The 71,157-nt window shown below is 39.2% G+C and overlaps 5 protein-coding genes and 1 long non-coding RNA gene across 19 annotated transcripts in view; 5 read left to right on the forward strand and 1 right to left on the reverse strand.

The window, feature by feature from the left end:
- LOC133727846 (uncharacterized) overlaps positions 1-2,063 on the forward strand; it is a 5,040-nt gene extending 2,977 nt beyond the window's left edge. For 3 of the 10 annotated variants that reach the window (XM_062155240.1, XM_062155242.1, XM_062155244.1), the window contains one exon: positions 1-534. This exon is cut by the window's left edge. The gene's annotated coding sequence lies outside the window, so the exon portion shown is untranslated. Of the gene's footprint in view, positions 535-1,488; positions 1,581-1,704 lie in introns of those variants that run through there. The other 7 variants (XM_062155243.1, XM_062155241.1, XR_009855396.1 and 4 more) reach the window with 6 other exon arrangements.
- A 20,326-nt stretch (positions 2,064-22,389) lies between these two features.
- On the forward strand, positions 22,390-23,721 carry LOC133732713 (uncharacterized). The gene is made up of 2 exons (XR_009857289.1): positions 22,390-23,402; positions 23,524-23,721. It is a non-coding gene; the product is annotated as an uncharacterized LOC133732713 (long non-coding RNA).
- A 9,709-nt stretch (positions 23,722-33,430) lies between these two features.
- LOC133728173 (uncharacterized) lies at positions 33,431-38,183 on the forward strand. Of its 3 annotated transcripts, XM_062155584.1 has the most exons (6): positions 33,447-33,655; positions 34,286-34,797; positions 34,901-35,126; positions 35,216-36,550; positions 36,969-37,319; positions 37,409-38,183. In XM_062155584.1, exons 4-6 carry the CDS (start codon positions 36,089-36,091, stop codon positions 37,922-37,924), a joined length of 1,329 nt encoding a protein of 442 aa, XP_062011568.1. In that variant the 5' UTR covers positions 33,447-33,655; positions 34,286-34,797; positions 34,901-35,126; positions 35,216-36,088; the 3' UTR covers positions 37,925-38,183. The 3 variants fall into 3 exon arrangements, with proteins under 3 accessions (XP_062011569.1, XP_062011568.1, XP_062011570.1); XM_062155585.1 differs by lacking the exons at positions 34,286-34,797; positions 34,901-35,126; positions 35,216-36,550 and having other exon boundaries at positions 33,431-33,655; XM_062155586.1 differs by lacking the exons at positions 33,447-33,655; positions 34,286-34,797; positions 34,901-35,126; positions 35,216-36,550 and adding an exon at positions 36,688-36,819.
- A 343-nt stretch (positions 38,184-38,526) lies between these two features.
- Positions 38,527-43,353, forward strand: LOC133727860 (uncharacterized). 3 transcript variants are annotated; one of them, XM_062155268.1, is made up of 5 exons: positions 38,527-39,904; positions 41,063-41,587; positions 41,671-41,979; positions 42,310-42,642; positions 42,808-43,353. In XM_062155268.1, the coding sequence occupies exons 1-5, from the start codon at positions 39,336-39,338 to the stop codon at positions 43,286-43,288; spliced, it is 2,217 nt and encodes a 738-aa protein (XP_062011252.1). In that variant the 5' UTR covers positions 38,527-39,335; the 3' UTR covers positions 43,289-43,353. The 3 variants fall into 3 exon arrangements, with proteins under 3 accessions (XP_062011252.1, XP_062011251.1, XP_062011250.1); XM_062155267.1 differs by having other exon boundaries at positions 38,533-39,904; positions 42,313-42,642; positions 42,772-43,353; XM_062155266.1 differs by having other exon boundaries at positions 38,535-39,904; positions 42,772-43,353.
- Positions 43,354-46,621: 3,268 nt separating this feature from the next.
- On the forward strand, positions 46,622-49,870 carry LOC133727862 (ribosome biogenesis protein BRX1 homolog 2-like). The gene is made up of 9 exons (XM_062155270.1): positions 46,622-46,750; positions 46,829-47,042; positions 47,226-47,367; positions 47,620-47,698; positions 47,798-47,922; positions 48,046-48,147; positions 49,243-49,311; positions 49,396-49,494; positions 49,583-49,870. The coding sequence occupies exons 2-9, from the start codon at positions 46,843-46,845 to the stop codon at positions 49,712-49,714; spliced, it is 948 nt and encodes a 315-aa protein (XP_062011254.1). The 5' UTR covers positions 46,622-46,750; positions 46,829-46,842; the 3' UTR covers positions 49,715-49,870.
- Positions 49,871-50,093: 223 nt separating this feature from the next.
- Positions 50,094-51,938, reverse strand: LOC133727863 (stem-specific protein TSJT1-like). Its single transcript, XM_062155271.1, has 4 exons — positions 51,585-51,938; positions 51,245-51,485; positions 50,537-50,657; positions 50,094-50,446 (listed from the first exon to the last, which is right to left on the reverse strand). Exons 1-4 carry the CDS (start codon positions 51,794-51,796, stop codon positions 50,253-50,255), a joined length of 768 nt encoding a protein of 255 aa, XP_062011255.1. The 5' UTR covers positions 51,797-51,938; the 3' UTR covers positions 50,094-50,252.
- Between the last annotated feature and the right edge of the window lie 19,219 nt (positions 51,939-71,157).

The following is a 71,157-nucleotide window of genomic DNA, read 5'->3' on the forward strand; positions in this document are numbered from 1 at the left end:
TTGGTCTGGCTCTGATTTGTGAACTGTAATATCTCTGAGAAATGATAGACAGAATTGTGATTGGGAAAAAGTCTTATATTTTTCTCAAACTCTTAATATACTGGGAAATGTGTGGTATGAGTATATTAATTAAGCTGTTCAGAGGTTGTTTGGTCTAAAAGTTGTTGTCATCTATTTGGAATTTTTTGTTTACTGTGCTGTTTCTTCATATGTTTCCATATAATCAGCATTCTGTGATGACAAGTTTTCTTTTAATCTTTTATTGTTTTTTTTTTCTATTGCATTTTGTGATCCCTCAGAGTGATGTTAGATATTGTGCTTCAGGTGCTTCTTGGGGATGTTGGAGCTATGATGTCTTCTCGAGGGTTTCTCTTTGTATTAGGATAGTTTCTTGAATTTCAGGTTCGTTCGGTTTAAAGTTTTGGGGCAATTCATTGTATAGAGAGGAGCTACTACAGCTATAGTTGAGTATGACGTAACAGTTGAAGAAAGATTTCTACGAACCAATTTTTATCTACTCTTCAATTTAGATTTTGTTTCCTGAAATTTATCTTATTGCTGATGGTGAAGTAAAGAGGCATGGGATCTTCTTAAGAAGTGGTTGTGGACAAAGAGGTCTGAGGCTTACAAAATGCATCATCTTATACTCGTAGGTAGCACATAATCCATATAGTGTTGTTACATGAGAAATGCACTTCGAGGATTAAGATAATGAAATTTCACTACGATTTGCAGTAAAGATGGTTCTGGTAATATATTTCGAATAGTTGATCTTAGGTCTTACGTCCTGCATATGCCTTCTAAATGATTAAGTTTTTCAGCCTTCCCGAGCTGAAAAGTGCTTTGTCCCTGACATTTAAAATGTTTTTGGGTTTCATATGTTTAATATTTTAGCATATGTACTAAGTAATCACCATTAACAGTCAACCTAGGCAAAGTGGAAATGTTTGAGTTTGGTACATATTTCACCAGATATCTGAAACGGAAAACCAACTTTATCTGTTCTCTAGGCCTCATTTGAGAGAGGAGAAAATTGGGTGCTGGAACTGAAATCATAAGTTAGTCAGTTAGTGTTTGCAGTTTCTTGCTATTTGTAGACATCCTTTTAATCATATCTATTATGTTTGTAAATGACTCGTTATTGGCTATTTTAGACAATATTCATCTTTGCTTATATTCTGTTAGTAGTGACAGGGCACACTAACTTCTATATGCTAATTGACATGGCCATCCAAATATGGTTATGGTACTTGCTGCCTTGCCGGCAATAAAGCAGATTTGGCTTAGGCAAGGAATGTAACGAAAGTGGCAGTTGCGGGAATTTTATCATTTTCTGCATTGATTCATTCTACTACTTACCAGCTGAATTTCATATCACCAAAGCAACTTTTAGAATTATCTGGTTGCAATAGTCTGAAATATCAAATGGAGATCTTTTGAGTGATCTTCCCTTTGTGTATAACTTTCAAAATTTCATGCTGCATATAGGTAATATATAAATCCTTCTATTGATATTGGTCAGTATTTTTCTGAAGTTGTGAATGGCGACATGCCGACAAACCTGAAGAAAAGCACTTGAGGTGAGTTTCGTTTTTCATATTACTCGAAATCATTACTTTTAACAACTCAACATGACAGTCTAGCTCTTATTAAGCTTATTTTCTTCTTTAATGGGTTTGTGTTTCCGTTATGGTTTGCAAGTAGGAAATAACACTTGAAGAATATGAGAGAGTTTCCGAAGAGAAGAGGAAGGTTCAGTTGGAGGTGTACAATGAGGAAAAAGGTGGTGGCGTTTTTTTTTTTTTTTTGGTGGCAACTGCTTGAAGCTTTGTATATTTGGTCCATGGAGCTGCATTGTGTTTCATCAGATAATTAGGTGTACCGTGTGAGAATGCTAGTCTTTCCATCAATGACTACTATTTATCAATGTCCGTGAGCTTCTTGTACATTTTGGATAGTGGTAGAACCTCCGTTAAAATTGCATCAATAACAGAATTCACTATAAAAACTCATGTCCTTGATATTATTCATATTGTAATCTCATAAAGAAGGTGAAGTCCATTACACTTTCTATACCTTGTTTACGAGTTAGTTCAGCAATTTAGATCAGTAAATTATAGTTTTTATGTCAAACATTGTGATAGGATGCATAAAATCACACTTGGGATCGATATCACCAAGCAAGACATCAGCAAAAGATGATGGACATCGGTGGTAGACTGGCGGTGTTTATCAACATATTGTAATACTGTGAACTGAACATGGTTTCTCCACAAATGAAGAACAAACTGGGGCTGATGACAGGAAAGTGACGGGGAGGAGAAAAGTGTGCGGGTCTGTCGGAGAAGATGAAGCTAACAGAGGATAATGATGAGACTAGGGCGGTGAAACACAAACGGAGCAAGAACATCAAATTGCTTTTGATGACACCAAGAGAAAGAAAAGAGTGACGTGTGACTGGTATCAAATTTGATACATGATTTTGCCATTAAATTTGTTTCAGCTATCAGGCCCAATTCATTTCTCGAGCCCAATAAGCAAATTATACTGACAATCATCATGGCACTCATGTGGACCCCAGTCACATTCACGCATTTGGGGCTTGTATGAACAGGTGTGGCGACCTTTCAAAAAAAAAAAAAGAACAGGTGTGGCGTAGAAGGTAACGGAAATACATGAGGCCCATTATTAGTTTTAGGCTTGTTGGTAATTTCAGACTTGGGGATCGAAATTCAAGTCCAACAGCCCAATTCTGATTATGGGTAAGTGAAGAAGAAAGAACCCAAAAATCCTTAATTACGACAACACTTCTTTTACCCAACACCAAACCATTTTACTTAAAAACCATACATCTCAAATACTATACCACATCATTTTACACAAATACCAATTTTCTACCTTTGACTTTCCTTTTTCCAGCAGCAAATCTTGGAACCACGATTCTTGGGATCACAGCAGCGGGAATCCTGGGGTCACAACAGCAGGATTCCTGGGATTACAGCAGCAAGATTCCTGGGAACAGCAGCAGACCTAAGCCTCCACCACTCTCTAAATCGATGGTTATAGCTGCTGTGAAAGTGGAGGCACAAGCTAACTACTAAACAGCCCAAGCAACTCTCCCACTAGAATGACAGAAACCATTCCCAAACCCAGAAACTCCTTTACCTCCATGTAGATTCAAACTTATCATGCTTGATTGTATAAAGATCTTCTCGGCTATGCTTCTTCTCTCCCAAAATCCATCCTTAGTCCTCTACCATTCCAAACCCATATCCTTTATACCGAATACTTTAACCAATCTACCAATCACCGCCGGAATCTCTTCTTCCGAAACTCATGCTTTTCTAGCTCCCATGCCACGCACATCTTGCCAAGTCTTTACTAGAGTTGCACACTAATTCACTGTCGTGAACATGGAGAAGAGCTGCCGGGAGTAACACAACAGTAAGCTTCCTAGGATTTTCTGGTCCTTCGAAGTTTACTGGGCCTAGTCTTCGCTAACTCGGATAAAGGGGACAAGATTTTGGGCTCGGCCATGGTAATTTCACTGCCGTACAACCCTGATCAAAAGTGCCTCTACAAAATTTAGGGTGGTTCTATTCATACACCCATTTTTTCTATTCACACACCCATTTTATTTTTTTATTACTTTAATTCAATTTATTTTTATAAATTACCCTAACTACCCTTCTTTGCAATTTTGATTTTTTTTTTCTATTTGACTAGTCAATCATGAATCAATAATCATCTAAATTGCAAAAGTTTCGTATGAGGGGTAAGACGCATGCTTTATGTTTGGGGTTCCAATATTGTACCTAGCTTATTAAAGTTTCTCGTCTCTTATAGATTGGCAATAAGCCATTTTCAGACGCAGTCTGCAAATTTGGAAAATTTCTCTGGTAGAACCATCCTAGTGTCTCGATACTTACCACCTCTATCACAGCCTATGTACACACACTTATCAGGTTTTGATCTTCTTATAACAGTTACATACCCTTCCATGAATTCAATTTTATGAACAGCAGCAAGAAGGTCTTCCGGACTATTAAAATTTACTTCCAGCAAAGAAAGCATTTTGTCAACTTCATTTATCTCTACTTTGACTTCCTAGATCACCAAAACAATAATCATTCATATATAATGCCAACTAGTATACTAATTTCTAGACAGCCAAACAAGAAAGCATAAGACTCATAAGTTAATTACATCAGTACACACAAAAAGAGCAATCAGCAATGTATCCAATGTATAAGCAATATGATCCTACATTGATCAGCCAAACAAGAAAGCATAAGACTCATAAGTTAATTACATCAGTACACACAAAAAGAGCAATCAGCAATGTATCCAATGTATAAGCAATATGATCCTACATTGATCAGTTCATCTCTGATCCAATGTTTCAAAGCCTTTTTAAATCATGCTAGTGCAATACAATAAAAGTTTCAATGTGTCCAGCAGCTCTGCCTTTAGCCTTGTTAAATCATCTTTTCGCTTTTATTGCCAGGGGGAAACAATTGTTTCTTGTTCTTATACATCAATACATGTAAAACTAGCACAGTAGTATAAGCATGTTATATATGTGATTGTAAAACCATATATCCATGCTCACAATCATATGCACATTAACTCGACAACAATCACAAAAAGAATCAAAACTTACCTTCAGCAATCACAAGCATGGATTCCATCTTCTGTAGCTGCAAAACTCGATCACTAGAATATAGCCTTCTGTTGCTTACCAACCTTGCTTCTCAATGGACAGAACTAATGCAATAAAAATCGTGGTGGCAACAGGGACCAATTCATCCATATATATAGGAGACTTAAACCTCAAGAAGCTTCCCATTAAAGCAGTCCATATCAGATTAGGTTTCCTAGTTAGATCCTTAATGTAACACTTCATTGTAGTCTTTCTTGCAGACCAAGAATTGGATTATTTAACCTTAATGAATTGATACACTCTTTCATTAAGCTACAATTATTGGTTTATAGTTTGTGTCCATGTTGAACTAGTTTTGACATTAAGCTTGTTTGGACCCAAAATGAACATTTTGGCCTGACAAGGCGTGTCTTGAAGAAATTGAGCCAATGTCAGTGGCTCAAGCTATATATTGTCGACAAGCTCGAAATATATATTTAGAGGCTAAATAAAGCCTACTATGGAAGTATGACAAGTCAACTTTAGCATATTTTCCTACTTCGGCTAGGAAAAACCGAACTAGACAAGGAAGGAGGGGTGGCAGACTAACCAAATGAAATCGAAATGTGCTGAAACTTTCCAGATCCATTCTAGACAGCCCAAGGATCATTTCTTATGAAGAGTGCAAGAGCTTTTTTTGAGTGGAAGGCCTTCAAACAATCAGCCCAATTTTCTACAGAAGCAAAACTGGACCTGTAAGAGGTCCAGCAGCATTTTCGGCCCAACCACATGAAAGAAAGCTCTGAAATTTGGTCAGCATGATCTAGATTCATAGTGGAACATTTTTTATGAAGACATCATGGCCAGAATCTAAATTTCTGATGGAGATATACATAAAGGAATAAAGGCGCCGAAAGTGCTTCCTTATCTCCCAAATTCATCATTCCTATTAGTGCTCCACCTCCATCTCCACCTCCCTTATCTCCCAAATTCATCATTCCTATTAGTGCTCCACCTACACCTCCACCTCCCTTATCTCCAATTAGTGCTCCACTTTCATTTGTTTAATGCCAAAGTAGTTGCCATGGTAGCCTATAAATAGAGGTTACATTGAAACACAATTCACACATTCACATTCAACAACAACATCTCTAAGATGATCTAAGTTCTCTCTAGAGCAAACCTCTCTAAGAGCAACTCCTCTCCTTCTCTTTCTCTTACCGGTGATCTCACTCCTAGTCCTAGTCTTCTCAGAAGCCGACTTTCAGTGCCACCAAACCCTCTGTCAACGTGCTTCGGTCCTAGTCTCCTCGGGAGCCGACGGTAGTGCCGCGACCACAACGGTTACAGAACCAGCCAAGCAAGGGTAACGCCCTAGCAACCCAGCCAAGCTAAAGTCACGCTTTAGCAAGTTCTCTCTACTTCCCGGTGGTTCTCGCTCTGCTCGATCTACAACATCGAGTATCGATTTGGTGACGCAAGAAGATTAGCAAAAGTCCTCACCACGAGGCACAAAGAATCCCACGACGAGGTTGGTGCTCTCCTCGTCCACAATTGCTTGAAAGAAGTCAGGTCAAGGGACACCCCCGACGACCGCACCCGAACGGTGCTGGCACGCCCGCGCAGAAAAGAGACTGTTGACCAGCTGCAGCAAAATTGGAGCCAAACATTTTGGCACACCCGGTGGGACCAGGTTAGAATTTTTTTTTTTCTTGAAGCACATTCAACCACCGGGCTTCAAAACAAACATTTTGGCACGCCCAGTGGGACTATACTAGAGTCTTTTTTTTCGTCATCATTGAGATGCCAGGGGAAAATCTTTACCAAAAGAAATTCCTAAAGTGAATTGATGGACAATGTTGCCACCATTGGCGATACCGCCATTAATGATGAGTTTATGCCTATTCCCATCCCAGAGGGGGCATGCATTGATGAACAGCTCGCGATCATCATGGCCAACATCGAGAGGAATAAAGAAAAGCAAGCCAGGGACATGGCCATTTTGATCGCAAAAACAAAGCAGAGGTTTCGCGATTGGGACCTAGAAATTGAGCAGAACGCTCGAGAAGAGGTCGTTTATGAGACTAACTTGCCTATAGGTGGCAATCAACCTAAGGGTCTCACTGGTGAGTCACAGCCTTACACAGAGGCTGTGCATGGAAAAGGTCATCAACAAGATTGTTCTTCTGACAATACAATTGTCGCTGAACAAATATCTGATTTCTCCACTGATCAAGCCAAATACGTGGCTACTGATCAGATGCATGGGGGGCAAGATGGAGCCCATGTTCATTCTGTTGATCACCAAAAGGAATTTCTTAAAAATTCTAATAGCCAAGCGGTGATTAAATATGATCTAGGTGACCTAATTGTTGTTTTTGAGGCTCTTGATCATGAGAATTCAAACCAACAAGTGGTCGTCTATAGTGGCCAATCTGTGGCTAATTCTATGCCAACAAAGATACTTGGGGGGCAAGATTACTCCTCCTACGAGCCAAATTGCTTCCAATTCTTCGACGAGAAGTATCTTTGTTCTTTTCCTACAAGCTCTCACAGGAGGGATTTTTACCCTACAAATTTTGATACATCAGAGCTTGGAATGAAGCATAGATGGCCTCCCCCGTGGTCTTCTAGAGGTTAGCCAAACATGGTGATGCTAGCTTCTTTCTTTCTTTGCTTTTAATTTTCTGTTAATTTTTTCGTTTCTAGTTTTCTTTTAATAAATAAAAATAATAAATAAAAAATAATAATAAAATATAACGGAATTTGGTAAAATAGTTGAATTTGGTAAGGGTTTGTGAATCATAACGGAATAATAGTTAAATTTGGTAAGGGTTTGTGAATCATAACGGAATAGGTGAAGTCTCTTTTGTTAATATTGGCCTAAACTCCTTATTGGTGCCTAGTTCAGGTCCCTTAAGGTTAAGGGCGGCTTTTATTAACACTTGTTGAACTGTCTTCACACTTATGACCTTTCTCATCTTAGTAAGTATAGCCTATGTGAAATGGTGTCTAGAAATGGGACAACGTTCATGACAGGTTCTTTAATCCAGAAGTGCGTGCAAATGGGCCTAAATCACTATGTGGGAGTAGCTCATGCCAAAATGGATTCTGCCTCTCTTGTTCGCCCTCCCCCACCTGGCCATTTCAGTAAGGTTGCCCAAAGGATTTGAAAGAAAATTTGTGTCTAGGCGACTATACTTGGGCCGCATGTCTAAACCTTGATTCACATTGTCTTATTGAATTCAACTACTAAAAAAAAAAAAAAAAAATAAAAAAAAAATAATAATAATAAAAAAATTAAAAAAGTCATAAATACAACTCTTAGGGGGCAATTCTAAGTGTTCCTACACTCGCAAAGCTACTAAGCCGAGTCAGCGGCTCCAGAAACTTTTTCCAGCTTTGCCCTCGCAGGAAAGGCTAAGCTCAAGGGAAATGTAAGAGCCACCACCGTGACCGCCACCTCCATCGGAAGTAGTCTTCATGTTGCCAAAGATGTCCTCACCATGCATGGGAAACAGAGGAAGGGTTTCAATCTCCATGTTCATAGATCCATAATCGTCATAGTTCCCCATCTGCCCGTTAAAAGCAATCATCACACCAGCGGAAGAAGAAGCAGGTGCAGAAGATCCAAAGTTAATATACTGATCCTCATGTTTCCAATTGGTAACTTTGTCATCACCAACAAGCCCTGATCTTTGCATGGGCACATGAACATCCGAAGTGGACCTTTTCTTCTGCTTCTCTCGAGACCTTTGGTTCACGAACCAATAATAGACGTTCTTGAACTCGATCTTGCCGTACCATTTTAGCTGGAGACATATCCTCTGAACCTGCTCTATAGTTGGGGACCTAACTCCCTTGTTGTAGAAAAGCTCATTGAGGATTCTTATATGATCTGTAGTGGGAGTCCACCTGCTCCGCCTACAAAGCATGTTAGCACTACTCCCGGCTGCTTTGTTGCTTCCTCCATCCTCGGTTGGTTGCTGGGTTTGTGGTTCCATTGGTGATGGATTGAGAGAATGCGAGAATTGAAGAGTGATGATGATGAGTAATTGCTGTTAGAAATATTCGAGTTGATGATATGGTTTTGGGATTGGAAATTTGGGTTTATAAGGTGGAGAAAGATATAGGCATGCAAATATCCACCCTTGGATGGACGGTCAAAGAGAAGAGACAAACTAAGTGTCAGTAAAGCGTGATTAAACTTGCCTTAAATCTCGGAAAATAATGGATTATTGGCGCGTGGGGAAACCGAACGGTTTCCGAGGAGGTAACTGTTCTTTTCACGAGATTATTTTTCATGACTGTTGTTTTTCAACGAGTGATTAGTGCCTTAAATCTCGGAAAAGAAGGAGTTATTGTCGCTAAGAGTTTTGAGTTGGGAGCCAGCAAGTGGATCCAAAAGATACATATGTCCTCAAAAACCTCGCCGCGAGGCTCTTTTTGACGCGGAGCATATTTTAAAAGTTCGTATTATTTTCAATATACAACTATGGGGGCCTATATTTGGGGCCTTGCGAGACACGTTGACACAGCTTCTCACGGATATTTGAATATCAGGATAAGAAAATATTATTGTATTCATAAAGTGGCTTTGCGGCCAAAAGCAGTACATTCATTACAAAGCCAAAAGTGGCTAGAATACAAAACATGAATCTTCCGATATCTTCTGAATCTTTTCTCAAGTGGAAACAGCTATGGAATCCAACGCCGGGTTGAGCCGCGCCATTATCTTCTGGAGGGGCAGAGAGTGAAGGAACCGAATATCAGCTTGAGTCTTTGCACCCCCTCTAGCCTTGGTAACCACCATTAGCTGGACGTGAAGTACAGGAACAGCCATTCTGTAGCGTGAACCCATTCCTTCAAAGAGTCCATCCCTTCTCATCCCTCCAAGATTCTATCAAGAAGAGAAAGGGGGAGAAGGAGGTGAGAACCAAAGCCTCTTCCATCTGGAGGGCACAACACAGGCCGGGTCCAGAAGGAAGGAAACAGAGGAGGAAAGACGAACCTCAATTTGGCTTCCCTCCCTTCCCCGATTTGCTCCAAGTGGGGGATCCTAACAAAAAATGATCTTACATGAGGGGAAAATTTGTGAAGAAGGAGAAAAAGAATCAAGGACTGAAAGGCCATTTCTTGAATATTTCAGAAAAATTGTTGTGAGTATTCCCTTCCCGAAATACAACTATTTATAGGGAATTCAGGCAAATCCCCACCCTTGAATGAAGCTCTATTTCAAAACCGATGTCAATAAATCGAGATTAGTGATTCCAAATCTCGAGAAAAAAGGGATTAGCAGCATGTGAGGAGCGGTTTTTGAGGAGTTAGCTATTATTAGAGGATTAATAGCATGTGGGGAAACCGAACGGTTTTCGAGGAGGTAACTGTTCTTTTCACAAGATTATTTTTTGACGACTGTTGTTTTTCAACGAGTGATTAATGCCTTAAATCTCGGAAAAGAAGGGATTAACAGTATGTGAGGAGACCGAACGGTTTTCGAGGGGGCCTATAGAGATTGGCCTGCAAAGCTCAATTTCAAGCAAAATTCCTCCACGCGGAGATTCGCCGCAATAGCACTAGCTTCGGCCTGAGTGGCCCGTTCTCTGAGATGGGCCAGGTTGCGGCCCATTTCTTCAGAAGCAGCCAGAGGTTCATCGAGTTGGGCTTCTTCTGTAGCAATCGCGTTTTCAACAAAGGCTAAACCGGTATGGAGGTCCTCGATCCGAAGTTTGAAGTCGGACCTTTGGATTTGTAGTTCCCGCAGGCGGTTGGTTCGCTCATTTAAAATACCGCGAGAGATGTCCATTTCTCAAGAGAGGCTATTCAAAGCCTCTCGAGTGTCGTGAGCCTGGGCGTTCGCGGCCGGTTGACGTTGGCGGGCCTTACCAAGTTCATTCAGCAGATCGTCAATGGCACTAAATTGCTGCAGGGTCAATGCCTTCTCCTGGCAAAGATACCTTAGGGCTTCCAAGACTCGCGAGAGGATGTCAGTCTCCAATACCTGAGGACCCAGATGTTCGTGAAGCACCATCTTAGCCTCATCCACAGCAGAAGGAGGAGTTACCTCTAACACCCTCATCAATCTCTCGAATCTGGTAGGAGGCGGCGGAGGCGCCACAGGATCACGAAGCACCAATGCAAAAGGGTGGACAACTTCCTCAGTTTCTTCATCTTCAATAGGTTGGTCTGTCCCTTCAGCCGCGGGAGAATCTGGAAACTCAACTCGCGGCTCACCATGGGCAAGTGGAGCAGATTCAAGCACAGGGCCCTCGGCTTCGACGGTTGTCTCATTTATTCGCAAGACTTGGGGGGCACCACCACCGTCAGTATCATTTTTCATCTCTTGGGCGACTGTCCGACCGATAGGACCCTCAGCGTTTGTAGCCACCTCCTCGGTACAAACAAAATCCTGGTTAGATTCAGAAATGTCAGAGAGTGGGGTTGGATCAAAAGGGAAATGGAAAGCATTGGCCAACAGTGGCTTACCTCTCGAGTTGTCGGGTCAATATCTGGTACGTGGTCACCAAGAGGAAGAGGCCTCACTTCATTCACCTCTTGGACCTTTAGTGCCGCGAGAATCTCTGTCGTCATCAGTTCCTCATAAGCGGCAGAATCCTCAGAGTGGCTTTCCACACTTTCATGCTCCGAGGAGTCGTCATCGGAGATTGTTATTAGAATGGTAGGACCTTGCAGATGCTCTGTAGATGTGTGAGACGGAAGAGGCGCCACGGGGTTAGTCGATGCTTGAACTAGCGAGAGAGTTGGCTTTTCTGCAGTGGCTGAGGGTCCAGCCTCGCTCAGGCGAGAGGGATTAGTGGTCATTTGACGGACCTGTCAAAAGATACATAGTGAAGATCCTGCCCAGATTCTAAAATTTAAAAAGGATAAGACGGGGTCGGAGTTTACCAATCGCATTCCCAGAGGTTCGTCATCTTCAAAACTCTCTTCGACGAATTGAGCTCGATCGCGTTTGCAAGCAAAGACAGCAGTGGCCTGTACGAGAAAAGAGTCATAACTCAAAAAGGGGGGAAGCACCAAATATACAAGTTTGGGATCATTCTTAACTAAATTACCTCAGCGGGATCTTCATCATGCGAAGACTCTCCCTCAGAAGTCTCCTCTGCTATTGCCTTTTGTTTCCCCGCCTGAACAGAGGCTATCCTGCTCCAGGTAGTTTGCTGCAAAACACACTCAGGAATAAGAGCGGGAAAATCAACACAAGGAAAAAGAATGGTGAAGAAAGACAAAAACTTACTGTTGCCCTAGGCTCGTGGATTTGTATCCCTGGACGCAACAAGCGAGAAGGTAGAATAGGTCGCGGGGGTTGTGCTGCAAGGTTGGAGAAGCGCTCAAGAATCTTGCGGTCCTCCGGACCAGGACTACTCATGCCACGAAAGATCAGGACGAAGAGTTCGTCATGTGGCAGGTCCCAACAGTTCACGGACACTTCTTTCCACCAATCAGCATAATCATCGTCGACATCGTTGAGGGGGTACAGCGCTCTGACCCAAGGGGGAATCACTATTAAAGTAAACTGACTCTGAAAGGGGGCAGACCCAGGTGGGGCTAATCTCCGCCAAGAGGTGTAGTAATTGGCAGAATCAACCAGAGGCCAGGGTACCAACTGGGCCAACCCAAATTGGCGAGCAAAATGGTTAGGGGCATAGAGCTCATAACTTACGCGTTCAGTGGCAAGACGAATATCCAAGCAGGAGATGGCGCGACGAAAGGCCAGGAAGGCTCTTTCGCTATGATCCCGTCCACTGGGCAGAAAGCCATCATCAAGGGGAGGAGGGAATCGCCTAGAAAGGACTATTTTTGGGTCCGGCATCTCTCCCAGCAAGTACAAGTAAATAAAACACTCGGAGTAGGGTGGAGCTCGATACCTTACGTTGCGGCAAAGCCAGTTCCCCAAAAGGGAATCAACTGGAGGTTCCTTTGGAATATCACCGCGACGGAAGAGAGGGAAATAAATCTGCAACCAAAAGGCAAGGATCCAGAAGGGGCCACTAATTTCGGTATCAAATGGGCGCATTACGGCTCTATAAAGGGAGCGATATAACGCACCCAATACAGGTTGCCCAAGGCCAACGCAAATACCATTGTAGAGAGCAGTGGCCAGAGAATTCCAAGGTCCAGTAGGTTTGTTGGAAGAAGTGCAAAAGATAAATTTGCAAAGCCAGAATTCCAGGAATGCGATACCTCCTGTATGGTCACGCCGAGTGCAGTAATATTCGCGCCAGGATGGGTAGGATCTGCTGTGATGCCCTCGACCAGCCATATCCATTCTCAAAGAAAATTGAGTGCCATCAAACTGACCATGCACATAGGGGTCAAAGTCAATGGGCAACCCCGTGATGGTAAGAACATCCAGCAGAGTTATGCTCATCTGCCCAAACCGGAAATCGAATGTATTGCTGGAGGTGTTCCAGAAGCAAAGAGCGGCAGCTAGCGGTGCAGGGCTAGTATTATTGGGAAGACAGAAGCATAGATCGATGGTTTGGGTGATACCCACAGCATCCCATCGGGCCAAATCTCTCGCTCGGACCTCCTGATACCAAATATTTTCCTCGGGGCGACGGTAGGCCAGTAGCCCACTTTCCTCCTTGGTCCCCAACTGCTAAAATCACCAGGCACCTGCCGAAGAGCCGCTATGGGACGGCGGATGGGAAGCCCATAATAGGCCATAGCATCATCTGGCAAACGATCGCGAGGTGTGGGACCCAGACTCGCTTGACTATCACCGCCACCAAAGCCCATCAGTCGACTTCTCTCCTCTCCGTTCTGACTTCTACATCGAACACTCATGTTAGTTCGCCAGGCGAATGCGGCTTTCTCAGTGATTTCATCTGCCTGATCGATAACGAATGGTTTCTTGGATGCCATTTCTAGGTCGCAAGGAATACTTCTCCAATATGCTTTGATTTATAGCTCAAATATGTTTGGAGATTAATTTATTAGCTGGGCCAGTGAGTGGCCCTAGTTGATAATTAATGAGTCATTATTCCATATTGAGAATCGCATCTAAGGCGACAGTGAAGATACTTCTCCAATACGCTTTGATTTATAGCTCAAATATGTTTGGAGATTAATTTATTAGCTGGGCCAGTGAGTGACCCTAGTTGATAATTAATGAGTCATTATTCCATATTGAGAATCGCATCTAAGGCGACAGTGAAGATACTTCTCTAATACGCTTTGATTTATAGCTCAAATATGTTTGGAGATTAATTTATTAGCTGGGCCAGTGAGTGGCCCTAGTTGATAATTAATGAGTCATTATTCCATCTTGAGAATCGCATCTAAGGCGACAGTGAAGATACTTCTCCAATACGCTTTGATTTATAGCTCAAATATGTTTGAAGATTAATTTATTAGCTGGGCCAGTGAGTGGCCCTAGTTGATAATTAATGAGTCATTATTCCATCTTGAGAATCGCATCTAAGGCGACAGTGAAGATATTCCACCTTTTCCTACCACCGCAGGGCCAGCATAGTGGCCTGATGTTTTTTAAATAAAACATGATTAAAACCGATGCGGTTTTAGATGCTAAAGTTGCAGCAAAATATGGTGGTTTCAATTGGTCACACGTCATGATGACGATAGCCATGATCCAATCATCCTCTTTGGCATAAGACTCGCGAAGGATTAAATGAAAGCAAACAGTTTGCTATTTTGCATCTTATTTTGCCAAGTACTACAGGCCTTGATCTAGCCAGGAAAGCGGCTCCAACACCTACATTTGAGAAAATCAATAGAGAGCCAGCAAACAAGGCAGATACTTGTTGCTATACACATGGCGAAGCTACCACCAAGGAAGAGAAGGATCCTAATTCGCGATCAAAAGCAGTCTCCTTCGCATGGGGGGAACGCTAAAGTTTTGATTGCCTACAACCTGCCCAAGTTTTGCCAGATCCATGGGGGGCAATAAAGTTGGCAAAGGAAGCGTCAGTTCATGACAAAGGCAATTCAATAGTGGCATTCAAGCTTTATGGCCTATTTAGAGGCCTATATGGAAACAGTCAAGCCAATACAAGTGGCTTTGGAGCAACAACATTATAAGAGGAGTGCTGATTCAAGACCTCTTTAGTCAAGACGAGGACCTTTGACTTCGAGGTCTGGGGGGCAATGTTTGGATCCAAAATGAACATTTTGGCCTGACAAGGCGTGTCTTGGAGAAATTGAGCCAATGTCAGTGTCTCAAGCTATATATTGTCGACAAGCTCGAAATATATATTTAGAGGCTAAATAAAGCCTACTATGGAAGTATGACAAGTCAACTTTAGCATATTTTCCTACTTCGGCTAGAAAAAACCGAGCTAGACAAGAAATGAGGGGTGGCAGACTAACCAAATGAAATCGAAATGTGCTGAAACTTTCCAGATCCATTCTAGACAGCCCAAGGATCATTTCTTATGAAGAGTGCAAGAGCTTTTTTTGAGTGGAAGGCCTTCAAACAATCAGCCCAATTTTCTACAGAAGCAAAACTGGAAAACTGGACCTGTAAGAGGTCCAGCAGCATTTTCGGCCCAACCACATGGAAGAAAGCTCTGAAATTTGGTCAGCATGATCTAGATTCATAGTGGAACATTTTTTATGAAGACATCATGGCCAGAATCTGAATTTCTGATGGAGATATACATGAAGGAATAAAGGAGCCGAAAGTGCTTCCTTATCTCCCAAATTCATCATTCCTATTAGTGCTCCACCTCCATCTCCACCTCCCTTATCTCCCAAATTCATCATTCCTATTAGTGCTCCACCTACACCTCCACCTCCCTTATCTCCAATTAGTGCTCCACTTTCATTTGTTTAATGCCAAAGTAGTTGCCATGGTAGCCTATAAATAGAGGTTACATTGAAACACAATTCACACATTCACATTCAACAACAACATCTCTAAGATGATCTAAGTTCTCTCTAGAGCAAACCTCTCTAAGAGCAACTCCTCTCCTTCTCTTTCTCTTACCGGTGATCTCACTCCTAGTCCTAGTCTTCTCAGAAGCCGACTTTCAGTGCCACCAAACCCTCTGTCAACGTGCTTCGGTCCTAGTCTCCTCGGGAGCCGACGGTAGTGCCGCGACCACAACGGTTACAGAACCAGCCAAGCAAGGGTAACGCCCTAGCAACCCAGCCAAGCTAAAGTCATGCTTTAGCAAGTTCTCTCTACTTCCCGGTGGTTCTCGCTCTGCTCGATCTACAACATCGAGTATCGATTTGGTGACGCAAGAAGATTAGCAAAAGTCCTCACCACGAGGCACAAAGAATCCCACGACGAGGTTGGTGCTCTCCTCGTCCACAATTGCTTGAAAGAAGTTAGGTCAAGGGACACCCCCAACGACCGCACCCGAACGGTGCTGGCACGCCCGCGCAGAAAAGAGATTGTTGACCAGCTGCAGCAAAATTGGAGCCAAACAAAGCTAATTATCAATTCACTTTATGTTAATGTATGACAAGTCCATAATGAATAAATCAAAGCATCAATGACTTCAAAATTATCAATCAACTCAAGTCAAAACCATGATTAACACGCTGCCCATACCAAAATCAAACCAAGACAAATAGAACCCATAAATTTAAAGCTCTTAGATCCACGAAATCGCTGAGAAACTGACCGTGAGCAATGGATTGAAATACACCAAATAATTTGAGTTAGAATCTTATCAAGAATGATGGATTCAAAGGGGCTCGAATGATCACTAAATTCATATTTTTCTTCCATGTCTCCATTGCAAATCAGATGTAAAATTTTCTCCCAAGATTGGTCTACAATTTCTTGCTTTGCCATAGTTGAACTTAAAAGCATCACATTAGAGAGATGGAATGACTATGCTAAAGAAGTTTTTGATGGAAAAGAAAAGAAGGAATCACAAAGAGTTTTGTAGTCCTCGTCTGCAGTAAAATAAGGGTTTAGATTTTAGAATTTGGTAATGATTGACTTGCAAAAAAGGAAAAAAGAAAAAAGAAAAATAATCAGAATTGCAAAGGAGGGTAGTTAAGGTAATTTGTCAAAATAAATTGAATTAATGTATTTGAAAAATAGAAGGGGTGTGTGAATAGAAAAAATGGGGGTGTGAATAGCACCACCCTATTTTTATTGCACAACCCTTACTCATATGCCTAATGGAAACGAACAAAGTGATGCCATAGATGACAAAACAATCTAGCACCGATTGACATCAAACAACAAGGATCCAGATCTGGATCGACCCGATCTCTAATCAGACTCGACCCAAAAGCACAACCGATTTTAAAAGCAGACCTAGAAAGTGTGCCATTTGCCTATTTATTAACATGTAGCTTTTGGCTTCTGCAGCAAATCATCTGAAATTATTTTATGTGCTGAGTTTCGGCGATTCCAGCCACCTAAACTTTCAATGACTTGGTCCATTCACAAGCTTCAAATTGGGTGATTAAAAACTAGTGTTAATTAAAAACATTCACCATTCACATGAACCTTTCTCTCGTTTTCATATCCTCCAGGACTCTGAAAGTGGATGCGTGAAGGTTTTTATGCAATTTCAGTCCAAAACCACTCATTTGAGTGTCACAGCAGTCGTCCTTCTCCATTAGGCTTTTCAAACTTTCCGCTTGAAAGCGGAAATTGAGTTGTATAAAAAAAGAAGAAGCGGAAATTGAGTACTTTTCTTTGTTGTTTCCATCTTCTGAGTGTAATCTGAAATGAATCACGAGACTTTTCAGCCATATGTACGATCAAAGGCACTTCAAATATACTATGGCTTTCTTGTACCAAAAATATACCATGGCTTTAAGGTAATTTCAGAGTATATGACTGTATTGTTTTTCTTTTTGAGCAAAAGTTGAGTGGCTATGCAAGTAGAATATGATCAAATTACACCAGCCAACGAAGCTTCATGGAGGAGAATTTCTTGACTAGAAGGAAAAACCAAAGCTAGATAAAGCAAATCAATAAGCCAGAAGCAAACCAATTTGTGAGACAAGCTACAGTACCCCCGGGTATCCCATAACCTTTTTTTTTTTTTTTTTTTTAATATATAACAAGTTAATATGATATCAGGTTACCATTCAAATTTTGACACATAGCAATTTAAAAAAATAAAAATTACCAATTTAACAACACAATTATTGTTATAACATTGTTCAAACTTCAAAACATGTAACGGAGGTCATGAATATATTAATTACACCGAATGGAACTAAAATTACCATTTATAATCACAATTGTAGTAGTTATCGTAATTTAGTGGTCAAACATGTAAATATTATAATTGGAGCTTTTTTATTGATTGAACAACATTATTTATCAAATAAAGAACCACATTACAACATTCAAGACTCGAGCCTATTAATTTGGTCTATTATGAGGGTTTACCTTTTTAAGCACACATTTGTCATCAATTTGTAATATTGTCTATATACCTGTAAATATTGTCATAAATGAAGTAATTACCAAAAGGTTTGCCCCGGTTACACAATCGAGAACTATATTATGTGAATAAGGACACATGCTCTGTTTGATATGAAATTTGAAGATTTACCACTTGTACAACACATTCATCGTCAATTTTGTAAAATGGTTCATAAACTAGTAGATGTTGTCTTAGACATTGTAATTACCACAAACAGGACATTTATTACAAATAACTTTAATCATTTGTCCTTATATTCATAATAAGCGTTGTCAAAGATGTAATTATTTTCTCGATGAGGAAAATTACACAAGGTACCACCCAATTACACAATCGAGAAATCTATTACGTGAATGAGGACACATGCTCTATTTAGTCTTGAATATGAAGATTCACCACCAGGACAACACATTCATCTTCACAAAGCACACAGTATGAGATACCCCCCAGTACCGTAGGATTTTCCCCAATTTGTTGATGAATGTCGGCAGGTCCCTTACAATATCTTTGCTATTTTATTCCTTCTTAGGTTATATAGAGTGTGTTGGGTTTCCAGCCCATGAGTCTTTCCTAAGACAATTGTTTTAGAGTATGAGAATTGTTTACCCAGTAGGTTTTGGATTCCTACTGATGAATGGAGTTCCAATGAGGAAGGAAAATCCTTATTGATGTAGGATTACCTGTAATCCTTGTTGATTATAGAGAAGGAGAAGACATAATTGCCTACCACCAATAGGAATAGGTTTCCTAATCGGTGAAGAAAGCTGATATCCTTATGGCTATAGAAGGAGGGGTTCTGCTCTTGGTTTTGCATCACAGAGACAGAGAGCAAAGTGTATTCCATTCTCGGAGTTAGAGAGTGAGAGAGGGCAAAGAATAGAGAGATAGGAAGAGAAGAGAGAGTCCTTGTTTTCTTATTCTTTCTGGTTGTACCCATTATAAATATAGTGGAAGGTTGTTTTTCTGCCTGGTGGACGTAGGCAAAAGTTTTGCTGAACCACCTTAAATCTGTGTTCTTGTGCTCGTATATCTGTGGTTGTTTCTCTTGGTGTGCTGTGTTTATTTGTGTTTTCGACTTCACATATTGACTGATTCTCAACAAGTGGTATTAGAGCTCAGGCTCGTCTGGGAATTCAAAGTTTGGTTCGGCAAGTTCGGTGTTGTCAGAATGGAAGGAGCAAATAGCACAATGATCAAACTCACTCACACGAATTGGGTGACATGGACGCCAAGAATGAAGGAAAGTTGGGAAAGTTGGGTGACCATAAGTAATTTTGTATCTGATGGTGTACTGTCTATGGATACTGTTAAGGATAACATGCTTAACGAAGAAACAAGAAGGAAAGCTGTGGGCATATACAATGGACAAGGAAAGCTCCTCGTCACAATGGGTAAAGACAAGAATTCAGGTCGAGGGTTTAGTGGCAAGTGTCATTATTGTGGCAATACGGGCCACATGAAGCGGATGTGTCGAAAGTGGAAACAGGACAAAAAGAAAGACAACTACCAAAACGATGGCATTATGGCTACTATCTCGGGGGAGCTTCTTACTATTCAAGAATGTCTATATGTTGGTGACAAGGGTCACGATTGGTTCGTGGATACCGGTGCAAGTTGTCATGTTATTTCCAACTTGTAGCTTTTTTCCACATATGAAGCACGCGACTTTGGGATGTTAAAGATGGGCAATACAAGCTACTCCAAGATTTCGGGAATCAGAGATATTTGCATTGAGACTAATCTTGGTTACCAAATGACATTGAAGGATGTGAGGCACGTTTCTGATTTGCGTGTCAACATATTGTCTTCAAGTGCTCTTGATAGACAAGGTTTCCACCAATATATTGGTGATGGAAAGTGGACGCTTACAAACGGGTCGTTGGATGTTGCTAAAGGAGAGCTTTGTCATTCCCTATACAAGACACATAGCTTGGTATGCAGAGATGACTTGAGCGCAATGGGTGATACCTCTTCACACATATGGCGCCACAGCGAAGGCCATATAAGGAAGAAAGGTGATCTGGAAAAGAAGTCCCTAATTTCCTTTTCCAATGATGAGTTTTCTGACCAGGGAGAAGATGATCAAGAGTTGTTCTACCAGGAGGGACATGGTGATGGGTTATTCGATCAGGGGGAGCTACATGCTCCAAACATGAAGTTCTGTATCAAGTCAGCTCGGGCGGACTCCCAGTAATGGAGTGACGCCGGTATTCCTCCCTCATGGTCTGGAGGGTGAGATTGTTGGGTTTCAGCCCATGAGTCTTTCCTAAGACAATTATCTTAGAGTATGAGAATTGTTCACCCAGTAGGTTTTGGATTCCTACTGATGAATGGAGTTCCAATGAGGAATGAAAATCCTTATTGATGTAGGATTACATGTAATATTCCTTGTTGATTACAGAGAAGGAGAAGGCATAATTGCCTACCACCAATAGGAATAGGTTTCCTAATCGGTGAAGAAAGATGATATCCTTATGGCTATATAAGGAGGGGTTCTGCTCTTGGTTTTGTATCACATAGACAGAGAGTTTTGTGTATTCCATTCTCGGAATTAGAGAGTAAGAGAGGGCAAAAAAGAGAGAGATAGGAAGAGAAGAGAGAGTCCTTGTTTTCTTATTCTTTCTGGTTGTACCCATTATAAATATAGTGGAAGGTTGTTTTTCTGCCTGGTGGACGTAGGCAAAAGTTTTGCTGAACCACCTTAAATCTGTGTTCTTGTGCTCGTATATATGTGGTTGTTTCTCTTGGTGTGTTGTGTTTATTTGTGTTTTCGACTTCACATATTGACCGATTCTCAACAGAGTGTACTGCTAGATGTGCTTCAGTTTGGTAGCTTAAAAATTTGAATTGCTTAGATAATAGCTCTTCCTGAGAGCAACTCCATCAGTTTCCCTATAATCTCTGTATTAAGGAGAAAAGCTTTAGTCTCTTTTTCTTCTTCAACTCCAACAGATTCTCTATTTTACAGCAATCTCTAAAATCTTCGTAATTCTTCATTAAAATTTTAGAGATTGCTGTAAATTTAGGGAATTTAGTTTTCTCTTTTCTCACTATCCCTAAAATGGGGATAGTTATAAGGAACCTGTTGGAGCAAAAAAGACTAATTTTTCCCTGAAATAGAGAAAAATTAAAATATAAAGAAACTGTTAGAGTTACTCTGACAACTCTTACGAGCGGGTCATTATGTTTAATTTCGCTGAACTATAATAAAAATGTATGGCTACTTATTGCTTTTGACTAATTTCTCTAAAAAAAAAAGTCAAGAGCAATTAGTAACGGTATCTTTTTATTGCACAAGCCTTATTCATCTTTTATCTATCCATCTAGGCATAAAGCTAAAATGTCGAGATTAGAAATTGGGAAGAGTTCACAACCTTTGGATATTATATAGGGAGAATTACACAAATGATCACTCAACTATGACTCATTTGACACTTTGGTCACTCAATTTTCAAATATATCACTTTGATCACTTAACTATTACTCTGGCAATCACTTTAGTCACCGAATGAGCATTTTGTCTCACTTTAATCACTTCTCCCAATCATTCCAATTCAGTTTCTCAATTTTTCACAATTATTTGGACGAAATATCCTTGATATTGTGGCAAATAATTTATTTATTTTTAATGAAAAAAATTAAGGGAGTGACTAAAGTGAATAACAGATTTAAAGTTGAGTGACCAAAGTGATATATTTAAGAAGTGAGTGACCAAAGTGTCGAACATGTAAAAATTGAGTGACCATTTGTGATATTCTCCTTATTCTGTATCAAACAACAAATTTCTGAATGCGTGAGGGCCTTTTTGCAATTTCAGTCAAAGACCACTCATTAGGGTGTCACATAAGTCGTCCCAACCCATTAGGCTTTTCAAACTTTCTGCTCCAGAGTGGAAATTGAGTAATTTTCTTTGTTGTTTCTATTGAATCTTCCGATTGTAATCAGAAATGATAGAGGAGATATCATTTTTTTTTTCTTGGGTCAACAATTTCTTGGGTCAACAAAGCTAAAGGTCAATAAAGCAAAACCATAAACCAAAGGCAATAAGTAATGTATATTTTTTTTGCACAGGTTATCTTTTTTATTTTTTATTTATTTTTTTATTTTATTTTTTTATGACCCAAAGAAAAACTTACAAAGCAAAGGAAAAACCACAAGAAACACCATCTCTCAACTGATCCAACCGGAACGTTGGACACACATAAAGAGGTAAACAATAGAACCAAACTTTATGACATTCAAAGTTATAGGCTAAGGATGTTAAATAATCAGCTATAAAATTTGTCTTTCTATATATGTCGAAAGATGGTATTCTGAAACTTATTAGCCAAATCTCTATCTCGGATTAAAATCTTCATAGTCCAGGGAATTGTTACAGCATCACATATACAGTCGATGAGTAAATTAGAATCTCCTTCCATTATAATATGGTCGAGCCCTTGAAGGTACGCTGTATGCAATCCTTCTGGCAAAGATGTACGTTGAATTGAGTTCGTGGACACGTGGCAAGCTGAAATTGGAATTCATATGAATAAGTTATGGTCTACGGAAGTTTATTTCTACGTCGAAGTTTTCGGAAATTTATAAAGAGCAAAATTGACTATTCACAATGTTTGGTATTTAAGGAACAAATCCCTAGCCACTCGCTCATTCCTTTTCTCTCTCTCGGCCGCACGGGTCTTTCTCTTTCTTACCCTCCTCATCTTTCTGCTCTCGCCAGAGATCACCACTTCCGGCCACCATTTCACAACGCCACCGCCACCAGTCAAATCCAGACTGAAACCCGATCACAACCCAAGTCCATTACCGCCATAAATCGATCCCAGCCTCCGTACGCACACCGCAAAGCTCCAGTGCCACTGCCCCTCACCTTTCTTCAATTTCCGACTGTCTCCTCGCTTCACCACCATCTTGGCTCAACTCAGCAAGCAAGGAGGAGCAAAACTGAGGAGCCCCGTCACTCACCACTGCTGGACGACAACACATGAACCATTGTCAAAGCTCTTGGCCTTGCACTTCACTGTTCTTCAACCTCCGGTGAAAATCTAGTCACACCACCACCATAACTAGAGTCAAAATTGCACGAACTACTAGAGCCCCAAAGTCCTGACCTCCGATTCTGACCAGAGTCTCCGCACGCGCCGCTCCTGGCGCGTGCACCACCGTGGCTCCACCGCAGGATTTGCCTGCTACCTTACTAGGTAAATGATCGTCCATTGTCTTATGTTGGAGCTGTTTGTTGATGTGGAATGAAAACCCTAATTTGATAACTTGTTCTGGATTGTGTGAGGTTTGTGAGATTCGACGTTTTGGAGTCTTGGAGAAAGCGGGTCGATCGGCGGGTTCAGTCTGTTTGATATTGAAGAATGGTAAGGGCCTGGGTTCGTTGATCTTTTAATGTTGTAGATGAGTTGATCGAAATATTGAGTTGTTGTTGATTATGATTTGTTGTTGAATAAAATGAATTTGATATGGAATTTCCTTCGACAGACTTTATTGAAATTGTCAAAATGGTGAAAAAGAGTAGTTGTTCAAGGATTACGATTTCGTTGTTGTCCACTCTAATTATCGTTCCAAATATTATGATTGTAAGAAGCATGTTTGTCATTGACAAAGAAAGCGTAAATCGGCCAAGTCCATATGATTTTGGTAATGGCAAGGAATAAGTATGATTTGACTTAATGTAAAGAGAGATTTGACTTCGGGTAATTAACGTGATATTTTGTTATCGAAATTGGAGTGTCGGATTACAGGGTAAACTCTTTAAAGGAATTGTTGATAAGGAATTTGAGTATTAATCATTGTTGAGAGGAGAACGACATGGATAATTAATTGGCACTCTTCTTGGTTGTTAAATTGAAGTGATGGACAAGGCTCTATATATATATTTTTTTTAGGGAAATGGAATCAGGTTCCAATATATTACGACGTCACAGCGTCAAGTTAGAGGGTTTCAAGAAGCCACTCATAATACAAGTACAAACACAATAAAGACTGCGCAAAGCAGGCAAAATCTCCTAACGAAATTGCCTAAAGCAGCCAAATTATTACTAGCCAAAACTAGAAAAAATAGAAAAAGAAAATGCAACAAGTAAATTCACCCAACACCTAAGCAATCCTGAATCAAAGCAACTGACATAACAAGCATTGACGCCTAAGACCTTCATGGTGTACATCGCCGCTCATTAAATAAGCACACAGCAACGATCAAGGGCAGAATAGGAGATGAGCCGAGCCAAGCTCAATTATTGAAAGCAAATCGAAAAGCTACCACTCGCCTGAAAGCCTAAACAGGCCTGATCCAAACAAAGAAAGGGAAAAGGAAAATGGGCTTGCCTAGCTAGACCACTAGGAGCAGCCCGGGCAGGCGGAGGCCCATTGGCCAAGGCCCATCTCTTACCCCACTCCTTCCCAGACCCGCTCGCATCAGACTTCGAGAGAGCAGCCACCAATCACTAGTCTGGCGGCCGACCGTGGACCTCCACCCTGGCCATGGTCAAGTCTACCCGACCTGTACGCCGACCTGGATCAAAAGACCCCTACTCTAACAACGCACAGGCCGCCTCCTCCTCGCCGCTGAGACACTCAACCCCGGAACACCGGACAGAACACCGCACAAAAGCACAGAGCCCTTACGCAACCTCCGCCGCTGAGAAGCCCCTGGTATGCACCCTCAACCACCGCAGCCAAACCAGCCGCCGATCGGAGCCCTTGCCGTCTCAAGCTTTCCTGTTGGTACACCTAAAATAGGCGTAATAATTTAACCCTGCAATCACAAATATTAGTCAATCGTAGTATAGGAAAGAAGGGGTCTCCCGCAAAGGATTGTGCTTAATATGCAAATCTAGACTTGAAAACAGACAAAACACTAAAACTGACCTCTAATAAAGACGATATTAAAATCCCTATCTAGAAACAACGAAAAATTATGAAAATTTACAGACACGAACTAGACACACTAAGAACGACTCACACAAAATTTTAAGGGAATCGGAGTTGATTTACTATACTAAATAAATAAAAGAAAACAGAGAACAGAAAGTGACGAAAATAAAGAATTGTTTTTGGGTTTTTATTTTAGGGTTTTGAAATAAATGATAAAAGGCTAGCTAGGAACTACTTCTCACCACTAGACAATGATTACACCTATGATATGTTTACCAACTTGTTTCAATTCATTCGGATGTCCTTACCCAAGCTGTTTGGATCCAAAATGAACATTTTGGCCTGACAAGGCGTGTCTTGGAGAAATTGAGCCAATGTCAGTGGCTCAAGCTATATATTGTCGACAAGCTCGAAATATATATTTAGAGGCTAAATAAAGCCTACTATGGAAGTATGACAAGTCAACTTTAGCATATTTTCCTACTTCGGCTAGAAAAAACCGAGCTAGACAAGGAAGGAGGGGTGGCAGACTAACCAAATGAAATCGAAATGTGCTGAAACTTTCCAGATCCATTCTAGACAGCCCAAGGATCATTTCTTATGAAGAGTGCAAGAGCTTTTTTTGAGTGGAAGGCCTTCAAACAATCAGCCCAATTTTCTACAGAAGCAAACTGGAAAACTGGACCTGTAAGAGGTCCAGCAGCATTTTCGGCCCAACCACATGGAAGAAAGCTCTGAAATTTGGTCAGCATGATCTAGATTCATAGTGGAACATTTTTTATGAAGACATCATGGCCAGAATCTGAATTTCTGATGGAGATATACATGAAGGAATAAAGGAGCCGAAAGTGATTCCTTATCTCCCAAATTCATCATTCCTATTAGTGCTCCACCTCCATCTCCACCTCCCTTATCTCCCAAATTCATCATTCCTATTAGTGCTCCACCTACACCTCCACCTCCCTTATCTCCAATTAGTGCTCCACTTTCATTTGTTTAATGCCAAAGTAGTTGGCATGGTAGCCTATAAATAGAGATTATATTGAAACACAATTCACACATTCACATTCAACAACAACATCTCTAAGATGATCTAAGTTCTCTCTGGAGCAAACCTCTCTAAGAGCAACTCCTCTCCTTCTCTTTCTCTTACCGGTGATCATACTCCTAGTCCTAGTCTTCTCAGAAGCCGACTTTCAGTGCCACCAAACCCTCTGTCAACGTGCTTCGGTCCTAGTCTCCTCGGGAGCCGACGGTAGTGCCGCGACCACAACGGTTACAGAACCAGCCAAGCAAGGGTAACGCCCTAGCAACCCAGCCAAGCTAAAGTCACACTTTAGCAAGTTCTCTCTACTTCCCGGTGGTTCTCGCTCTGCTCGATCTACAACATCGAGTATCGATTTGGTGACGCAAGAAGATTAGCAAAAGTCCTCACCACGAGGCACAAAGAATCCCACGACGAGGTTGGTGCTCTCCTCGTCCACAATTGCTTGAAAGAAGTCAGGTCAAGGGACACCCCCGACGACCGCACCCGAACGGTGCTGGCACGCCCGCGCAGAAAAGAGACTGTTGACCAGCTGCAACAAAATTGGAGCCAAACATTTTGGCACGCCCAGTGGGACTACACTAGAGTCTTTTTGCATTTGTTCGCCATCATTGAGATGCTAGGGGAAAATCTTTACCAAAAGAAATTCCTAAAGTAAATAGATGGTCAATGTTGCCACCACTGGCGATACTGCCATTAATGATGAGTTTATGCCTATTCCCATCCCAGAAGGGGCAAGCATTGATGAACAGCTCGCGATCATCATGGCCAACATCGAGAGGAATAAAGAAAAGCAAGCCAGGGACATGGCCATTTTGATCGCAAAAACAAAGCAGAGGTTTCGCGATTGGGACCTAGAAATTGAGCAGAACGCTCGAGAAGAGGTCGTTTATGAGACTAACTTGCCTATAGGTGGCAATCAACCTAAGGGTCTCACTGGTGAGTCACAGCCTTACACAGAGGCTGTGCATGGAAAAGGTCATCAACAAGATTGTTCTTCTGACAATACAATTGTCGCTGAACAAATATCTGATTTCTCCACTGATCAAGCCAAATACGTGGCTACTGATCAGATGCATGGGGGGGCAAGATGGAGCCCATGTTCATTCTGTTGATCACCAAAAGGAATTCTTAAAAATTCTAATAGCCAAGCGGTGATTAAATATGATCTAGGCGACCTAATTGTTGTTTTTGAGGCTCTTGATCATGAGAATTCAAACCAACAAGTGGTCGTCTATAATGGCCAATCTGTGGCTAATTCTATGCCAACAAAGATACTTGGGGGGCAAGATTACTCCTCCTACGAGCCAAATTGCTTCCAATTCTTCGACGAGAAGTATCTTTGTTCTTTTCCTACAAGCTCTCACAGGAGGGATTTTTACTCTAAAATTTTTGATACATCAGAGCTTGGAATGAAGCATAGATGGCCTCCCCCGTGGTCTTCTAGAGGTTAGCCAAACATGGTAATGCTAGCTTCTTTCTTTCTTTGCTTTTAATTTTCTGTTAATTTTTTCGTTTCTAGTTTTCTTTTAATAAATAAAAATAATAAATAAAAAATAACAATAATAATAATAATAATAATAGCGGAATTTGGTAAAATAGTTGAATTTGGTAAGGGTTTGTGAATCATAACGGAATAGGTGAAGTCTCTTTTGTTAATATTGGCCTAAACTCCTTATTGGTGCCTAGTTCAGGTCCCTTAAGGTTAAGGGTGGCTTTTATTAACACTTGTTGAACTGTCTTCACACTTATGACATTTCTCATCTTAGTAAATATAGCCTATTTGAAATGGTGTCTAGAAAGGGGACAACGTTCATGACAGGTTCTTGAATCCAGAAGTGCGTGCAAATGGGCCTAAACCACTATGTGGGAGTAGCTCATGCCAAAATGGATTCTGCCTCTCTTGTTCGCCCTCCCCCACCTGGCCATTTCAGTAAGGTTGCCCAAAGGATTTGAAAGAAAATTTGTGTCTAGGCGACTATACTTGGGCCGCATGTCTAAACCTTGATTCACATTGTCTTATTGAATTCAACTACTTAAAAAAAAAAAAATTAAAAAAAAAAAAATAAATAAAAAAAAAAATAATAATAATAATAATAATAAAATTTAAAAAGTCATAAATACAACTCTTAGGGGGCAATTCTAAGTGTTCCTACACTCGCAAAGCTACTAAGCCGAGTCAGCGGCTCCAGAAACTTTTTCCAGCTTTGCCCTCGCAGGAAAGGCTGAGCTCAAGGGAAATGTAAGAGCCACCACCGTGACCGCCACCTCCATCGGAAGTAGTCTTCATGTTGCCAAAGATGTCCTCACCATGCATGGGAAACAGAGGAAGGGTTTCAATCTCCATGTTCATAGATCCATAATCGCCATAGTTCCCCATCTGCCCGTTAAAAGCAATCATCACACCAGCGGAAGAAGAAGCAGGTGCAGAAGATCCAAAGTTAATATACTGATCCTCATGTTTCCAATTGGTAACTTTGTCATCACCAACAAGCCCTGATCTTTGCATGGGCACATGAACATCCGAAGTGGACCTTTTCTTCTGCTTCTCTCGAGACCTTTGGTTCACAAACCAATAATAGACGTTCTTGAACTCGATCTTGCCGTACCATTTTAGCTGGAGACAGATCCTCTGAACCTGCTCTATAGTTGGGGACCTAACTCCCTTGTTGTAGAAAAGCTCATTGAGGATTCTTATATGATCTGTAGTGGGAGTCCACCTGCTCCGCCTACAAAGCATGTTAGCACTACTCCCGGCTGCTTTGTTACTTCCTCCATCCTCGGTTGGTTGCTGGGTTTGTGGTTCCATTGGTGAAGGATTGAGAGAATGCGAGAATTGAAGAATGGTGGTGACAAGTAATTAAGAAAGATTGATGTTAGAAATATTGGAGTTGATGAAATGGTTTTGGGATTGGAGATTGTGGAGGAAGATATAGGCATGCAAATATCCACCCTTGGATGGACGGTCGAAGAGAAGAGTCAAACTGAGTGTCAGTAAAGCGTGATTAAAGTTGCCTTAAATCTCGGAAAAGAATGGATTAATAGCATGTGGGGAAACCGAACGGTTTTCGAGGAGGTAACTGTTCTTTTCACGAGATTATTTTTCACGACCGTTGTTTTTCAACGAGTGATTAGTGCCTTAAATCTCGGAAAAGAAGGAATTATTGGCGCTAAGAGTTTTGAGTTGGGAGCCAGCAAGTGGATCCAAAAGATACATATGTCCTCAAAAACCTCGCCGCGAGGCTCTTTTTGATGCGGAGCATATTTTAAAAGTTCATATTTTTTTTTTTTTTTTTTAATAATATACAACTATGGGGGCCTATATTTGGGGCTTTGCGAGACACAATTATTGACTTCTCACGGATATTTGGATATCAGGATAAGAAAATATTATTATATTCATAAAGTGGCTTTGCGATCAAAAGCAGTCTCCTTCGCATGGGGGGCACGCTAAAGTTTTGATTGCCTACAACCTGCCCAAGTTTTGCCAGATCCATGGGGGGCAATAAAGTTGGCAAAGGAAGCGTCAGTTCATGACAAAGGCAATTCAATAGTGGCATTCAAGCTTTATGGCCTATTTAGAGGCCTATATGGAAACAGTCAAGCCAATACAAGTGGCTTTGGAGCAACAACATTATAAGAGGAGTGCTGATTCAAGACCTCTTTAGTCAAGACGAGGACCTTTGACTTCGAGGTCTGGGGGGCAATGTTTGGACCCAAAATGAACATTTTGGCCTGACAAGGCGTGTCTTGGAGAAATTGAGCCAATGTCAGTGGCTCAAGCTATATATTTTCGACAAGCTCGAAATATATATTTAGAGGCTAAATAAAGCCTACTATGGAAGTATGACAAGTCAACTTTAGCATATTTTCCTACTTCGGCTAGAAAAAACCGAGCTAGACAAGGAAGGAGGGGTGGCAGACTAACCAAATGAAATCGAAATGTGCTGAAACTTTCCAGATCCATTCTAGACAGCCCAAGGATCATTTCTTATGAAGAGTGCAAGAGCTTTTTTTGAGTGGAAGGCCTTCAAACAATCAGCCCAATTTTCTACAGAAGCAAAACTGGAAAACTGGACCTGTAAGAGGTCCAGCAGCATTTTCGGCCCAACCACATGGAAGAAAGCTTTGAAATTTGGTCAGCATGATCTAGATTCATAGTGGAACATTTTTTATGAAGACATCATGGCCAGAATCTGAATTTCTGATGGAGATATACATGAAGGAATAAAGGAGCCGAAAGTGCTTCCTTATCTCCCAAATTCATCATTCCTATTAGTGCTCCACCTCCATCTCCACCTCCCTTATCTCCCAAATTCATCATTCCTATTAGTGCTCCACCTACACCTCCACCTCCCTTATCTCCAATTAGTGCTCCACTTTCATTTGTTTAATGCCAAAGTAGTTGGCATGGTAGCCTATAAATAGAGATTACATTGAAACACAATTCACACATTCACATTCAACAACAACATCTCTAAGATGATCTAAGTTCTCTCTAGAGCAAACCTCTCTAAGAGCAACTCCTCTCCTTCTCTTTCTCTTACCGGTGATCATACTCCTAGTCCTAGTCTTCTCAGAAGCCGACTTTCAGTGCCGCCAAACCCTCTTTCAACGTGCTTCGGTCCTAGTCTCCTCGGGAGCCGACGGTAGTGCAGCGACCACAACGGTTACAGAACCAGCCAAGCAAGGGTAACGCCCTAGCAACCCAGCCAAGCTAAAGTCACACTTTAGCAAGTTCTCTCTACTTCCCAGTGGTTCTCGCTCTGCTCGATCTACAACATCGAGTATCGATTTGGTGACGCAAGAAGATTAGCAAAAGTCCTCACCACGAGGCACAAAGAATCCCACGACGAGGTTGGTGCTCTCCTCGTCTACAATTGCTTGAAAGAAGTCAGGTCAAGGGACACCCCCGACGACCGCACCCGAACGGTGCTGGCACGCCCGCGCAGAAAAGAGACTGTTGACCAGCTGCAACAAAATTGGAGCCAAACTAAGCCAATGATGTGTTGATCTTAGCCTATCAACCTTTCTTACTTGGTATGTTAAGAGAATGATGTCTTCAACTTAACCTAGCTCTAGAATGGAACCTAGAGTGATGTTCTCGCACAGCTCTCACCTAGAAGTCATTAAGGTCAAAAAGATTATGAATAAGGCTAGGCAATTTCGGTACTGATGTTGTCCTAATCTACCTAGATATTGGTTCATAAGAATGGGTCTCAAGTCATTCAATCGCTACTCTAGAATGCATATAGACATGGATGATCATACACACATTCATAGCAATATAACCTAGCATGCTTACTAATGTTGGCCACCACTAACAAACATACAAGATTAATCAATGATAAACCAATGAACCAATAAACAACCAAAATCCAAGAAACATATTAATAAACACCAATATCATAAATTACATCATGTCTAGGGCTGAAAGCAGCCCCTAACTATGGAAAACTATTAGCAAGACATAAAAGAAATAAAATAAAACAAGAAAAGAGAGGAAGGAGAGGATGGCAGCAATGGATTGATGTTGTGCGTCCAAAGATGTCTACAATGATGCCCTAGACTCCTTTTTATATAGTTATTGCGTCAAGACTTCTCCTCCTCCAAGAACTAAGGAATTTGATCTCTAATTAAAGGACTTTTAATTCTTCTTCCCTTATAGCTGTAGGAGACAATCTTTCCTTCTTTGAACTCAGATTCGCGTGCAGTCTGACCTCCTTGTACTAAATCGGTCATAACTTTTTCTAGAAAAATCATATTCACAAACCGTAAAAAGCTTTGGAAACTAGACATCCGAGGCTTTCTATCAATATAAAGATAATTATCTGGATCGTCCTGAGCTGCTCTCAGTACTCTGTCGAAGTTGACTGATCTGCACGGGCAGATTTGCTGATTTTGACTTTCAATCCCTCTTTTGCTTCTTTTCTTCTTCTTTGCTCTAAAATACCTACAAAACATATAAACAAAGTAAAGAACTGGAAAATATCAAGAACTAACAATGAAAATATAAAGGAATTCGATATAAATAATGTACAATTACGCTCCTATCACCTGTCGAAACACTGATCTGGAAACAACTCCACAGAGGAAACCAGAGGACTGCAACACCGCTCCTTGCCCTCGTCGTCGTTGTCCCGTCGCCGCCTGGTTTGGGGACCGTGAGATCGCCGCCGCCAGCAATCGAAACCCTAGGTTTCGCAAGCGAGGTCGCTCCAAAATCCCCGGAGGCCTCCGAAAGTTAGAGAGTTTCTGAAATTCTCATATTACTTGGACAAGGCTCTATATTGGTTTAACTATAAAGGTTTTTAAGTATTTAAAGGTGTAATTATTATTAGTAAGTTATTGATAGGAGTATAACTTAATATTAAAGGACCGAGCGTGATCACTTAATGTTGAGCGAGAGATACAATTAAAGAAGAGGTGAAGGAGAATGAGTATAGTGTCAACTTAGAAGGTTTCAGCATTTTTGTCATTTCCCTATGATTAGACATTTGATTTTAAAATAAATTAATGCATGCAGTACTACTTTCGAGCATTTATTTATTATGAGATTTATTTATGATTTTATGGCTTATTGAGATATTGAGTTTTATGAGTTTTGATTTATCGAGATTTCGTGATTAACGCTTTCGATGATTTATCTTCAGAGTTATTATTGAGTTTCCTTTTTGGAAGCATTTATTTAAGTATTTGAGTATGATCGATTTCTCGAGACTATATTATGATTTAATGAGTTCAGTTTATTAGAGGAGGTAAATATGTTAGTGCATGCATGCATTACCTGGTCGGCAGTACTCTCCAGAATATTTCGGTCGGCAGTACCCTTCGATGCATCATTTGGTTAGCGGTACCCTCCAGATGGCATGAGATAGTTAGTCGGCAGTACCCTCTAGCCATCACTTCCTCATTCGGTCGGCGATACCCTCTGATGCGTCCCTGGTCGGCAGTATCCTCTAGGTGGCATGAGATGACTAGTTGGCAATTCCCTCTAATCACCGCCTATTTTACGATATGAGTAATTTTAATGTGATTTCGAAGACTTCTAAGGTGATTTGAGATATTTCTTTATGAGAGGTTTTGAAAGGATTTTGAGATGATTTACAGAGGATTTGAGTTCATTTGAGATATCAATACTAGAGGATAATCGAGAGTATTTTACTGATTTTGCACTACTTTTTAAGAGAATAATTTGGGAAAGCATTAAATCTTATTTAATTTTCTTTTGAAATTATTTATTTTTCGTCCACTCATTCTAATAATTTTTAAATGCTTTTTCCTGGTCTTTTCGGTTTTACGTGCCCAGTCTGCAGATAGGTTGAGGTCGAGCTTGCGTAGGCGCTGAGGTATAGTGTTCACTGCTTCCGACTTCCTATAGGTTAAGGCTATGTTTGTTACGTGGGATTGGACTGGATTGGAGTAGCTTATTTTATTAAGTAAGACTTATCCCATGTTTGGCACACATGAGGACCCAATTAAATGAGATTGTGGAGTCCCCGCATCAGCTCCCAACCTTCTTACATAGAACCCCCAAATCTCACCGGACTGTGGAAGCAAGGGCTTCAACAACGCTCATTAGTCTCTCCATCCCTTTCGCGCGCTTCAGCCTCGCCTCTCCATCTCTTTCGCGCTTCAGCCTCATCTCTTCACTCTCGATCAAGCTTCATCCTCCTTGAACTGCTCATCCAGGTTCAATTTCTTCTCTCTCATGCTCCTTTTGCTTTGATTCTGATTCCCTCTTCCCTTCGACCCCTTCTAGCTTCTTCTTCTTGTGTATCTACTGTGATTTGTTAAATTGAAAACTATGGATTGATTTTCTATGAACAATTGTTTATGGGTTCTAACAATTGGTGTCTGGGTAGCTTGATTTGCTAAGAATTGATCAATTTCAAGACTGGTTTTTTCTTCTTCTTTTAACAACGTCTGTGTTTTATTTTTCTCCTTTCTCCTTTTTGCTGCCTTCTTCTTTTCCCTCTTTTCCGTTTTGCTTCCCTCTTTTTCCTCTTTTGTTTTTCTCTCCTTTTTGCTGTCTCCTTCTTTTCCCTCTTTTCCGTTTTGCTTCCCTCTTTTTCCTCTTTTGTTTTTCTCCTTTCTCCTTTTGTTGTCTTCCTTTTCCCTTCCGTCTATATGTTTTCTCCTTCTTGTAAAAGATTAATTTAATTCAGATAAAAGAAGGAAAAACTTGCTCCATCAGATATGTATTTTCTACACATATTAATTGCTTTACAATAACAGACGCTATTGTGAAAACTTGCTCCAAAAAACTTCTTCTTTGGTTGGTTGTTTTCATTGATTTTGGATGTTACTGTGAAATCTTAGATATGGATCGAAGGCAAATTATGTTGCTCTTATTGGTGGAGTTGTGGCACCTAGAGACAATGTGTGCTTGTACTATGCTTGTGCTACTGATGTTTAATTTGAGACGAAGACGTGCTGAAAGACATGCTCTAAATAATCGTTCATTCGTTAGACGTGAGACTCGTTTGAGTTATCTAGATAGTATTATAGGTAATAGTGACACTGAATGTGTACACGAATTAAGAATGGATAGAAGGGCTTTTGGCCTTTTGTGTGAACTGCTTCGCACAGATGGAAAGATAAAGAGTGATGGTTTGGTGTCTGTGGAAGAGCAAGTATGTATGTTTTTACATATACTTTCACATCATGTGAAGAATCGTACTATTAGAGGTAGATTTTTTCGATCTGGAGAGACTATTAGTAGGTATTTCCATTCTATACTACAAGGTGTTTTACGATTGCAAGGTAGTTTGTTGAGGGTACCTGATCCGGTACTTGCTGACTGCACAGATCGTAGATGGAAGTGCTTTAAGGTTAGTTTTTTTAGGGACTCCAGTTATGCCTTTTCTGATTGTTAAAGGTTCATCTCTATATATGCAGTTTATAAACTTCATGAATATATATATTTTGTAATAGAATTGCTTGGGGGCACTAGATGGAACTTACATTAGAGTGCGTGTACCTGCAATTGACAAGCCAAGATACCGTACAAGAAAGGGTGAAGTTGCTACAAATGTGTTAGCTGCTTGTTCTCGTGATATGCAGTTCATATTTGTCTTACCGGGTTGGGAGGGATCGGCATCGGACTCTAGAGTTCTTCACGATGCAGTGACTAGGCCGAATGGATTAAGAGTTCCCACTGGTAAGGCTATTGGATTAGTTGTGTAGATTAAATTAATGCAGTTTATGTGCCTTTCACACACTAATAGGAATTTTTATTTTGGCTATTAGGTTATTATTACCTTGTAGATGGGGGTTACACAAATGGTGAAGGATTTCTTGCACCATATAGAGGAACAAGGTATCATTTATCAGAATGGGATGAAAGAAATATGCCTAGGGATCATGTGGAATATTTTAACATGAAGCATTCGAAGGCAAGAAATGTCATAGAACGGTGTTTTGGAATGCTAAAAGGAAGGTGGGGAATACTAAGGAGTCCATCATTTTATCCAATAAAGACACAATGCCGCATAATTACGGTTTGTTGTCTTTTACATAATTTTATTAGGAGAGAAATGTCCATTGATCCGATGGAGTATGCAGTATGTGAATTAGATGCTCAAAATGGGGAAGAAGTTGATGTAGTTGGCACGGTTGAAGCGTCTAATCAATGGACTACTTGGAGGAATGAATTAGCTTCACAAATGCATAATGAATGGACGGGAAGAAGGGTTGTAAGGGCTGCCGGAGATACAGGGGTTTCAGGTGCTGCTGCAAGGGCTGCAAGGGATGCAAGAGCTGCAAGGGATGCAAGGGCTGCAAGGGATGCAAGAGCTTCAAGAGAATAAATCATTGACGGAATGCTTTAAATACATCTAATAAGTACTAAGGATCATTATTTATATAGTTTTTGATTTGTTGTGAACACTAATGCATTTTAATTCTTAGGAGTGTTTTTCTACTAAGTACTAAGGATCAATTCCAGTTGCTTCAACCATCTGTTGAGTGTTTTTCTACTTGAGAATAAACATGGGTTTGTTTATTGAGTTTCTTTTGTAAATCTACTCTCGTGATATGTAGCTTGGTGATGTTATTGTTATCTTCTGTAAAGAGAGAAACAATCTGCGTGTTCAATTGTTTGGGAATCTACTATGCTGCATAATGGGGAGTGATTGCATTTCTATATTGTGGATTGTTCGAATGGATGCAGTGCAACCACTCTTTTTGCACTTTCTCCTTTTTGCTGTCTCCTTCTTTTCCCTCTTTTCCGTTTTACTTCCCTCTTTTTCCTCTTTTGTTTTTCTCCTTTCTCCTTTTTGCTGTCTCCTTCTTTTCCCTCTTTTCCGTTTTGCTTCCCTCTTTTTCCTCTTTTGCTTTTCTCCTTTCTCCTTTTGCTGTCTCCCTTTTACCTTTTGTTGTCTTCCTTTTCCCTTTCCTCTATATGTTTTTTCTACGCATATTAATTGCTTTACAATAACAGATGCTACTGTGAAAACTTGCTCCAAAAAACTTCTTCTGGTTGTTTTCATTGATTTTGGATGTTACTGTGAAATCTTAGATATGGATCGAAGGCAAATTATGTTGCTCTTATTGGTGGAGCAAGACGGGGAGCCTAGAGACAATGTGTGCTTGTACTATGCTTTACAATAATAGATGCTACTCTAAGCTTTGAGTCTATATGCGTATGAGTGTATTATTTGAGTCTATATGCGTATGAGATATAGCTTTTCTGTAGGTATGTGATGTCCAAGTTGATGTGAATTGCTGTGTCTCGTCTTAGGCAAGAAAAATCTCAATATTGATCTTCTAATTTCCACATTTTGAATTGATGCACAAATCCTTCTTTAGTAACTGTACTGAAAATGCAAATTCAGAAGGATTTGATTTTGGTGGTAAGAATTAAATCAATTAGTTCTTGACGAAGTTTTTGTTACAATCCTTTTTCTTACCTAAGAGGAACCTAGACACAGCCATTTACCACTTATGCTCTTTAGATAATCATGTTTATGTTTCCTTGACCATGTCATGTTGATTTTTTTAGAAAATGGAAAGTGGTGATGAAAATACAGAGCAAGGGAAGTCAAGACGTGTATGGACCAGCTTTGAAGAAGAGTCTTTGTTGAATGTTCTTGACGGAATTATTGCTGGAGGACAACGCTGCGACACTGGTAGTTTCAAATCTGGTACTTTAATCAAAATAGAGAATGCTTTAAATCTTTTATGTCCCAATTCCAATCTGAAGGCAAGTCCACATATTGAGTCAAAGTTGAAGAAACTTAAGAAAGATTATAGCATAATCTATGACATGATGAACAAGAGTGGATTTGCATGGAATGATATCAAAAAGTGCATTGAAGTTGATAGTAATGAAGTATGGGAAACGTATTTGCAGGTAATGAGGAAGTTTCATTGAGTTTGATTTTTAAGCTAACTTATTTCATTGCTGCACTTTGATCGATTCATTTTCTGTTTCTGTCATAGCACAACAAAAAGGCAAAGGGATGGAGAAACAAGAAGTATCCATTATTTGATAGACTAGCTACCATCTTTGGGAGTGACCGTGCTACTGGAAATGGGGCTGAGGTCCCTGCTGATATGATGGAGGAGCAGAGCAACAATGAAGATGATATAGGCATTGGGAATGACACAAGCCCCATGTCAATGAGGCAAGATAGCACTGGACAATCTCAGGTCAGTCAGAAAAAGAGGAAAAGAAATGATGAAGATAAAATTATGCTTGCATTGGATAAATTGTTTGAAGAATCTGGAAAAAGAATGCAAGCAGTGACTGATGCCATAGTGAAAGGTAATGAAGATCGATCTGATATTGCTAAGGAACTTAAGAAAATGGGACTTTCTGTTCTAGACCAAATTGAGGCATTGAAAATCATTTTGGATAAGCCCCAAAACATATCTGTGTTCATGTCCTTAGATGATGAAGTGAGGAAAGTGTATGTCGAGAACTTGCTTGCGGGCACTGCTAGAGGATCTACCTAGCTGCTGTTGCAAGATATGTTCTTTTTTTTGTTTGGACAACTACAACAGTTGCTGCCTTAACACATGTTGGACAAGTTCCTTCTTTTGCTAGATTAACATTCATTTTTGTAATTGCTAGATGGAACATTATTAGCATGTGGAATGTTAAATCAGTGTATCACTGTGTTGTATTAATAGGTGGACTTGTTGATGTGTAAAAACTAACTACAAAGTATGTAGATTGTGGTTGCTCTTCTCAATCTATGATTATTTTGCTGTATGTGAACTTTGCTGCAAATTACCAACTTTTAGTCCAATACACTAACAAACATGGGATATGACTATTTTCACTATTCTGCTCTTTAGTCCTAAGCAGTACCAAACATGGGTCATGTATTAACATAGCATATCCCAGGCTAGAAGAGTCCTGGACTATTATATGAAATAAGCTTGGAGATAATAGTCCCATGTAACAAACATAGCCTAAGTGTTTAATCTACTTGTACTCTATTTTAGTTCATTGTTTAAATCGCTCTGAATGCCAAAATGAATTGATATTCGAGATTTGAGTTTAGTCTTATTTTATATTACTTGTGGAAGTTAAACTGTGGAGGAATATTAGAATGTTTTTGCAGGTTTTGAATAGTTCACGTTTAGGGAAAGCTTCGCCAAAATTTTGGTGAAATTTCTTATGAGGTGAGCATCACAGGGCCAATGATTTCAAGGTGCATTCCGAGACAGGTCTTGTCAAGTTGTCTAACGAAAATGTCGTAAAATAGGCGATGAGTCGGCACCGACATAAAAACCCACTTTTCAGATTTTCAACCCACCAGAGAGTTCGATCTTCTTCCTCCGATGAGTCAGCCCAAACCTCCTCTCCTTCTCTAATCCCTTGAGCTGCTCCACCTCACTCTTTAAAACCCTAACTGCACCCCCAATTTCAAGCCCAACATCACAATCCAATTCAACCAAAATTATTAAAACAAATCAACCAAAATTTCCAAAACAGACTTCAGCGCCGAGACCACGCGAGGGTGAGCACCACCAGCCCACCGTTGAGGTCGACACAGTCCGGCGAGGTCTTGTACCCCGGCCTCTGCAAAGGCGAGAACCAGCTCTGTTGGGGTTTCATTCGCAAGGTCTACGGCATCTCTTATCGGCTCAGCTTCTCTTTGACCGTACCGCCATCTCCTTCGTTACCGTACTGTATACTCTGGTCAACGATCTCCTCAAGGGCAGCCCTGGTCTTCTCATACTACGGCATCTTGTGGTGTTTAATGGTAATTTAGCCATTATGCGTGTAAGGGTTGTAGATTGATGGCGGTTTTGGATCGTTCGAATTTGAGATTGAAGGTTGTCGTCGATTGATGGCGGAGATACAGCCAGCAGATCGAAGGTAAATGAATTTGAGCTCAAGGAGGCTTCCTCCGATATGGACTACCACCACCGCAAGGAGACTCGGCCTTCCTCTCCGCCACTCTCGCCGGCTTCTTCATCCTCAGAAACCCCAATTAACACCGTCCGCGAACAAATCATAAAGTGCCTCGAAATCGTCAGGGCCGGACCACCAGGAGAATTTTCATCCCTTTCCGAGCTTCCCCGATATATTCTACGTGGAGTCCTTCTGGGTAATCTTGACATACGGGCGGATCTTCGTCCAACTGCTTTTGAATTTGCATTTTTTCACGCCTGGGGACGTCTCATAAGGGAAACTCAGTGGGAAAGTATTGGAGCACCAGGAGCTTATATATACGTTGTGACTAAACGTTTGGCACGGTCGGAGAGGGCATTGGATGAACTCTCGGAGGTTGTAGAAGAAAAAACAGTGCTGCCAATATTCCACGGTGTTGATCCCTCCGATGTACGACATCAAACGGGAAGTTTTGCACAAGCCTTTGCAGACCATGAGATAAAGTACAAGGATGACCCACAAAAAGTAAAAAGGTGGAGAGCTGCTTTAACCAAACTGGGAAATCTTTCAGGCTGGCATTCAAAGGGCTGGTATGCATTATTTTTTCCTCTTCTTTCATTTTCTTATTTGCCATCTATTATTTAGTTACCTTATATAGCAGACCAGCAGTTGCTTCATTTTTTATTTTTATTTTTGACGAAGAAAGGAGTTGCATTCTATAATTCTGTTATCAATTGAGATTATATCGGAAATAAGTATATCGGACATGCAATTATATATATATATATATATATATATGTACTTTTTTCAGAACTTCTTTCCCACATAGTTATACTTCACCTCAAAAACTCATTGAATATTAATTGAAAGAAAACTTGTATGAGAAACATTCATGAAGGTCAATAAAAGAAAAATGTAGTAAGTCTTTTAGGCGACCTAATTGATCCTTTACTTGCTTGTTTATAAATTATAACTGTTGGAAATTGTTATACACCTCACAAAATATCAGGTGTTTTTTTTTTCATCCCCACCCTATCTATCCTTAACCCTGACCTTTATAATGTAGACACCAATATATCAATGTACACACCTTATTGTTTTGTTTTATTACATCAATGGTCTATAGTATTGTTATGGACAATTAAAGTCGAACAAAAAGTGCCTTATAACAATTTGAGGCGTATTGTAACAATTCTCTAATTAGTTTATTTTTATTTGAAGTATATAAATGTAGTGGCTACATGTAAGAAAAACTATTATAAATGCCTTATTAATAGTACTTAATAATTATTATAAATTCCTTATCCATAAAATTTCATTCAAATTAATGAATTATTACTTGTTTTATAACTTCATTTACTACAGTCGATTTCACGTCAAAAACTCATTTGCAATTTTTTAGTCAAAACAATTCTATTTAGTTTTTTAATCGTTTTTCTTTTAGTACGCGACAAAAAATAAGAAACAAACAGATAAATAATATGTTGCCAGTCCTTTACTCTTGAACTAATATGCTATTTAATTTTTTCAGCGTTATACTTTATGACAGTAAAGAAAAAATGAAAACAAGTAGGAAAAAGATTCTCATCTGATTCATTTAAATGAAGCTGCCATCCAATTGGGAAAACTTTTTCACTAAATCTCTCAAAAGTTCAAGATCAAGATATTGCATGTATAACTTGAATGTATGATGAATATTATGCTTTCCCTAAACTAATGGAATAATATTATCTCTGTTCACTGTATAGTCACGAAACAAAACTCATTCAAGACGTTGTTGATGAGATACGGTGGAAAATACAATTTTCAAAACCTGCCATTAGAAATCTGCCATCAACACCTTCTTGGTCTTCTTCTTATCGACGAAAGCATGATGTCTTTCTAAGCTTTAGAGGGGCGGATACCCGCTTGGCATTTATGGGCCATCTACATGCTGCATTAATTCACTGTGGAATTTCGACCTTTAGAGATGACATAGATCTTGAGAAAGGAAAGTCCATTCGCAAACAACTCGACAAAGCAATTGAGGGATCAAAGGTTTGGGTTGTCATCGTTTCACCAGACTATGCTTCTTCAAAATGGTGCTTGAACGAGCTTTTGAAGATTCTTGAATGTAGAAAAGCATCTAAAGTGGGAAGGAAGAATGAAACTTTGATGAAGCCATCTGCAGAATATGAAGGACAAGCTCATACTCTGGTGAATGGAGACAAAACACATAAGGGGAAGGCTAGTTTGCGGAACAAGCAGGAAAACATCACTAATCATAATAAAAGGTTATTCGATCATCTTCAGTTTCTTGCATGTTAATTAATTATTATACTTCCTTTGCCAATTGTTTTAGTATCTTTGTTTTCAGGGAAATGGGTGAGTTCAGACTTGGCGTTACCTATGGCGGAAAGTGGGTTGATTCTGTTTACATAGGTGGTAGGACAGAAGAAATAGTGGCTTCAAAAGACATTACTTATAGTGAGCTTCTAGATCAACTGTATCATATTGTTGGAGTACATCCAACTGAAAATGAGATCAAGATCAGTACGATCGATGAATCAAAATCACCGGCTTATCCTGTGGAGATAATCAATGATGATGACCTCAAAAATTTTATTGATCAAAGCCTTTCTTCCGACGTGCACTTGAAGCATCCATTGCGAAATTCCTCTAGGAGGTACTCTGAACTTTTAATTTTGGGATACTTTTGGTAACACAACTTTAGACTTATTGATAATTTGTGTTTGTCTTCTTTAATTACTAGAATATTTGAATATCTTCTACTAATTTGGTTCACCTAGCATTACTCTCATTTTAATTAATTACTACCACATTTCTATTGCTGTTATTGTTTGGGATACCAGAGCAGCAGAGCTATAATAAACCGAAAAGTGTGGTTTTGTTTAGGGTTTATATATGTTCGGTGGTATATGAAATAGACATAAGGTATTCAGCTAGTTTCTCATTGTCTCATTATTCACGGTGTTCTTTATCTGCTAATTTTCAGCAGGAGTATTCAAGTTAGAGTTTTGGTTAACCATGATGGAGAGTGGGTAAATTCTACATATGTTGGTGGCAAAACGAAAGGAATAATAATCCCAGAGGACATTACTTATCAAGAACTTGTTGATAGAGTGTGTGGTGTTGTGGGAGTTGATCCAAATGAATATAAGTTGATTATGAAGACTGCATATAAATCAAATCTCCCTACTCAACCTGTGGAGATAATCGATGATGAAGGCCTTGCATTTTTCATCCATGATGAGAATCTTTCACTGGGTATGAGCTCCATATTTACTTTGTGCACTACTCTTGAACGACGGGCATTTCCTAATGGACAGTATGTACTCTCTTTACTTTGGTCTCATTAATTTATATGAAATCTATGCATTAGTCTATTGGATTTGGGACCTATAATCGATCTCATTCTTTTTAATTTTTGAAACGTTGATCTTATTCTTTTTCTTAGAATGGAATCCTCACATAGTGGTACACCACATCTCAGAAGATTTGGGACCTCCCCGAGTTGCGTTCATTATGTGACACCTGATCAGGTGCCTCATCTTCATACTCAAGTTGGACCATCGTCACCAAATGTGCCTTGTATGCAGCAGCAGCAGCAACAACAACCTTTCTACCAGCAGCAACAACAACAACAACAACCTTTCTACCAGAAACAACATTCTTTCCAACAGACGACGTTGCAGCCTTGCTACGAGCACTATCAACCATCCGTTCAGCAGCCACAGCCTCTGTACCAACAACTTCATCCTTCCTACGTGCAGCAGCAGCAATCTCAGTACCAACAGCTGAATCCTTCCTACATGCAGCCGCTGTCACCAATTCATCATGTGCCTTACTCGCTCAAGATGTTCTGGAATGATGCAACCCGAATATTTCAAGATTTGAACTTTTGGCAATTTAGTTTCATCATTATGTTATTAGGAAATATCTTCTATTTCTTAAGGCTTTGTAGAAACAATTAGTAAAGTTTGGTGAAAAAAATCAAAAAATCATTTGATGATATTTATTCTATGAGTTTTTCTATTCATATCTGAAAATCTTCTAATCTGATCTCCTGTAATTTCACATACCTTAATGGATTGGAGATAACAAGAATCATGATAGATGGGGGATCGGCTGTTAATCTCCTACCTTTGAGAATGCTAAAACGTCAAGAAAGGGCCTTATAAACAACAATTACAAAAACTAATGGGACGAAATTGTGATAAGCCAGAGGAAACTTCCGCTTTTGGGATAAGGGCTTGAGATCCTACTTGTCCTTTATGTGTTCTAGTAGGAAAAGAAGTCCTGTCTAACATGAAGTAACCTTAGTTCAACAAAATACTAACCCGTGGATTTATTTCTCCTTGAGCTCTCAATAAGTTCTTAAAGCTGGCCGTGCCTATTCATTGTGCATTTAATGGGCTTGTTCACCTCTGATGTCGTAGAAAAGTATTAAAGGACAACTGTATCAAAAAGACAAGCCATAATAAGTTTGCAGTGTTAACTATTTCATTGTACAAAGAAGGAGAAATACGTGAATCATAACACTACATTACAAAATGAAAATTAGAGAAATTAGAGAGATTTGACGTGGTAAAATGACTAAGTTCTAATAAAATAGTTTTCAAGATAATGTGTGATCTCAAATTATAAATATATTATATTAATAGAATCATTAGGCACTCAAATTATAAATATAGGGTGGTGCTATTCACACACTCCTTTTATTTTTCTATTATTTTAATTCAATTTATTTTTACAAATTACCCTAACTACCTTTATTTGCAATTCTGATTTTTTTTCTATTTAACAAGTCAATCATGAATTAATAATCAGCTAAATTGCAAAAGTTTGTCCTCGTACGTATGAGGGGTAAGACGCATGCTTTACTCCTTTGTTGTTTGGGGTTCCAATATTGTACCTAGCTTATTAAAGTTTCTCGTCTCTTATAGATTGGCAATAAGCCATTTTGAGACGCAGTCTGCAAATTTGAAAAATTTCTATGGTAGAACCATCCTAGTGTCTCGATACTTACCACCTCTATCACAGCCTATGTACACACACTTACCAGGTTTTGATCTTCTTATAACAGTTACATACCCTTCCATGAATTCAATTTTATGAACAGCAGCAAGAAGGTCTTCCCGACAATTAAAATTTACTTTGTCAACTTCATTTATCTCTACTTTGACTTCCTAGATCACCAAAACAATAATCATTCATATATAATGTCAACTAGTATACTAATTTCTAGACAGCCAAACAAGAAAGCATAAGACTCAAAAGGTAATTACATCAGTACACACAAAAAGAGCAATCAGCAATGTATCCAATGTATAAGCAATATGATCCTACATTGATAAGTTCATCTCTAATCCAGTGTTTCAAAGCCTTTTTAAATCATGCTAGTGCAATACAATAAAAGTTTCAATGTGTCTAGCAACTCTGCCTTTAGCCTTGTTAAATCATCTTTTCGCTTTTATTGCCAGCGGGAAACAATTGTTTATTGTTCTTATACATCAATACATGTAAAACTAGCACAGTAGTATAATTAAGCATGTTATGTATGTGATGAGGTATCTAGAAAAAAAAAAAATCAAAGCGTCAATGACTTCAAAATAATCGATCAACTCAAGTCAAAACCATGATTAACACGTTGCCCATACCAAAATCAAACCAAGACAAATAGAACCCATAAATTTAAAGTTCTTAGATCCACGAAATTGCTGAGAAACTGATCGTGAGAAATGGATTGAAATACACCAAATAATTTGAGTTAGAATCTTATTAGGAATGATGGATTCAAAGGGGCTCGAATGATCACTAAATTCATATTTTTCTTCCATATCTCCATTGCAAATCAGATGTAAAATATTCTCCCAAGATTGGTCTACAATTTCCTGCTCTGCCATAGTTGAACTTCAAAGCATCACATTAGAGAGATGGAATGACTATGCTAAAGAAGTTTTTGATGGAAAAGAAAAGAAGGAATCACAAAGAGTTTTGTAGTCATCGTCTGCAGTAAAATAAGGGTTTACATTTTAGAATTTGGTGATGATTGACTTGCAAAAAAAAAAAAAAAAATCAGAATTGCAAAGGAGGGTAGTTAGGGTAATTTGTCAAAATAAATTGAATTAATGTATTAGAAAAATAGAAGGGGTGTGTGAATAGAAAAAATGGGTGTGTGAATAGCTAACAAAAACTTGTTTTAAAAAAAAAATTAAGATAAAAAAAAAAAAAAACAAAGTTGAACAAAAACAAAAATGTGATTCTAGTTGGACCTCTAAATTTGATATTTTGACCTCCAACTTTTTTCAGTTATTAATAGACTTTGTCAGGTCATATAAAAAGACAAATAAGGACAGAGTGAGAAAAATGAAAAAAAAAAATTACTTTTCTTACCTCTTCAAATATAACATTCAATTAAATTGGTTTTTTCCTTTTCTGGAATTTCCTTATATTACCATATAGTTTTATAATTTACCTAAAACAACTATATAAAAATAATAATTTCTATACATGACCCATTATTTAATATAAAAGTAAATTCAAAACAATCTAACTTGAAATTTTCTTAAACTAAATTAATTGAATATTATATATTGTTATTACTCAATCTTCCAACCCAAAACCTGTGAAATCCTTCTTTTAACAAATTCAAAGGGATTCTAGCAACATATCAAGATCAAGAACTAATCCTCTCTGATTAATTTTGGTGGAGGAGAGACATACTCATAAGAAAGCAATATCATGTGATTTTGATTCATTCTTATTCTTGTGGTTAAAGATAGAGATAAAAAATAGAGTAACAGATTATTGTATCTCATGTTCAAGGGTGTTTTAGTAAAAATAAGAATGTCTACTTAGTTTTTCAAGTATTCTAAGTATAGGAGGTCCAAATAGCAAATTTGAAGGTCCAACTAGAATCACCGAAAACAAAATATTTTCATAACAACAAGAAGAAAAGTCATAAAGCCCTTTGACGGCCAAGATATATAAAAGGAATGGGACAGTGAGAAATTAAGTTCCGATTTAAACAAAATCGGAAACTCAAGAATCTCATAATAAAATTTCAATTATTTCATGCAAGATGTCTAGATTATTCTTGATTACGAATCCATCGCAAGATTTCTCAATAAATTCGTAATGGAGTTCTATCAATAAACATGGAATATCATATCATTTCCGGTGTTTCATAAACTTTCACAGAGCTTCACAACAAGGCACCAGCATTACTTTACCCCATGCAACATTATAACATGACCTAAATAAGCAAAGTAGACAAATGAACGGGCCGGGTCAGGAAACCAAAAGAATGAGCATAAAGTAGAGACTTGGGCCGGGTCAAAAATACTTCAAAGTTCAAACTCTTCTCTTGTAAACCCTAAACCCTCATTCACCGCTCTCATCTCTCCCGCACCTGCCTGCCCCAACTCTCTCAGGTCAGTAGTCGTTCTCCCAAAACCCTAATTAGGTTTTGGATTCTTTGTGATCAGAATTAGCTTTTTCGTTTACAACAGAAACAAAGTAGGTAATGGCGAAGAAGAGAAAGCACAGCGAGAGTGAGGCTGCGCCGCAGAAGAAGAAGGAGGAGGTGGCTCCGGAGAGACCCAAACGAACGCTTCTGGGTTGGAAGGACAAGAAGGATGACCAACCCAAAGAAACTGAGTCCACACCAGTCTTCAGGAACAAAGAGAAGGTCCTCGTTACTTGTTCTCGTCGAATTAATTACAGGTACAGATCAAACATCTTCGCTTCTTCTATTTTTATACAAGAAATAGTTCAAACTCATCAGACGAAGATGATATTGTTGTGTAGGGGTGTCGTTTTTGATAAATGATGTACGGGGGAGTTTGAATGCATGTGTATATGTGTAATTGGTGATGTCTAATTATGTTTATGGTTGTAAATTTGTAGGTATCGACATTTGATGTTGAATGTGGTGGACCTGTTGCCTCATTGCAAGAAGGACAACAAGGTGGAGTCGAAGTCGAGTAAAGGTGCAACCCTTAATGAGCTGGTTGAGCTAAAGAGTTGCTCTTCCTGTCTGTTTTTCGAGGTAAATTGATGTTATTCTTTCTGGGGACCTTGTGAGTGTTTGTTGTTTGATATTTGTTCAATGTTAGGTTGCCCCTTTAACATGTGTGACCCTTCAGTCATTTACATATCAAGGAATTGATTGAATTGCCAGTGTGGACCTTAATTCTGCAATTTCTCAATTGAGTGGTTGGCTTTTAGCATACAAATCAAGGTTATTGGTTTTCTTGAGTAATCTATGTGTCTGATTTGGACGGGGTTCTCTAAATTACAGTGCAGGAAAGGAAAGGACCTTTATATGTGGATGGCAAAATCTCCCAGTGGACCATCTGTGAAATTCCTAGTGAATGCTGGTACTATTTCTGTTTGCATTGCGTATAAAATTCCTGAAAGATTGACTTGTTTTTCTTAGAAAAGATCTGATGAATGAAACTTGTTTTGTGGATTTTCAGTGCACACAATGGAGGAATTGAAGCTTACGGGAAATCATCTAAAAGGGTCGCGTCCTTTGTTAACTTTTTCATCCAATTTTGATAAGGATCCTCACTGGAAACTCTTGAAAGAGATGATCACACAGGTATAGTTATAAACCTTATCTTGATTATCCCTGCTTGGTGGTAATCATTTTGCATTATGATTAAAAAAAATTTGAGACGTGTCATATGGTATATCTTATACTGTGTTATAATTCGTTTTGCAGATATTTGGCACTCCAAAGGAGCACAGAAAGTCTAAGCCTTATCATGATCATGTCTTTGTTTTCTCTATCGTTGATGACCACATATGGTTCAGAAATTATCAGGTATAGTATTTATTGAAGATATTTGTAGTTTCACTTTTACTGTGTAATTCAGTGCTGATTTTGAGGGCTTTTGATTGTTATGTCAGTGTCGCTGTCTAGATATGCCTTTTATGTGAGATTTTTCTACAATGTTTGCAACATGATAATATTGTTATGCCTTCACTTTAAATATTTTATTAGCAAGCATTCAGTTTGTTATAGAGACTATTATCTTTCAGCCCAGCAAGTCATTATCAAACTTGGTTTCCTCCTGCATTCTTTTGTAATATTACTGTCTTTTAATTGCAATCTGAAGCACTAAGTTACCAGTTTGAGTGTGGAGCATTGGCAATGATGTACATATGAGCAATAACATTGGTTTACCTCAATTTTGTGGGATACCTCTACACTCGGTGGATAATTGTTTACAGATGGAAAACTGGAGAGGTAGTTTAGGAGGAAGGGGTTGAATGAAACACTAGGATATCTTTTAGCAGATAGGCGCACGCATAATGTTGTGGTTTGTTGACCAATCAACCTTGTTAAGTTGGACTGGGATTTTTGCCAAAGGCCAGCCTCAGTTCCACTCTTCGGACAACTTGTTTTTCCCACCCTAACCAAAAAAAAAAAAAAAACATACTACATTACTCAACCTGACCCCTACTAGTTTGAACTGCACCGGTTATGAGGAATGTGGTATTCTTCTTCTGGGGCCAGTGGCTGGCCTCCATTAGAAGGGACGCCCTCTCTGGCTTGATTTTAACAGGGATGTAGTTGTTAAAAAAAAGTTAATGAAAAGTAGATGTGAATGTCAGTATGTTTTTCCTGAATTGCTGACGATGCTTGTATTTATCTAATTGTATGCTATCATGAAGCGTATTTAAAAATTGTATGTGAATGCGGTCAATGTACCTAGTTTCCAGATATTGGCATGTCTAGAATAGGTAAATGCAGATTCTGAAATAAAAATACATGTCACGGAACTGTAGTTGGTTAATACTACATTATGCTTGTATCTATCCTAATATAATTACTTTTGTTTTATCTTTAGAATAAAATGTTGCTTACAATATCACCACCGTTAGCCTTTGATGTTTTCCCCTTCTTGATGTGTAGATATCAGTTCCCCATAATGAATCAGATAAAATAGCTCGAGGTGGATTGGATAAAATGACCCTGATCGAGGTTTGCATCATTACACTGTTCTAATCTATGCATGTTGTCAGGGTATCTGTGGTGACATTGTAACTCAGAATGTGTTGTATGTAGGTTGGTCCTCGATTTTGTTTGAATCCAATCAAGATATTTGCTGGCAGCTTTGGAGGCCCAACACTATATGAGAATCCATTTTACATATCGCCAAATCAGGTGAAACATATTGATGCATAGTTTCTTGTTAGCTCTCTCCAGATTCTGTAGTTTACTTCTATTCATGCGATATTCGTTCTGCTTTCAGATTCGATCAATGCAGAAAAAGAAGAAGGCTGGGACTTTCGTTAAGAAAGTCAAAGCAAAGACAAGGAGAAAGATGCATGAGCTTGAAAATCCACTGGAGCAGGATGAGTTTGCTGAAATGTGGAAGGAATGATACGTTAATCTCCCCTTCTATAAGAAAACAGACTTATAATGTATGCCCTGTTGTATCCGTATTCAAATGGCAGATTTTTCTTAACTGCCCGTGGTCTTTCAAACATTATCACTATCCCTGGTTTAAGCTTATATATGCAAGTTTGATTTTGTTGCATTTCCTTTTTAGTTTAATGTACTTTTCCAAAGTACTTTGCAAAGATAGATGGGATTGTGGACTATGGGCTTTGCTCTACTCCAGGATGCATTTGCCATTGGTTTGCTTTCACCTCTTTTTAGGTAAATGGTAAGCTGTTTTAATTTTCAAGACAACATATATGGACATTAGTTTATGTGAATTGTTTTTTTGGCACATGGTATAAACAGACCCGCAGACAACATGCATGTAACACAGATTTTGAAGGTCATAGCATTATTTATACTCGTCCGATTGTTACAAACTGAATTAAGTAGGAACAGACTAAGAAAAACGCTCAGGCATGTGATCAGTTCAGGCACCGTCTCTGTGGCACGCAGTAGGCACAATGATACTTGTCGTCTTAGTGCGATGCCCACTCAGCACTCCAGTTAGCTTCGCTCCCGACACGTGGAATACTGTTGATCCTCGTGAATTTGTCCACGTTGAAGTTAGCTCCACACATGGCGCCTTCACTATCAATTCTGGGCATTGCCTTCATCTTATTCATTGGATGCTCAAAGCTCATCAATCCTCCCTCACTATGAAAGAAGCAACCTGCTCAGCAATATGTGTCACACCCATTAGCCTTTGATATGATTAATCACTAGCTACACTTGAGCAAGGTTAATAACTTTATTAGGGTACCTTTTGGGAATGGAGCAAATGATTTGGCACATCCTTCTTTTATGACATGTAATTCATCAGAAATTACCACAGAACCATCAGCTGCAATACCCCAATACAATTGTACTCCCCCATCAGAACCCTGCGGTCAAAAACACAAAGATTTTTGAAGTTTGTAATCTCCATAATTCGAATCCAATTAAGTTATTTGAATAGTTGTGCATTTTGGGGATCACCTAAAGTAATATGATATGTTGTTTTATTCATTTATTGTAACTAATAGTAAGTTTTGGTAAGATCTTGACTGGCTTCAGGCTACACTATTAGAGCAAGTTCACCGTTACGCACCGGTCACCCACTATTCACTGTTTTTTAGTGTTTCTCTAAGTCACGGGCACAATTTCTAAACTAACCTGGTCACCAAAATCACCTTTTGCGTCACTTTCATAACCTGCAAACTGACCCGGTGATCCATATGGCGAAAACAAACACTAAAAAACAGTGAATAGTAGGTGACCCAACGGATGAACTTGCTTAGATATTAGATGGTGAATTGAAAATCTAAATTCTAAATTTAAGTTGTCGGTAATCATATTTATGATATGCTTTGGTTCATTTGTCAAATCACTTTCTTCGTTTTGGACAAGAATTAGTGTCTTTTTCCAGTGGTCTAAAGAACAACTTGAAATTACTTTAGAATGAAGCAATTCTATGATGCTAGTATCTTACCAGTGCAGTGAAGACACTGCCGACCTTGCTGTCATAGACAACAAAAGCAAAGCTCCCATCAAGATCCTTAACAACCTGGTCAGCCGGGTACGGACCCCGGTCTCGGAGGGTCCGATAAGCTTCGATAACAAACATGGCCTCATTGGTATTCTTTATCAGACCATACTGCTTATTCAGCGTACACAGATTGTTCAAGTTCCCCAGAAACAGACAGTATATATCATCAAAACCACAGAACAACCTGAAAAAATAACCCCCAACTTGCTTAGCATATCTAAACAATCAATTACTTGAGATCATGAACATATTTGAGCAAGAAAATGATTGATTAGATGAGTACCTCTGTTTTAGGGAAAAGGGTTGGTCTGGTTTGACATAAGCAAGAACTGCAGCATCTCCAAAACCCATTGAGAAGTTGTTGTGGGGATGGTGGGAGAGAAACTCGTTGAGGGTTTCTTCTGGGAGCTTAGGCTTCTTGGAACCATGGTGAGAATCAGGGCTGTTGAGCTCCTCCGGTGGGTTAGAAAAAGCCTTGTGAAAAATAGCCAACATCTTGATGATGATCAAGGTTATGCAGATCACTAGCTAGCAAATTGAAGCTATACTCTGCTTTTCTTCTTTGATCTTTCTCTTCCTTTCCCTTTTTTCTTTCGTCTCAAGAAATAGTGCAGGGAATGGTTGATTGGGGGGTCTTCTGTCGTATTTATAAGGTCACATTATTAATATGAAGTGGTTTTCTGACGTGGCAATGGGTCACTTGTGTGTATTATATTGTGGGCGTGGATCTTTAGTGTTGGTGGATAAGATTCTCGTACTTCGAGGTATTCTTATCCTGTTTTGGACTTATTTTCGCCTGTACAAATTCTGAAATTCTAATTAGGGTTCTTCACTTCTTCGTAGGTACATTGTTGGGTTACGACATTGGTAGTGATAGATAGACTAGTTCAACAGGATGCAGGATCGTATTTGTGCAATGATAAACAGCTCTATATAAGTAGAAAGTTAATGTATAATTAGAACTTCATTTCAGTGTCTGATAGACTTTTCATGACCGAGTCTTTTTAGTTTTCAAACATGATCATTACTCTTCAGAATAATTATTTTTAGCCGATCGATGTCTTTACATCAATCTCTAGTTGTCATCGGATATTGTTTGTCTTGATTATTCTTATTACCATCACATGTATTCCACAACTTACTTCTTCAACAATTGAAAACGTAGTTAAAAAAAAAAGGATTAAATACTTGTTACTCCTCAAACTTTTGCCTGAAAAACAGTTTAGTCCCTCGCCTTTCAAATTAAACTGGATAGTCCTTATTCTCTCTAATTCTCACACAACAGGTCCAAAATGATCTGAAATGGCTATTATGCCCCTCATTTTCTATTATTATTATTATTTTTATTTTTTTCTCTATTTTTTTAATTTTTCTCCCCTTTTTTTATACTCTCTCTCTCTTTCTCTCCCTCCCTCCCTCTCTCCCTCTTTCCTGGCCGCACGGTCTCTCTCTCTCTCCCTCGACCTCTCTTCTTCTTCTCTTCCTCTGCCATCACCGGAGACCACCACTTCCGGCCACCATCTCACCAAAAACCTAAAATCTCCCTTTCTCTCTTCTCAGCCGCGCGTCCTTCTCTCTCTCCCCTGACCTCTCGCTCCCTCTCTCTTCTTCTTCCCTCTGCAACCACCGGAGAACACCATCCGGCCACCATTTCATCACGCCACCACCTCCAATCGATCCAGCACCCAAATCCCAGAAACCCATCTGCCCGCCGATGCCTGACGACGCCGTTCGAGCATCACCGAAGCTCTCGGCTCTGCATGCCTTCGATTTCTAGTCTCCAGCTCGAATCGAGCTTCAACACCTCCATAAACGAAGTCGGAGCTACACTATCTTTCGAAACCCCAAACTCCCGACCTCCGATTCTGACCAGAGCCGCCGCACTCGCTTCACGCGCCGCCGCTGGTGCGTGGGAGAAGCTAGCTCCGCCGCTCATGGCTGCTGGAGCTTCAGACCGCCTCTATTAGGCAATCTTCGTGTTTTATGAATTGATTAATCGAATGTTTGGTGTTTCGGAAATTTTAGCTAAATTTGGGTTCAATTTGGTTGTCTGTAGGCAGTAAATCCTCCTGTGATTCATTCACTCCCTCTTGTACAGACTATTCAGACTTGTCTATTAGGTTCTGTGGCTGGTTCTATCTGCTTTGTGAGTATCGGCATCTACTGCTTTTGCTGTTTTGGCTTACGCCTTACTCGTTTTTTCTGTTATTTCGATGCTTTTTCTTCTTTCTGTTCATGTATTTGATGGCTGTTTATGCGTATTCGATTGCTGTTTTGCTTCAATCGCTTCGGTGATTTCTGTAGATTTTGTGCTTGAATTTATTGTTTTTTCATGTGCGTGATGCGTAAATGGTTGGAAATTTTGGGTTCATCTTTTCGGGAAAAGACTCAGGTTGATTAGTTTGGTGCTTTACTCATGATTAGGCGGAGTAGATTTCATGCTTGGCTTGTTGCAGGGAGGTGCTCAAACCTATTCTTGATCCGTACTTTGATAAATGTAAGTAAAAAAATCATTTTTGAGTTGGTAGATTAGACATGGCAGAAGAAATGAAATGGTGGCCGGAGATGGTGTTCTCCGGTGGTTGCAGAGGGAAGAAGAAGAGAGAGGGAGCGAGAGGTCAGGGGAGAGAGAGAAGGACGCGCGGCTGAGAAGAGAGAAAGGGAGAGTTTAGGTTTTTGGTGAGATGGTGGCTGGAAGTGGTGGTCTCCGGTGATGGCAGAGGAAGAGAAGAAGAAGAGAGGTCGAGGGAGAGAGAGAGAGACCGTGTGGCCAGGAAAGAGGGAGAGAGGGAGGGAGGGAGGGAGAGAGAGAGAGTATAAAAAAAGGGGAGAAAAATTAAAAAAATAGAGAAAAAAAATAAAAATAATAATAAAAATAGAAAATGAGGGGCATAATAGCCATTTCAGATCATTTTGGACTTGTTGTGTGAGAATTAGAGAGAATAAGGACTATCCAGTTTAATTTGAAAGGCGAGGGACTAAACTGTTTTTCAGGCAAAAGTTTGAGGAGTAACAAGTATTTAATCCAAAAAAAAAAACAACTACAATTAGTAACTCCCAATGAGCAAGACTATGAGCAGCTTCTTTCCTTTCATAAGGATGAGTGACCCGATTACATAAAACCAGATTAGATTATTCATGAACACTGTGTTGTCGTTTGGGTAACAAAAATGAAAACCAACAGCTGTGTTTCTGTTCAACACTTTAACCATGTGGTTTGGATTTGATACTGGGGGAGCAGTACTCGTCATTGTACATTGTAGACTTATGTCATGCAAATCTGCAATTGGATAAAGCTAAAACGGAATATTTTGGCCCATGCCCAACCATTTTAATAATGTTTAGACCATGTGGTGTTAGCTTATTGAACTCTTTTTATCATGCACAACTAGTTTTTGAATATAATTGAATTCGAACTTATGATCTATCGGTCGGATGATTATAGCCATGGATGTTTTATCTAAATCACTATAATGAATAAAAATTATGGGTTATTATCACAAATGGTACCTGAACTTATCCTATATCTTATTCATGGTACTTGAACTTCAATTTTGATCACAACTAGTACCTGAACATTTCGATTTCATTTCAAATAGTACATATCACTAACTTCCGTTAATGTTCCATTAAAAAATGACATGTGCAAAGTACATGATCTATATTCAAGAGTAGTTTGACGAAAATACACATTTAAATAATTTTGTTCACTAAAAAATCCTAAATAATATTTTGGTCCATTAATATGTTAATAAAATAGAAGTTCAATTAAAAATAGAAATTAAAATGTATCTCTACCCTCTTATGAAAAATAAAAATTTAAAACAAGATCTCACCAAAAATTAATTTGTTTTATAGATACAGTAGACAAAGCATTTCAAGTAAAACTATAAAACAATTTTTTTTTGGACAAACTATAAGACATTAAAATCAAAAGTTTATCAAAACTTGTGTAATTTTTTTTTCTTATCATTGATATTTTTAATTGAAGTTGAAAGGTTTATTTTATTTTTTATTATCTCATTTTTTATAGTCACAATATATATAAGTGAAAATAAGTGATATTACAAAAAAAATAAGGGAAAAGAAAAGTAATTTTACAAGTTTATCCTTGAAAAATGAGTCACATGTTAGTTTTCAACGGGACATTAACAGAAGTTAGTGATTGGTACCATTTGAAATGGAATCGAAAAGTTCAGGTACTGGTTGTGATCAAAATTGAAGTTCATGTACCATTTGTGATAATAACCCTTCTTTCTACGAAGAATGTACTCTACGAGGACTATTGTTATTGTTCTTCTATAGCATGGAGTTCAAGCTTTATGTCCCCCGTTGTAAAATTATAATATTAATTTAATAAATGGGACATGGCGTGAGGCTGAGCCTCCCAGCTAGGCTGGGTTCCAAACTCCTTTTCAAAAAAAAAAAAAAAATGAAATGCAATTACGTACCATTTGAAATCTCTAGTTGTATTTCTCACAACCTAATATCAGAAATTCAATATATATTTCTATATATTTATAAAGAATAATGGTACGTTAACAACTTTTTTGGGTATCACGTGCATCTCATTTTATGTAGCAACTAATGTAGCACAGTCACGTTAGTTAATAACATTATCTGACAAGTTAGATTTTATGCTACATCATCTGTTACATAAAGTAAGATACATGTGATGCCCAAATAAATCATTCACCTAACATTACCCATCTTTAAATTATCATTTATCAAGCCGTTGAATATTGATTTTCAAGGCATTTCTATTTTCATGCTCAAGTTAATTAATAGAGTTTCCTCGGATGACTGTGTAAAACATTCATACTTCACTTAGATTCAGAATGTCGTTTGATAAATTTACAAGGAACTTAACCATCAGAGCAGGTATGGAATTAGCATTTCTTTTTCTAATGTTGATATGTCAGATTAGATATAAATAAATTGACGTTAAGAAAGAAATTCAAATATATTCATGGTTTGGTGAGTGAAAGCATTGTACTTATCCAGATATTGTAACAGTGACAGGGATAAGAGTCAGCTCACCTGCAACAACCAGAGTATTTATTTTAAGAGTTGAGATCTGTGGGCTATCCTTTCGTCTCTTTGGACTATGAAATGATTAGAGATCGCTATAGCTAGGTCGAGTTTGGCAGCTTGACATAAAATCCATTTTCAATGTGCCACTTCACATGTCTATGGAGCTTAAAACTTGAATATCTAAACATCCAGCTCAAAAATAATAAATACCCCGTTTAAAAATAGATAATTGTAGTTCACTCTTAACATAAATCAAATGCAAAAGATCAAGATGCATGGCATATATCAAAAGGGTGACATGCAGGACCAGACAATCATTATTTCATGTTTGGTGCGATCGATGACCCACAACTCAAGATCGACGGCCTGACCAAGCTATCTACAACCTTAACACTAATATATGTTAATTCCTTGATTGTAGAGATGCTCTTTGTTTTATTCAGAAGCAGCTTTTATGTATGTAAAGTAGTAAATTTCTACCACGTCATATTAGATATTTTGCGGGTTTTTCTTTCTGCATAGGACAGTACAGAAAATCCAAGAAATTAAGTTGGATTTTAGAATAATACAATTTATAGGTTTCCTTTAGCTGCCAAACATTATCCAAGAGAAAATGATACTTCTCTGGAGCCACCACTAAAACAGATGAGACGGGCTACAGCCTCTGGTTTTGGAGATTTCCATGCCCAAACAGTAGAAGTTGAATCTCTTACGTCGTGCATTACGTACCTCTTCTGCAGATAATGACTGAAAATTAGTTTAATACTGGTTACAATAGCCAGGCATTCTCAAATTAAACTATGATTAATAAGAAGAATGTATTTTCTGTCTTTCTAACTAGTTCGATAAACCTTCTGGAGCCATTCCAAGAAAGCTTGAATCTTAAGGGGTTCCGAGCTTGAAATCTTCATTAACACATGCATTGAGCCATTGATGCATCTGCAGTAGTAGAAGGGCTAAATTGGGCTTTATAGCATATTTTTGTGCATTTTATGGTCTCCAACAAGCAATTTTCAGAGGACTAAACAGGTGGGGTCAGGTCCAAAGGGCTGGGTAGAGGGCTAAAATTAGCGGTGTTGGGTGGCCCTAGGCTATTGGTTTGTGTGGAGCTCATCAAGTGAGAAACATAAATATGTCAAGATGGAGCAGACACGTGCATGGCAGAGAGAACATGTGTCGACTCTTTTTTTTTTTGTTTGAAACGGGTGTCGACTCTTTATGAGAAGACATAAACTTTAAATTAATTTTACTAGAAATAAAAGTATTTAAGAACAAAAACTAAGGCTAATTAAATAGTCTAGAGCGCGTTCTTTGCTAGTTGGTGTGGATTGGAATACAAGTATTTAGTACAGTCGTCTCATGATTTATTTTCTGGATGTACTCTAGTTGCAGATTGTAATATGGGGTTTAGGCTCAATGTCCCCCCCTTGTATTCGTCGGTTTCATTTATGAAGGCTTGAGGGCAGCCGCACCGGCCCTTGTTCAAAAAAAAAAAAAAAAAGTTAATGGTCAATGAATTTTTATCTTTTCAACCAAAATTGGTTCCTTAATTTTAATGCGTAATATTATAAGTAATTAAAAAAATTCCACCTAATACCTACTTCATATCTTTTTAATTTCATACATTCTCAGCATTTTAACTATGGAATTTCTATGACTGTTTCTTATATTGGTAACGATAAAATCTGAGAAAACAAAAATTTATTTAAAAGATGATCCTTTAATATACACAAAAATAGTAGTATGCAATTTTAAAAAATATAATAAAATATTTAAATTATAGTCCTGATAAAACACAATTTGGCCGTGAGTTGTTGGAGATAATCAAATTATAGCTCTTACTATTTGAATAAACAATAATATTTAGAGGGTCAAAATTTAACACTGGGCCCTGTTAGGGACAAATTTCTATGACTTAAAAACTTCTTATTTATTGTTGTAAATATTATATATGTGGCTGTCCACTGTAAATACTCAATGTAAACACTACTCCTATATAAAGGGGTCTAATGAGAATGAAACACACACTTTTACCTCCACCTATATTTTGTTTATCCCTTCTATCTCTCTCTTATTCTCTAGTTTATAACACGTTATCAGCACGCTTTTGCTCTTAATTCTTTTTCTCCTTAAACTCCATGATGATCCGTTAGCCTATGGTGCAACATAGTTGCCTATGACCAAGGCTAATGATCTATGAGTTTTTCTCTCATTCTCAAAGAATTGTTTCATACATAACATATATATCTTATATTATCGCATAATAGATATATGTGTTTCATGTTTATCATTTTTGTTCCTATTACATATGAACGTCAATTTTTATTATGCGATCATTTACATATATTTTTATGTATATTATATATAATGTAATTGTTGAGATGTCTATTTCATATTCGACTTTGAGAACCATTGTTCCAATAGTCAAGACTCAAGTCCGCTAACCGAGTAGTCTTAGACCTATGGCTCTATAGACATCACACGAATGTTTTTCTCATGTTTTCCCTATGGGATCCATTGTTCATATTTATGAACTCTTCGAAACCTTTGTTTCGTATATGAATTTTTCTATCATTTTTCATAGAACATACTGTTCTAAACTTCTAATAATTATGGATCCTGATATATCTCGACTTTTCCCTTTGTAGAAGATGACGCATCTAACAAAATTGGATTTTGATCCTCTTGAAATTTCTGGCAAGCACTGTTTGAGCTGGGTTCTTGATAGGAGCATTTTAATGTGGTATTTTAATAGTTAATTCCTCATATTTTGCTTAGTTAATTCCTTAACGAATCTTTTTTTTTAACTCAATTTCTATTTTTTAGGTACATTGGAGTAGATGATGATGAAATAAGTGTTAGGTCCATAAAATGATGGAGAAAAATGGAAATGCACTAAAAAGGTCAACTTTACACATTTTCCTACTCCGACTAGGAGAAACCAAGCCAAGCAAGGAAGAAGGAGAGACCACCTAACCAAATGAACTTTAAATGATCTAAAACCTTCCAGATCCATTTTAGACATCCTAAGAAACATTTCTTATGAAGAGTGCAAGAGCCAAATAGAAGTGGAAGGCCTTCAAACAGTTAGCCCAATTTTCTGCAGAAGAAAAACTGGAAAACTGGACCTGTAAGGAGTCCAGCAGCAATTTCGGCCCAAAGGCATGGAAATAAATTCTGAAAATTTTACAGCATGATCTACACGCATGGTGGATCATTTCATATGAAGAAGTCACGGGAAAAATCTGAAGTCTTGGTGGAGAATTAATTGAAGGAAAAATGAGTAGAAGGTGACTCAAACCTAACAAATTCCATTAGTGTTTAAATATTCAAACCTAACAAATTCCATTAATGTTTAAATGCTCAAACCTAACCCATCATCATTTTTTTAAAGCCAAATAGTATTGCTTGGTAGCCTATAAATAGAGGCTACAACAAAGAAGAAAAACACATTCCTTCATCCATTCCATCTTCTTTGTCTCTCCATTTCCTTTCCATTTTCCTAAAGACATTCCTTCATCCATTCCATCTTCTTTGTCTCTTCATTTCCTTTCCATTTTCCTAAAGACATTCCTTCATCCATTTCATCTTCTTTGTCTCTCCATTTCCTTTCCATTTTTCTCTAGTTCTTAGTTTCATTTCCTCTCCATCCTCTAGTTTCAAGTTTTTGCATTTTCAAGCAAAGAGAAGAAGAGAAGAAGAAGCCATGAAGCCTCCTAGCAGTCATCATCCACCTTGTGCCGTGATAATGAAGTCTTGCTTTCAAGATTCAAGTTCAACGTCTCAAGCTCTTCATCATCCACTCCCTTCACGGTGTAATTCTATCTTTTTCCTTGTAACTTCTTTTGGTTTTCTTTGTTTGAATTTGTAGAACTATGAATTTTAGTTAACAAATAATGTTAAGGGCAAAGTTTAAGCCCATTCTTATGTTTGGATAAAAGTTGTGATTTCTTTGTGTTGATTTTTATGTTGCTTATGTGAGATTGCTTAATTGATTTTGGATTATAGAAAACTTTTATATGTATGTGTTCTTTGGTGGCCAACTTAAGATATATGCATGTAATTGAAGCTAGATTTAAGTAGTAAAGGCTTTGGACAAAAGTCGAAATCAATTAAGGAGGATTGCAAATGGGTGAACTTATTCATAACTAGGTTGTGCACTTTGGTTGACATCCTTTCTTTGTTCTTCATGCATTGAATGTGTTCTTGATTAGCTAGCTTTCTAGACTATGATTGCATGTTCAATAGATTTAATTTAGGTGCTTTCACTTAGATTAAATATTCAAGGAAAGTAAAATATGGGAAATCGTTTGCTTACTAACGTTTCACATGGTCAACTTAGTTCTCATGACATAGATAAACAACTATAGGAATTGTAATTGGATTTCATTCATATAATTGTGGTTTTGATCTTTGTTCTTTGCATTCCACCCTTGTAAATGTGTTTTTACATTTTCTTTATTTTATTTATTTTAATTTTTGATTTTAAAAATCCTAATCCCCCCTTTTTACATTAACATGTATATATTTCTATTCTTTATATTATTTTTGTACATAATACTTTTTACTTTATTATTTTAATTCTTTATTTATTTTTGCAATTACAGGTGTACCCTCAATCCCCGGCTAGAACGATCCCTATTTATTCTATACTAACAACTACATTTTACAGGGTTAAATTGCGCGCTTGCTTTTAGCGTATCAATTTTTGGCGCCGTAGCCTGAGATTGACACGTGCTACTTTTAGCGTATCAGTTCTTGATGCCAAAATTCACCTTATGGCTAACAATCTTGAAGATGCGATCAAAGTTGACAATAAGTCATCTGTTGAAGAACGCGTCAAGGCTATGATTTTCTTGCGTCATCATCTTGAAAGAGCCTAAAAGATGAATGCCTTACAGTGAAAAACCCACTTGAGCTTTGGCAAGCATTGACTGATCGATTTGGTCACCAGAATACCATTTTTCTACCTAGAACACGATATTGATGGACGCATTTGCGCCTTTAGAACTTCAACTCTATCACTGATTTAAATTCCGCTATGCATCAGATTACCTCCCAACTAAAATTATGTGGAGGACCTGTTAGTGAAAATAGCAATAACATGTTGACGACATAATCAACGGCGGTGTTCTTGGCACTGATTAATTTTAAGCCTATATTTAGACATCTTTGTTTTGTTTAGTCACTTTTATTTGTTTTTCTCTTATTTGATTTTTCTTTTAATGATGTTTAATTACATTTTATTATGAATCATGTTCAACGTTTCATCATAAATTATGTTCATTAAATTTAATTATGCATAATTATGAATTATCCTTTATTAAGGTTACATTAATTAACTTTATTACATTTATTTGTTGAGATTATTTTGGCGTGACAAACGTTTTTGTCAACTAAATTTAATAACAAGCAAACATTTACATGGGATAGAGAGAATGTGACGTCCTCTCTACCTCATTCTATCAAACCCTAGCCGCCATGGCTGGGGATCGAAGCAACGCCGGCCGACGTTACCACCAAGCAGAATCTCCCTATCCACCTCTCGCTGCCTCCTCGCGGTGACCCAGTGTAGTTCTCCACCAAGTTTCCTCTCCACAGTCTTTGGGGAGAGGGATGGATTTACAACCACCGGAATCTCGCGCTGGAGTACACTGACTAGGGTTGTTTTCAGTCTGGATCCGGGTCGAATCCGACCAAACAGAGCACGGATCAAAGCCGATGATGGGCTGGCAAGGTCAACAAGGATTGGTTCAAACTGGACGGGAACGATGCTGATGCAAACAGTTCGCTCATGGCAGGAGCGAGGATTCACAGCCCAGTGGTTGACGACGTCAGGCTTCAAGGCTGCGATGGCGGCAACGTGATGTACATCCAAGAAGTGATGGGTGGGGCAATTAGGGTGCTTCAACCTGAGGAGGAGACCATCCACCTAATGTTTCAAAAACGAGGTGGCTTGCATCCCATATGTGCAGCGGCGGTGCTGACTGTGGAAGTGACCGGAACAGACAAGGGAAGACCGATTGTGAGTTGGGTGCCCAGATCACTTTTGTGGCCCAACTCACCTTGGTGGCCCAAATATTGGGTGTTGAGGTCTAATGGGCTATGGTTGCCCAAAATAGTTGCCTTTTGGACCTAGGCTCTATTTTGGATCAAATTGATGAACTTGGGTTCTTCTGGGTTTCGCATTTGGGATCCTGGAGGAAGAAATTAGCCAAACCTCCCTGCCCCTAGCCATACTGTTTTGGGCAAGGAGAAAATTTAAGTTTTGTTTTTATGTTTTGAACTTTGCCTATTTACTATGTTTCTTTTCATAGTGTATAGGCTCGCTTTAAATAAGTGAGCACTGATTGTCTAATGGGTGGTGCTAGCATACCACGTCCTAAACTTGCCCTAGAGTTGGTAAGGGAAGGTATGTATCCGTGCCATTCTGGCTTGAGATGAATGAAATTGATTACATTGATAAAAAAAAAAAGACAAACGTTTTGTCATATCTAAATTTTTTCTTAATTATGTCTACAATCAATTATTTATATCCACCCCATACTATTTTATTTTTGGGTCCTTGACCAATAGCACCAAAATGAACCAAAATTATCCCACTTACTCCAGCAACATATTTTTGTTCCCACTAACCCAATTTAACATAAAAATACAATTTTACGCTTAGTCAAATTAAACAATTACATACATGTCACTCTCCTCTCTCTCTCTCTCTCTCTCTCTCTCTCTCCCCCCCCCAAACGTGGCCTGCATCTGCACTCTCTCTCCGGTCAGAGCTCCCTCGCCGCCACACCATCTCTCTCTCTCTTCTACTCCGCGCCGATCTGCACTCTCTCTCCTTGGTCAGAGCAAATTCGGCTGGTGCAGGTCAGGAACCGCGCCTGGTCTCCAAGCCATTGAAGCCCGGGTTTCGTTCTGATCCTTAAGTTGCGTCTTTTCTTCTCAAATCCTACTTTGACGTTACGTTTGTTGAATTGCCCACCAACTATTCGACGAAATGCCTAGGAAGAACATGGCCGCGTGGAACACAATGCTTTCGGGGTATAAGAGTTTGGGGGATGTACAGAAAGCATGCTCAGTGTTTGATCAAATGAAGCTGCGAGGATTTAATTCATGGTGTTGCATGATCGACGCGAATGTGGAGAATGGGACAATGAGCGTGGCGCAACGCTCTTTCGGAATATGGTGATTGAGGAAGGTATAATGTCATTTGCGATGAATTTCCGTAGGTTCATTTACGAGTCTTTGTTGTATGTTTGTTTGTTGTCATGGTTGGCGTTGTGCTATGTAGATATACATTGCATTGGATGTAAATGTGGACAGGGCAGAGCATGTGCTTATATGTCTATTGGGGGGCAATAGACGTCTATTGAAGGGCAATAGACATTTTAAAATTGATATAATCTCTTCTTTTTTTCTTTAATCAAAGTTTTATTTGTCAAATTTTAAGAATATTAGTTCTCATTCCGGCTACCGAAATTTCTATTGAGGGGCAATAGGCGTCTATTGGGGGGCCAATATAAGTTTATTGCTCCTCTATTGGGGGGCAATAGACTCAATAAATGTTTTCAGAAAACTTCGGTGGGCAGCGGTCGGTGACCGGATTCCGGCGAAAGGTGACCTGACTCCGGTGGCCAGTAATCGGAATCCGGCGACCAGTGACGGATTCTGGCGGCCGGTGACCGACTCCGGCCAAGTCTCCTATGGTTTTTCTCTCTTCCATTTTCTCGCTCTCTCTCTAAGTAACAAAGGGGTGAGGGTAAAATGGTATTTAAAAATAAATAAATAAATAAACCTTAATAGGGTATTAGGGAATATATCCTTAGAGTGTTTTGGGTAAGAGGGAATTAAAAAAACTTAATGGGGTAAGTGGGAAAAAAAATATCAAAATACATTCCATTACAAGGATTTGAACCCTGGTCCCTCGGGTGAGAGTCAGATATCCTAAACAACTAGACTAAGACAAATTTTTGATTATTTTGTTACATTGTTATATTAATGCATGTATCATTTATTGACTTTAAGTGAATGCCTCTCTATTTTGGCATTTGGTACTCACCAATTGATATCAACAATATTAATTTTGTTTCCAACAAAATCATGGTATGTATTTTTATGAGCTTGACGACTTCAATTTGATTTCCTCTTATTATTTGATATGATAATTTGATAGTAAATTGTCAATATATAATGAAATCGAAACTACATGTTTCTTGACCCAATTACATAGATCGACTTAAAATTCCTCCACTGATTGTTATACAATCAAATAGATCAAAACCCCTTTTTTCTTGATCTTTATTTATGTCAGGACTTTTGTCCCTTCTCTTTATGAGTACATGTGAACCTCTGTTCACTCCACTTTTAGAACAAGTTTCTAATTGTGAAGACTCTAGCCCAATGCTTTGAGTACAATATGAAATTTGATGAGGCTATAATCCTCCATTGTATTATTATTGGAGTATACACTTATACCCATATGGACCCTTGTCCCAAACTCAAAATTTGAGTATATATATATCATTTTGACAATTATTTTCAGTGTCAAACAATAATATGAACCGCGTGTTCATCAATAAATTCAAATTGAACTATGAATGTTCATGATAAACATAATGACGAACATATTTGTTTTGCATATAATGCAATTATGGACATGAACCATTGCAATTGTTGATAATTTTTTCACAATTGATGCTTCCGAAAGTAAGGTAACAGTCATTTCAAGAGCTGCAAATCTTGAATGATGGATCTAAATTGAGCTCGTATTATGTTACCTATGTGGAATACCATTACATATATTTGGTGATGAAATTTTCACCTACATTAAGTTGTATTAATCAACAATAAGTATACTACTGTCACGCCCCTGATTTTTAATACAAATAAAAATCAATATACAATCTCATAATTATACATGCATGATCGTTCAGCCATCAATACAAAATACCTGGAAACTTTTTCCCTTTAAACCAAGTACATACTGATGCCCTGAGCCCACTATGTCAATATTGACCCGCTCCACAGAGTCATATATTACATAAGCTTACGAATTAAATTGTCAACACAAAATAAAACGTAAATGCTCCTCAGAGCTTACTATCCAATGGAAGTCCTTATCAGCGGTAAAGTCATAAAAATGGTTTCCTACCGTAAAGCTGCAAAGGCGCTATCTCAGCTTCAGCCACGATTATCCTGACCTACAAGATTAACCCCTACACTGTTGAATAGTGCACCGGGTTGCCACACAACAAACGCAGTAAGCATGTGAAAGCTCGTATGAGTAACTCAAAACCATCACAAATCAACTCACACCAAAACTAAGGAAAACAACTCACTCCTTGTTTTCTTCCAATCCACGAAATAAGGAAAACAACTCACACCTTAATTTCCTATTCAAATTACAAAATAAAGAAAGCAACTCACACCTTGATTTCCTATTCAAATCACGAAATAAGGAAAGCAACTCACACCTTATTTCCTTAAAACACAAACTCATGAGTTAGATATAACCTCTCATCGTTACCCCATGAATTACACTGGCAGACAGACTAGAGCTCTAACTGAAATCGTAACCACTTGTCCGGCCAAAGACGTGATTACTCGATATGCTGCCTAAGGTCACAATCTGACCTTAATTCCTCGGACTTCTCAGTACCTCGGAATAAAACATTTAAAGGAGTCGATCAAGACTCAAAATGTTACAAAAATCTCAATGCTTTTCAAAACAATATAAATCAACATTTCCACAATCATTTGTTTTTCGAAAAGCCACACCCAAAACAATAAAAAGCACCATTCATGCATATTGTTTTCAAAATCAACTAAATCCACCAACACATATGTATTTCACGTAAATATATATATATGTAGTCATCCGCTCAGGAATGCCTACTAATACTAACTATAGTTTGCAGTTAAATCAATAACTCTCAAAACGATAAAGGTAATTCCATTCGTAAATGAACCTTGTGAGATTACTCACCTCGAAATTCTCGTTGCGTCTTCAATACAGAACCAAACTAACACTTACACCAACAACTCGTCCAAATCACCTTGAGAAGCATCTAATGACCAATGGTCTCCAATTAGTATACGAATCACCAAGTGATTTAAAGTTCGAATCCCCAAATCGAACAACAACCTTGAAAGTAACGCCAATCTGAGGCGAAACCACATCAGAGACCTCCCAAAGTCTCCGGAATACTTCCACGATTGATATGACAAAACCACAAGTTGATCGGACACTCGAATCCTCATGGATCGAATAATCGAACGGTCTGAAACCGTAAAAATCATAACAAATTCATACGATCTCCAAAAATAACACATTATATATCGAAACGCTCGTATCGATGAGTAGAAGATATACAATACCAGAAACAGTCCCTTACATGGCTGGAACACCGCCAAAATGCTGCCACAGGCGGTGGCGCACAGCCGCCTGCCAAAACTCAAACTTTGACAAAACTTCCTAAATCAAAAATCTTCTTCCCAGCATGCATGACAACTTTGATAACTAGCATCAAGTCAAAATCGAAGCGAAAATGGTCAAAAACTCCCTCGCAAGCTGTAAATCACTGTTCAATCTAAGCTGAACCAATTTCCACATGAATCGACCCAAACAACCACCAAGGATCGATGGAGGAGGCTCCCACGAACTCAAAACAGGAAGCTTGAAGCCACGATGACGCCGGAGAAGGATTTTCGATCGGGTCCGACTGCATCAAACTCCACCGCCTTGCTGCACCGTCGTCGCTGTGAATCGATGCTAGAGGATGCCACAAGGAGGAGCGCACGGTAGAGACGAGTCGATCTGGAAAGTTGCAACGGTAGAGGTAGCCGAAAAAAGGACTGCCGGCCGGGTCGGATCACTGGGTCCGGGTCGGGTCAGTCGCGGGTGAGGAGAGAGAACGGAGAGTTTTCAGAGTTTCCGAAAGGGAAAATTCTAAAATGAAAATAGTAAGTTTCCAAAAACGGAATCCCCTATTTATAGAATTTTTTCCAAACTTCAAACGCTCATAACTTTCTCATACGAACTCTGATTTTCACGTTCCGCATATCCACAAACTCGTATCGACGCGTTCTACGACTTTCGTGAATGAAGTTTTTAGAGAATCTCAACGTATAAAAAGTCAACCTTGAACCTCCCCAAAATCCACACTTTTGGAATAAATAATTGTTCGAAACAATTCCACTTCACATACGACATACGAATAAAGCATAATAACCATAATTAGTACAACTGGTCCATTATTAATTACTAAAATTAAATAACGAAAATCCAGGTCATCACAGTCTACCCTTCTTAATGGAATTTCATCCCGAAATTCAAGCACACTTCTCGACAAACAACTGTGGGTACTTCACTCTCATATCCGACTCCAACTCCGAAGAAGCATCACCCACGTCATGGTGACTCCACAATAGCTTGACAAAGTCAACTTCCTTCCTTCGAAGTTGCTTTGTTGACCTATCCAAGATACGAACAGGTTCAACAACAAAGGTCGTATCCGCATTCACTTCAATTGTACCATAATCGATCACATATGACTCATCCTAGACATACTTCCCCAGCATAGACACATGGAACACATTATGCACACCAGACATACTGGGTGGTAAGGCATGCCTATAAGCCAAATCTCCTACCCTTTTCAGAATTTCAAAAAGTCTGACAAACCTTGGTAATAACTTCCCTTTCTTGCCAAATCTCACCACGCCCTTCATGGGTGAGACCTTCAAGAACACATGATCACCCTCTTTAAACTCGACCTGTCTCCTTTTCAGATCCGGATAACTCTTCTGTCTACTCTGCGTTGTTCTAATCCTGTCCCTGATAATCAAAATCTTCACAGTAGTCTCCTGAACAATCTCAGGGCTGAATAATACCTTATCTCCTGCTTCTGCCCAGCAGATAGGAGATCTACATGGCCTACCATACAGAGCCTCATATGGCGCCATGCCGATGCTGGAGTGATAACTGTTGTTGTAGGAGAATTCAATCAATGGTAGATGATCCTCCCAACTTCCCTTGAAGTCCAACACACATGCTCTCAACATATCCTCCAACACCTGATTCACTCGCTCAGTCTACCCATTTGTCTGAGGGTACTCATATCTAAGTCAGTTCCCATGGCCTTTTGGAAACCGCTCCAGAAATTCAAAGTGAACCGAGCATCACGATCAGAAACAATCGACACAAGCACTGCATGAAGTTTCACGATCACCTCGATATAAAGCTCGCATAACGTGTCAACCGAATACGTCATCGACACAGGAAGAAAGTGCGCCGACTTTGTCAGACGATCAACGATCACCCAAACTGCATCATGATTTTGTTTGGACCTATGCAGTCCAGTAACAAAATCCATTGAGATCTACTCCCACTTCCATATAGGAAGGAATAGGTAATGGCTTCAACATACCTGCAGGTCTCTAATGCTCAGCCCTCACATGCACGTTGACAAGTAAGACACTTGGAAACAAACTCTGCCACGTCCCTTTTCATTCTATTCCACTAGAATTGCCTTCGCAAATCCTGATACATCTTGGTGCTTCCAGGATGCACAGTATACCGCGATCGATGTCCCTCACGAAGAATCTCACCCTTGAGGTCAACACGATCCGGAACATACAACCTATGGTTCATCATCAAACCATCATCCGCTCCCACCGTCCACTCAGATAGAACATCAATAGACGAATCTGCAGCTAACTCTGCTAACTTCGTACGTGAGAACTTGTCCTCTATTTGACCATGAATGATCCTGGAAATCAAAGTAGGCTGTACCGTGATACTTCCAAGGAAAATCTCATTCTCAACTCCTGCTTGTAATAGGTCAAACTCAGACACAGCCTCCAACTATGCCACTCCTTAACCATAACAGAAGCAACTATACCCCTGGGTTTCCTGCTCAAAGCATCCGCCACTACATTGGCCTTTCCGGGATGATACTCCAAGGTGAAATCATAGTCCTTAATGAGCTCCATAGACCTTCTCTGTCTCATGTTCAACTCCTTTTGAGAGAACAGATACTTCAAACTCTTATGATCCGAAAAGAGTTCGAACTTCTCTCTATACAAGTAATGCCTCCAAATCTTCAAGGCAAAAACAACAACCGCCAGCTCTAGATCATGAGTGGGGTAATTTCTCTCATGAACCTTCAATTGTCTAGAGCCATAAGCGACAATGCCGCCGTGCTGCATCAACACACACCCCAAACCCTGATGAGACGCATCACTATAAATGACAAAACCACCACCACTCGTGGGAATAGTCAACACTGGGGCTGTGGTCAATCTAGCCTTCAACTCATTGAATGCTAGCTCACATTCCTCAGTCCACACAAACTGGACATCCTTCCTGGTCAACTCGGTCAAAGCCGAAGCAATACTAGCAAATCCCTCGATGAATCTCCTATAATAACATGCCAAACCCAGAAAACTACGCACATCTGTACCCATAGTGGGTTGGCCCCAGTTCCTCACTGCTTTAACCTTAGAAGGATCCACAGAGACTCCATCCTTCGAAACTACATGACCAAGGAACTTGACCTCCTTTTGCCAAAATTCACACTTCTCGAAATTTGCAAACAACTTCTTTTCTCTTAGAATCTGTAGCACAATCCGCAGATGCTTATCATGATCCTCCAACGACTTGGAATAAATCAAGATATTATCCACGAACACTACCACGAACTTATCCAAGTACGGGCTGAACATACGGTTCATCAAGTCCATAAAGGCAGCAGGTGCATTGGTTAGACCGAAAGGAATGACAACAAACTCAAAGTGTCCATACCTGGTCCTAAAAGCAGTTTTTGGAATATCCTCTTCCTTCACCCTCAATTGGTGATATCCTGATCTCAAATCGATTTTCGAGAATACAATAGCTTCCCTAAGCTGGTCAAACAAGTCATCAATCCTAGGTAAAGGGTACCTATTCTTGATCGTCACCTTGTTCAACTGCCGATAATCCACACACAACCTTAGTGAACCGTCCTTGTTCCTCACAAACACTACGGGTGCACCCCAAGGAGAAGTACTAGGTCTAATGAACCCCTGCTCAAGTAAACCCTCAACTTGATCCTTCAACTCTTTAAGTTCAGCTGGTGTCATTCGAAATGGTGCCATTGATACAGGTGCAGTACCTGGTATCACATCAATAGCAAAATTCACTACCCTCCTTGGAGGTAACCCTGGTATCTCGTAAAATACATCACTGTACTCGGAAACCACCGCAATTTCTGCCATAACCGTAGCACTACTCACAGACTCCACATGAGCTAAGAATCCTGCCCTCAAAGCAATATCTGACCTAAGACACCGATAACGAAACACCGGTTGTCCATGTATATGAAATGATACTACCATTTCAAAACAATCAATCATAGCATGGTTTGGCCTCAGCCAATCAACACCCAAAATAACATCATACGTATGATCTGCTAACACAATCAGAGTTGCAGTAAACTCTCAACCACCGATCACAATTGAGCATGCATCACAAAACATATTAAGCTTAAGGGAAACACCAAGTGGGGAAGTAACACGCAAAGGTCTAGCAAGAGGCATAGGAGTCAAACCTAACATATCAACCGTAGAACTAGATATGAAAGAATGAGTCGCTCCCGTATCAAACAACACTCTAGCAAGGAAATCAAAGATAGAGAAGGTACCTTCTACCCCGGTATTTTGCTGACCAATAGCAAACACCCTCGCCTGCCCCTGAGGCAGTTGCCTCTGTTGGTTCCCTTGTCCCCTACCCTGCTGCTGGGTACAATCCCTTGAGAAATGCCCCGTCTGACCACATGTAA

The sequence above is a fragment of the Rosa rugosa genome, chromosome 2 (genome assembly GCF_958449725.1).
Source record: "Rosa rugosa chromosome 2, drRosRugo1.1, whole genome shotgun sequence".
NCBI lineage: Eukaryota > Viridiplantae > Streptophyta > Magnoliopsida > Rosales > Rosaceae > Rosa > Rosa rugosa.

Bases quoted from the DNA above. Each gene is read 5' to 3' on its own strand.
- LOC133727862 (XM_062155270.1), top strand. From the start codon at position 46,843: ATGGCGAAGAAGAGAAAGCACAGCGAGAGTGAGGCTGCGCCGCAGAAG. The intron at 47,699-47,797 runs GTACTATTTCTG...GTGGATTTTCAG, and splicing joins GAAATTCCTAGTGAATGCTG to TGCACACAATGGAGGAATTG. The intron at 47,923-48,045 runs GTATAGTTATAA...TTCGTTTTGCAG, and splicing joins TGAAAGAGATGATCACACAG to ATATTTGGCACTCCAAAGGA.
- LOC133728173 (XM_062155584.1), top strand. From the start codon at position 36,089: ATGGGGAGTGATTGCATTTCTATATTGTGGATTGTTCGAATGGATGCA. The intron at 36,551-36,968 runs GTGTGCTTGTAC...TGATTTTTTTAG, and splicing joins ACGGGGAGCCTAGAGACAAT to AAAATGGAAAGTGGTGATGA. The intron at 37,320-37,408 runs GTAATGAGGAAG...TTTCTGTCATAG, and splicing joins TATGGGAAACGTATTTGCAG to CACAACAAAAAGGCAAAGGG.
- LOC133727860 (XM_062155266.1), top strand. From the start codon at position 39,336: ATGGACTACCACCACCGCAAGGAGACTCGGCCTTCCTCTCCGCCACTC. The intron at 41,588-41,670 runs GTTATTCGATCA...CTTTGTTTTCAG, and splicing joins ATCACTAATCATAATAAAAG to GGAAATGGGTGAGTTCAGAC. The intron at 42,643-42,771 runs GTATGTACTCTC...TCTTTTTCTTAG, and splicing joins CGGGCATTTCCTAATGGACA to AATGGAATCCTCACATAGTG.
- LOC133727863 (XM_062155271.1), bottom strand. From the start codon at position 51,796: ATGTTGGCTATTTTTCACAAGGCTTTTTCTAACCCACCGGAGGAGCTC. The intron at 51,486-51,584 runs GTACTCATCTAA...TTATTTTTTCAG, and splicing joins CCCTTTTCCCTAAAACAGAG to GTTGTTCTGTGGTTTTGATG. The intron at 50,447-50,536 runs GTACCCTAATAA...ATTGCTGAGCAG, and splicing joins ATTTGCTCCATTCCCAAAAG to GTTGCTTCTTTCATAGTGAG.